Source organism: Hippocampus bargibanti, linkage group LG09 (assembly GCF_051943395.1).
Source record: "Hippocampus bargibanti isolate YZ-2025 linkage group LG09, ASM5194339v1, whole genome shotgun sequence".
Lineage (NCBI taxonomy): Eukaryota > Metazoa > Chordata > Actinopteri > Syngnathiformes > Syngnathidae > Hippocampus > Hippocampus bargibanti.
In genome coordinates, this window is record NC_142742.1 from 1,351,400 (window position 1) to 1,412,347 (window position 60,948).

General features: G+C 39.6%; 4 protein-coding genes and 1 non-coding gene across 7 annotated transcripts; 2 read left to right on the forward strand and 3 right to left on the reverse strand.

The window, feature by feature from the left end:
* Positions 1 to 16,692: 16,692 nt before the first annotated feature.
* On the reverse strand, positions 16,693 to 24,333 carry LOC148893201 (uncharacterized). The gene is made up of 9 exons (XM_089003708.1): positions 24,270 to 24,333; positions 23,017 to 23,280; positions 22,902 to 22,928; positions 22,428 to 22,509; positions 22,235 to 22,330; positions 22,079 to 22,127; positions 19,640 to 19,716; positions 19,497 to 19,542; positions 16,693 to 18,339 (listed from the first exon to the last, which is right to left on the reverse strand). The coding sequence occupies exons 1-9, from the start codon at positions 24,271 to 24,273 to the stop codon at positions 18,223 to 18,225; spliced, it is 762 nt and encodes a 253-aa protein (XP_088859834.1). The 5' UTR covers positions 24,274 to 24,333; the 3' UTR covers positions 16,693 to 18,222.
* Positions 20,670 to 37,083, forward strand: LOC148893202 (claudin-11-like). The gene is made up of 5 exons (XM_089003707.1): positions 20,670 to 20,920; positions 26,129 to 26,416; positions 34,827 to 35,159; positions 36,377 to 36,541; positions 36,666 to 37,083. Exons 2-5 carry the CDS (start codon positions 26,356 to 26,358, stop codon positions 36,941 to 36,943), a joined length of 837 nt encoding a protein of 278 aa, XP_088859833.1. The 5' UTR covers positions 20,670 to 20,920; positions 26,129 to 26,355; the 3' UTR covers positions 36,944 to 37,083.
* On the reverse strand, positions 27,157 to 32,934 carry LOC148893203 (sialoadhesin-like). The gene is made up of 6 exons (XM_089003928.1): positions 32,603 to 32,934; positions 31,398 to 31,473; positions 30,364 to 30,783; positions 29,268 to 29,531; positions 27,595 to 27,882; positions 27,157 to 27,500 (listed from the first exon to the last, which is right to left on the reverse strand). Exons 2-6 carry the CDS (start codon positions 31,444 to 31,446, stop codon positions 27,157 to 27,159), a joined length of 1,365 nt encoding a protein of 454 aa, XP_088860054.1. The 5' UTR covers positions 31,447 to 31,473; positions 32,603 to 32,934.
* Positions 37,084 to 39,521: 2,438 nt separating the features above from the next.
* Positions 39,522 to 39,591, forward strand: trnaa-ugc (transfer RNA alanine (anticodon UGC)). The gene has a single exon. It is a non-coding gene; the product is annotated as a tRNA-Ala (tRNA).
* Positions 39,592 to 46,511: 6,920 nt separating this feature from the next.
* slc7a14a (solute carrier family 7 member 14a) lies at positions 46,512 to 60,036 on the reverse strand. Of its 3 annotated transcripts, none has more exons than XM_089003705.1 (11): positions 59,715 to 60,036; positions 59,409 to 59,566; positions 56,217 to 56,647; positions 55,034 to 55,270; positions 53,069 to 53,303; positions 51,974 to 52,120; positions 50,742 to 50,950; positions 49,823 to 49,970; positions 48,491 to 48,977; positions 47,623 to 47,859; positions 46,512 to 47,193 (listed from the first exon to the last, which is right to left on the reverse strand). In XM_089003705.1, the coding sequence occupies exons 3-11, from the start codon at positions 56,480 to 56,482 to the stop codon at positions 46,937 to 46,939; spliced, it is 2,223 nt and encodes a 740-aa protein (XP_088859831.1). In that variant the 5' UTR covers positions 56,483 to 56,647; positions 59,409 to 59,566; positions 59,715 to 60,036; the 3' UTR covers positions 46,512 to 46,936. The 3 variants fall into 3 exon arrangements, with proteins under 3 accessions (XP_088859831.1, XP_088859828.1, XP_088859829.1); XM_089003702.1 differs by having other exon boundaries at positions 46,514 to 47,193; positions 53,069 to 53,286; positions 59,715 to 60,035; XM_089003703.1 differs by lacking the exon at positions 59,715 to 60,036 and having other exon boundaries at positions 46,514 to 47,193; positions 53,069 to 53,286; positions 59,409 to 59,592.
* Positions 60,037 to 60,948: the final 912 nt, after the last annotated feature.

Here is a 60,948-nt window from a genome sequence, read left to right on the forward strand (position 1 = left end):
TGGGTCTGATCATGATCAACATAACAACCAAATTTCCAGTCTCCAAATCAATTTAGACAGTCTGCTTCTTGCTCAAGTTGTTACAAACTGTCTTTTTTTTTTTTAAACAATTGGCCATGGCTCCTCAGAATTTTTTTGTGGGTCTGATCATGATCAACACAACGACCAAATTTCCAGTCTCCAAATCAATTTAGACAGTCTGCTTTTAGCTCGAGTTGTTACAAATTGTCATGTTTTGAAACAATTGGCCACGACTGCTCAGAAATTTTTTGTGGGTCTGATCATGATCAACACAACAACCAAATTTCCAACTTGGACAGTCCGCATTTGTTCAAGTGGTTACAAACTGTCATTTGCGTGGTTCACACGAAAACCAATCTTCAATCGGAATGTCGTTTGCATATTAAACATCTTCGGAAGGGGGTCATGTTCCCATTTTCATGATTGAGTTCACAAAACCATTAAGGCTGACAAGGTGAGCTTGAAAGGAAGCGTCGAGCCAAATGACAAATGGCAAAATAGCGGCCGCTGATTAGCCGCAACCGACTTGCGAGGTTCTTCGGTGTCTGGTCACGTTCACAACGGCGGGTAAACAATTTTTAGACCCCACCCCCACGCCCACATTTGAACACGGGCGTGTAAAATATTTCAACACATACGTCCTTTCGCTCACCTCCCCATGAGACGTTCAAGGTGGAGCTCGGTGACGTGCTGATCAGAACCATCCGGCCATCGACCAATCAACGTAGCCCGCAGCTAATAATAATAATAATCATAATACATTTCATTTATAAGCGCCTTTCCAAACTCTCAAGGTCACTTTACAGTCACGGGATGAGTTTTTCTGTGGGTGAGCAGCGGCCGCCACAAGCGCCAGCGTTCACTCAACCTGAAATAACACAAAAATATAGAAAGCTAGATAGCTAGCTAATAGATAGGTAGCTAGCTAATAATAAATAATAATAATAATAATAATAATAATTATTATTATTATTATTATATTATTATTAATGTCAATTATAAGCGCCTTTCCAAACTCTCAAGGTCACTTTACAGTCACAGGATGAGTTTTTCTGTGGGTGAGCAGCGGCAGCCACATGCGCCAGTGTTCACTCAACCCGAAATAAAAGAAAAAGATAGAAAGTTGGCTAGCTAATAGATAGGTAGCTAGTTAATAGCTAAGGAGATAGCGATATAGCTAATAATAATAATAATAATAATAATAATAATAATAATAATAATAATAATAATAATAATAATAATAATACATTCAATTTCTAAGCGGCTTTCAAAACTGTCAGGGTCACTTTACAGTCACAGGATAAATTTTTCTTTGGGTGAGCAGCGGCAGCCACATGCACCAGCGTCACTCAAATAGATAGAAAGCTAGCTCGCTAGCTAGCTCATATCAGTTGGAAAACACTGAATCCAAATCCCGCTTGACTTTTAAATGTGGCTCAAGAAACCGGACGGAACGAGCCCCCCCCCCCCAACGACCTGATCCAAATTGTTTGAAATATATTCAGTCTATAAAAAATGATTAGCTATGAAAAAAAAACCTGAATTCTTTCATTCTTTTTTTTTTCTTGACTTGGCAAGATTAAAAAAAAAAAACAGTTGAAAAAGCAAAAACGCTCACAAGCAGCGGATCAAAGGGAGCTTTGTGTCAAAACGAAGCCTCCTTGTCGACTCGCCGATTTGTTTGTGTGCAAAAAAAAAAACTGACATTGGCGCTGTTGACATTTCCCTAAATTCAGCCTCACTCTGCTGCAAACTCTATTTTATTGGCTGGCGGAATTACCGCAACCATCCCACGATGTTTCCCATATTAGTGACACTGAAAAAATGCTTTATTATTCATGACAAGACAGCAGATCCACGGGATGATTTATTCACTTAGCAGACCTTATAAAAAACATACAAAATGTAAATACAGTGATACCTCAGCTTACAAATGTAATTGGTTCCCAGAAAGTGTGTTTAAGGCGAAAAGTGTGTCTTCCAAACAGTAATTTCCCATAAGAAACCATTAAAAATGAGAATAATCCGTTTCCAGGTCGTCATAAAACATAATTTTCCTACTAAATAAGTCTTCAAACTACACTGAATATACCTTATTTTATGTATAATAAATGTGCTGTTAACACAGCTAAATGTGCTGTTGTATTGTAAGTAAAGAAATAAACTGGACTGTATAATAAAGTCATTTTATTTCCCTTTGTGATGGTCGTTGATGTAGTTGCCTCTTGACGATATCCGAGTGAAGTTGCCGTGCTCTCTTGGCGATAATACCCTCACTCACACTGTCCCCTGCTAGCTGCTTTTCATTAATCCAAATCAACAGAAGTTTTTCAACCTCTTCCATTGCCTGAGACCGTTGCTTAGACCAGAGGTCCCCAACCCCCGGGCCGAGGACCGGTTCCGGTCCGTGGGTCATGTGGTACCGGGCCGCGGGGAAGGAATAAATAATTTATATAAAATGAAAAATGAAAAATTACCAGATTACATCCGTCTATGACTTACTCTTGACGCATGTCAAAACGCTTGTGTAGGTCACGTGATACATACCGCTAAAATTAGCCCACTGTAAGCTAGCAAAATGAGTAAAAAAACAAACGTCTTATTTTGTTGTATTCATCCGCCGGTCCGTGAAAATATTGTCTGACATTAAACTGATCCGTGGCGCAAAAAAGGTTGGGGAGCACTGGCTTAGACAACACAGAAACACCATTAGCCACACGTAGCAATGGTCGACTTAGCATACTGGTACTGGGACGCTAAGTCAGACAAACGCGTGTTTCTCGGTGATCTCCTTCTGCTGCTCGACCATAATTTTCTTTTGTGACCTCTTCGGCTTCACACTAGCCTGTGGTGTGCTCTTTTTGGACCCCAAAAAAGCAAACGTATCCACTCCATAACAAACCATGTCTGCACTGAGTGCACTCAAAGAAAGTTGGTGTGGAAAAGTAGTCCGGTAGCCACGGCGGCGCTGTTCGGCTGTGCGGTTTGGTGTTCTTCCGCCGAAAACTAGTCCGCCAGCCATTTGTGGCGCTCCGTGTGTTTGCCGAAAACTAGTTTGTATGCCAAGATTATATTCTCGTGAATTTAATGTTCGTAAGGCGAAAAGTTCGTTAGCTAAAGCGTTCGTAAACCGTGGTATTATTGTACAGCGTGATGAGAGCACGATTGACTAAATAGTTCATTTTCCACCTGTGCCGGGTGAGGTGGTGGCGCTACGCTAGGTTGTACCAGCTTATTTTCCCCAGAAAATGGCTCAGAAGAGTTGTGACTGGCGAGTGAACCCGGCGGCACATTCAGCCATTAAAGGCGAGCGTAAATTTCTTTCCCCAAAAATGAGCAGGCGGAGCTCACAAGTAAATGGTGCCATAAAGTAAAATGAAAAATAAAAAAAAGAGCAATATAATTTCTTGGATTTCCCTTCCTCTTTAGATCAGTCGCTCAGCGAATAATCAAGTGGAGTGAGCAAAGACAAGGAAAGTGCTGACAGACAAAAAAAGCAGGAGGAAAAAAAAAAACAGCAAAAGTGGATAAAAGAATTATATTTGATTTATATATATTGGATTGCATTTGCCTTTATTAGCATTGGCTTTATTGGCATTTTATATATATATATATATATATATATATATATATATATATATATATATATAGTACAGTATTTTTTTATTTGTTTTTTTTTTAGTTTTTTACTTTTTGTTTTTTATTATTATTAAATATAGACATTGTTTTTTATTTCTATATTTTTTAATATATTTTAGATAATATATCTATATTTTATTTATATAATATATTGATATTATATATCTATAATATATCTATATTAAATCAAATTATTGATAGATTTTCCATATAATCTTTATATTTTAATTTATATATGTAATCTAAATATATATGAAATATATAAATTATATGAAAAAAATATATAAATTATATGAATAAAATATAAAAATATATACATAAATAAAGATATATTATATTACAAATATAGATATAGTGTTTTATTTATATATTTTTCCATATAATCTTTATATTTTAATTTACATATTTAATTATATATATATATATATATATATAATATATATATATATATATATATATATATTATATATATATACACATTATATGAAAAAAATATATACATTATATGAAATAGTGGCTAAATAAAGATTTATATCTATATATTATATATATATATATATATATATATATATATATATATATATATATCGTTTTTTTATAGATTTTTTCCTATAATTTTCATATTTTAATTATATATTTAAATAAATATATATATATATATATATATATCAATAATGTAAAAAATATATATACATTACATGAGAAACATAGCTAAATAAAATAAAATATATATCTAAAAAAATATACATGATATGAAAAAAACAGATACATAAAAAAACTATATACAGTATTTAGATTTTTTTTCTCATATATTTATACTGTATATGCGAGCGTGTGTCTTGGGGTTAAAAAAAATCATTTCAAATAAAGAGAGAGAGAGAGAGAGAGAGAGAGAGAGAGAGAGAGAGAGAGAGAGAGAGAGAGAGAGAGAGAGAAAGTTTTCAATTTTTCACTTGGTAACCCCCCTCAAGTGAGAAATTTGCCCAAGTTCAAGTTGGGCTGACTCTCTTCTTTTTTTATTTTTTTTTTTTTTTGGTGGGGAGCAGTTTCATTTCATTTCGTCGTCGTCGCATTTCATCATCCCGCGCCTTTTGATCAGCGATATCTGCCCTTTCCGTATCTTGTTTCTACTCTTTTTGAGGACGCTAAAAGTCACGGATCAGCGGGCGGAGATTGAAGTCAATGTCAAATATCAGGATGGACCCTCCTCCCACACCATTAAAAAAAAATAAACAAAATAAATAAGTAACGCGCTTGAATGTGTTTCAATTTCACGACATGCGGATGTTTTGAGCTAATAACATTTCTCGCTAATTTACAAGACAAAAAAAAAACTAATGCGCCGCACAGGCGTCCATTTTGCCGATTTTCCAAAATAGCCCCTGAGCGGCGGTCGTGCTGATGGACAGCATTAGCGCCGTTGTAACGAGCAAAGTTGCTGAGGTAGCAGCGCTGCATGTCGAGGATTAACATCCATAACGTGTATTTGATCTAAGCCGCCGCCGCGGCCTCCCGGCGGCGTCTCTGGAAGAGCAACGGCAGCAAGAAGAAGGTCCCAACCTCCAACGCGGGCCAGCTGGCTAGTAATTAGCCTTCTTCAAATGCTAACGGAGACTCATCTTTGTCTTCTTTGATATTTTCAGATTGAATTTGCCCCTAATAATAATAATAACAACACGCACTAGCGTTCACTCGACCCGGAAGTAACTCAAATAGATAGAAAGCTAGCTAGCTAGCTAATAGATAGCCAGCTAGATAGGTAGCTAATAGATAGCCAGCTAGATAGCTAGCTCATAGATAGCCAGTTAGATAACTAGCTCATAGATAGCCAGCTAGATAGCCAGCTAATAAAATAGCCAGCCATATAGCTAACTAGTAGATAGCCAGCCATGTGGCTAGCTAATAGATAGCCAGCCATATTTCATTCCTTTCATCATTTTGCTGCTATGAAATGTAAATTTCTCCACTGCGAGACTAATAAAGGCAAATACAATACAATCCATATATCTAACTAGATAGCTATATAGCTAATAGATAGCCAGCTAGACAGCAAATAGATAGCAAATGGCTCACACGGCAGCAAAAGTTGGGTGGGAAAAAAAAAGTCCTGTTCTGTTGACCTGCGCCTGGGTATGTTCTAGAACCCTTAAAGGACAACCGACGTCACTTTTGGTTTCCTAACTGACATCAGAAAAACGTTTTATAGCATCTAAAATACCCAAAACACGCAGTATGATATTTTTATTCAAATGCAAAACACCAATAAAAATGACTAAATGTGTCCAAAATCAGCAAAAAATTGAGCTGCGAATTGGGCATTTTCAGAAAGTCCCGCCCCCAGTGCGCGACGTCACGCCAAGACGTAAAGGAATTAATCAGTCCGTTTCCACAGGCTGATAAATTCCTTACATGGAGCTTGGTCGCCCTGTTCTGGCGGCTTTTTGGTGCAACATGAGGTTTTCAGACCAAACAAGTACAGCAAAATACATTGACGTGATGGAAGGACTGCTACAATGTGTCTTTTTTCGGTCAGGGGAATTCCTTCAGTGACGTCACGTACAGACTCGTCACCAACTCAAAAACAAGACTTCCTGAATATTCAGCGCGAGTCTTAAAACGTAAAATATAGCTATATGCCGTGGAATCTTTGTAAAATACGCTCAGTAGAAGTCATCTGAAGCCATTTTACAAATTATAGACACAACTTGTCCGGAGACTGCGGTTGTCCTTTAAGACTGGTTACAACATTCTTGTACTGTTATTCAAGCTATATTGACAGAAAAAAAATGTGGAAAAATCTAGTAGTAGGCCATTTGTGTTCATATTCACACGGGAGCAAAATCAGGCGACAGACAAGGCGTGGAGTCATGACCAACTGCGACGCCATTTTGAAACATTTTTTACATTTTGTTAATGCTCGTGGTAGCCAATAGCAAAGTATGTTGCATTCAGGATACTGGGAAATACGAGTAGCAGACCATCTTTACTGGTGAAATGGTGGTATACGCCGGAAATGTTTTTCCAATTACTTTTAAATTTCCAGTTTTAGAGCACTGGTACTGACAACCAAAATAATTATAAAATAATTCAATATTTTACACACATCAGCTTCATTCATTTTAAAATGTCATCCTACTGTAATAATTATACATTTTATTTTAAGCGCCTTTCAAAGCACTACACTGGACTACAAGTGTAGCATTGTGGCGGGCACTAGGAAAATAATAGAACACAGTGATTGATGACGAAAAGGATCAATGAGGTAATAAAATACGTCTTATCATGTAAACACAATATTTTTTTCGTTATGATCTTGCACACGGATACTTAGAAATATGACTGATCAAAAGATGATACGATTTATTTGCTGCTTTCATCCGATACCTGCAGGCTAAATTATTAGCGATTGAACTGCAAATGTTTACGTGGGCGGGCTGTGCAAACGCTCCTCGCATTTTTCATACCTTCCACTTAATCACTTGGGTGCTACTTGTTCAAAGAAGCCAACGGGTTTATTTTTATTACCTTTTTTTTGACGATATGTCACGTACAACAGCTTCTGGGCTCCGGCGATACCACCAGGGGAGGGACTTCTCTTGTCCAAATAGCTTCATCTTCGTTAGTAATGGCTGCCGATCAAGTTGCCGTGTTTGTTTGGTCACATTGACAACAGTTACTTTCCGTCAACTGGTTGAAGCAGCCGTTTGAAACCAGACTCGGCACTATTGCTAAATCTAGGCAATTTAAATATTTGTATCCATCCATTCATTATGAACGGAACAATTAGGATAGGACTCATGACCACATCCAGCAGCTTCTTCGCCCCCGGAAATACAGGTGAGGCACTTCTCTTGTCCAATTGCTTCAGCTTCGGAAATCGTAGCTGCCCTTCAAGTTGCCTGTTTTGCTTTACGTTTGGCCGCTTTGTTTGTTGACTGCTTCTTCTTCCATTTCGTGGAGGATTTCGGTGATTTTAACATGTTAATCAATATTTAGAAGAGGGATACGATTGGTAGAGTCACACAAAATTAATTAATTGATTGATTGATTGATTGATTGATTGATTGATTGATTAAACACATCAATAAATACGTAAATACATACGTAAATAAATAAATAAATACATACATAAATAAACACAAAGAAATCCATCAATCAATAATCGAATAAATTAATAAATACATTTATACATACATACGTAAATAAATGAATGAACACATGAAGAAATCCATCAATCAATAATTACATAAATACATAAACACAAATATCGATCAATAATCAAATAAATAAAGGTCGGATGGACGGATGGACGGACGGACGGTAAGGTGGGTGGATGGATGGATGGATAGATAGATAGATAGATAGATAGATAGATAGATAGATAGATAGATAGATAGATAGATAGATAGATAGATAGATAGATAGATAGATAGATAGATAGATAGATAGATTTTTCTATCAATTTGAGGTACACTTTTCATCCACCGGTGTCAGCATCGTATTCGATTCCGGTGAATCCATTTTGAGTTGTAAACAAACTAATACTAACTACTACTAACTACTACTACTACTACTACTACTACTACTACTACTACTACTACTACTACTACTACTACTAATAATAATAATAATAATAATAATAATAATAATACATTTGATTTATAAGCTCCTTTCAAAACACAAATATCCGATCTAGTGACACAAAATGATTGTTTTTCAGTAGACAGAGGCAGTATTGATCTTGGGTGCTGGCGCATTGGTTCTGCTTTGTTAGCGATGTATCCAATACGTGGTCGTATTGATATCGTCAATACTTTCTTCTCTTGATGAGCTCCATGCCGGTTTTAATTTCACAGAGACAATATTGATTTTGTACGGGAAGAGCGAAACACTTCAGGAGCGACCTCAATGGACGTCTGAAATGGAAGTCTTTACGTCCGTTGAATCCTCAAAGCTTTTTGGTTCACTTTGTCCCATCTTCAAATGGACAACAGAGAAAAAAAAAAGAATTGCGACGTCATCAAAGGTATTTGCACTTTGCACACACACACTTGACTTCCTCCTTTCACATGTAAAATGGCTCCCGTCTTAAAGGATAACCGACACCTCTGGACAAGCTGCGTCCATAATTTGTAAAATGACTTCAAATGAGTTGTACTGAGCGCATTTTACAAAGATTCCTCCGCGTATAGCTAGATTTTACCTTTTAAGACTCGGGCTGAATATTCAAGAAGTCTTGTTTTTGAGTTGATGACGATCCCTAAGTGACGTCACGGAAGGAACGCCCCTGACCGAGAAAGCGACACGCAATGCATTTTGGGTATTTTGTTTGGTCTGAAAACATCATGTTGATCCGTGTTGATGGCGAGATTAGAAGGAAAACATAAATAACGGCATGGTGAATCGTTGTGTGTTGTACCAAGACTACCATTTGATACTAGTTGACACAAATTCCCAGCGTAAAAATCAGCCCATTTCCAACGGAGCTTGTGCGCCATCTTGTGCATTTTCCGGGCGCTACATTGGAGTCCAGACAGCTGCAATTGATACGGGAGGACTTCTTGAATCAATTGCAAACATGTATGCTTTCCTCTTCAGAACTATTTGAATCATATTCATAAACTGGATGAGTAACAAGAAAGCATCTTCTCCCAGTCTGAAGCCATTGTTTTGATTTTCGAGCAAGGCAGTTAGTGAAGGAGTATCCTGGCGTGACATCACCAACGAGAGGGCGGGACTTTCTGAATCTCGCCATTTCCGAGCTCCCATTTGAACCTTTTCCCTCCATTTGGATTGGATTAATCCAGCCCCTAACCATGCATCTCGCCTTCCTGACGGAATCACATTCATTTACCGCACTGGCACTGGCTTCTTTGCCTTGCTCATCCCTTTTGTCCACCCCCCGCCCCCCCCAATCCCCATCGTCTCCCCCCTCCCTCATCCTCCCCAATCCCCTCGCTCCCCTCATCCATCCTTGTCACTTTGCTTCCTTTTCAACTTCTTTACTTCAAACGCTCTCGTCGGCATTTCTCGCCGCTCTCCCCCCTTGCGTTTGCGCTAATGGTCCGCCCCTCTGCTTGTTTCCTTCGTTCGGGTTCCCATCCATTATTCCGCCCGCGATCCCTCCCCCCCCCTCCCATCTTTTTTGTTTTGTTTTCGTAGCTCCAATCCCCTCTTCTCATCCTGTACATTTCTCACTGTCTCTCCTTCCATTCTGAGTGATGGCTCTATTGATCCAGTCTGTGGTGATATTGCCCAAGGACGACCGCGGGGCGGAGAGCCTCTTTCAAAAATTTAATAAATAAATAAAGAAATAAAAGTAACCCACCTTCCTCATATGTGCTGCGCCTTTATTTGTTTTGTGTTTGTTTGTTTGTTTGTTTCTTCTCTGCCTTTTATTTTTTCCCCCGTGGGTCCCGTCTCAATTGTAGTGAGACTTGGGCCTGTGGCGCGTGAGCCCTTCGTCCGGTGAAATAATGACCGTTAAAAACATAAATCCGGTGCTGGAGCCCATGTCCTCATTTCCATATGAAGTGGAACCTTTAAAAAAAAAAGTACTGTTTGCCCTTCCGCCAGTTTTTTTTTTTTTTTCGGTCACTGGCCCGCATACTAAATCTTCTACTGTCCACATGGCCAGACATCTGAAGCTATCAATCTGCGCTAGTGATAATTCTTCGCTTTTCCTCCTGTGTTCTCTCCAAGCTCTTGGATTGACTTCCATGCTGCTGGCGGGACAAATGGCGGCAGAGATGCAGATGTTTCGCCGCCAAGCCGGATTCTGCAAACTCAGCTTTCTTGCATTTGGCCTCTTATATATTCATACCTCAGCTCACGAACGTAATTGGTTCCCAGAAAGTGTGTGTAAGGCGAAAAGTTCGTCTGCCAAATATTTATTTCCCATAAGAAACCATTAAAATGAGAATAATCCGTTCCAAGGTCCCCATAAAACATAATTTTCTACTAAATACGTTTTAAAACTACTAGAAAGCTAGCTATCTAGCTAAGAGTTAGCTAATAATCACTCAACCCGGAAGTAACTCAAATAGATAGAAAGCTAGGTAAGAGTTAGCTAATAATCATTCAACACGGAAGTAACTCAAATAGATAGAACGATAGCTAGCTAACTAATAGAATGGTAGATAGCCTGTTAATAGATAGCTAGCTAACTAGATAGCTAATATGTTTCCTGACTCAAATAGCTAGCTAGCTATCTATCTATTTGAGTCTTTCTATCTATAATGCTAATAGCTAGCTCTGTAGCAAGCTATTTATAGTTTGTGAGCTAAAGCGTTCGTAAACCGAGGTATTACTGTATCTCAAACCGCTGCTCTCATTTTGGAATATGAACGCCTCCACCGAGAGGTTGAAAGGACTCAAAAATAAGCCCGTAATGATGACAGGTAAATGCAAAGTCCATTTTGGACACCGGATAGCCATGAAGGAGACGAGCGGCGTGGTGACGACGTTGACCTCTAACGGCGGTAGCGCTAGCAGCATTGAAATGGGGGGGGGGTCACATGGCCTCGGTTCAATGCCACTCGTACCATGAAAAGAAAAAAAAAAGACAAATCTTTCCATCTTCACCTTCAAGCCCAGAGGTGAATACAAATGGCGGGGGGCGCAAATACGCTTGGATAAACCAATAACGTAAAGTGAGAGGGCGCATAAATTCTCGTTGCCGGTCCTCACTTGTTCTGCGAAGGTCAACAGGCTGCCGTTTCTGCTTATCTGCATGCGGCTGCCGCTATTCCGGTCCATTTGTGTGTGGCGCCTTTTCAAAATACAGTAAAGTCTCGTTATATCGATATCGGATATATCGATAGTCCCGGTTATATCGATACTATTTCTATGCACGCACGGAGAAAATTACATGCAAACAGGGTCGGATATATCGATAGTCCCGGTTATATCGATATTTTTTCGGACTCCCTTGAATATCGATATAACGAGACTTTACTGTACAACGCGAGCGAGGCTTTGAGTATCCTTTACACCAGTGGTCCCCAACCTTTTTTTTTGCGCCACGGACCGGTTGAATGTCAGAAAATATTTTCCCAGACCGTCGGATAAAGAAAGACCTTTTTGCTAGCGTACGATGGGCTAATTTTAGCGGTATGTATCACGTGACCTAGACAAGCGTTTTGACAGGCGTTAAGAGTAAGTCATAGATGGATGTCATCTGGTAATTTTTCATGTTTCATTTTTATGTAATTTTTGTATTCTTTCTGCGCGGCCCGGTACCGAATGACCCACGGAACGGTACCGGTCCTCGGACCGGAGGTTGGGGACCTCTGCTTTACACGACTCGGCTGGATTGTGTCCTTTGGTTTACAACTCGTTTCATGTACAGTACTATGGGATGAAATCTGGGGGGTCGGGGGTGGGGCGGGAAAGGTAGCTTTGAGTTCCATTAGATTACATTAAATAATAATAATAATAATATTCATAATAATAATAATAATAATAATAATACAGTAAAGTCTCGTTATATCGATATTGAAGGGAGTCCGAAAAAATATCGATATAACCGGGACTATCGATATATCCGACCCTGTTTGCATGTAATTTTCTCCGTGCGTGCATAGAAATAGTATCGATATAACCGGGACTATCGATATATCCCATATCGATATAACGAGACTTTACTGTAATACGTCTGTGTAAAGTCTCAGTCGGACCGGAGTGGTCCATCGATGAAAAGGTTTCTTCAGCTGTCATCTGTACTTCTCTGAAGGTGTCGGACGTTTCGCTTCTTATCCAAGAGGCAAGAGGTAGGAAAGATAGAGCAAGCTTCCTGCAAGCCATTCCAAACCCAAATAAATCAATGAGATGTGAGAAGATACCGACGTTTTTGTCAGATATGGATGGTAGGGGGGGGGAGGGCAAATTTGTTTTGCCGTTTGCCCGCAGCTCTCGTGTCTAATCCAAATCCCACCCGGGGTTGTCGGCTCAGCACTCACATTCTTAAACACTTTGCTTTTCATAACAATCAAACTGTCACCTGGTTAATGACTACACGGGGAGTACGACCCCCCCCCTCGCCCCCCAACTCCCCGTCTGCCGCTGGGCATCTTTAAATGAAGGTTTTTGTTGTCGTTGTTTTGCATTCTTATTGTCCCGAGAAGATTACTGAAGTCCTTTTTTAAAATAAATAAATAAATTAATTAAAATGGCGCAATCTTCCGCGTTTAATCAAAACCCAATCAAATGTTTGAATGTGACATCATGCAGTCGCCCGTCGTCAAGGGGAGGGGCTTTGTTAGTGGAGTGGTGTTGAGGGTGCGTGCATTCATGATGGGATATCCGGCTCTTTTCAGAGAGCCGGTTCTTTTGGTTCGGCTCACTAATAAGATCCGGCTCTTAGGCTCCCAAATTTGCTTAAATTTATTAACTACCAAAAATCATGTAAAATTATGTGAAAAAACGAATTACTCATGTGAAAAATACACGATAGTATATGCACAGAGAGCATCCACTAACTTTGACTTTTTCCCTGTGGTTACTCTGGTCTGATGATCAGCTGTCACTAATTTGCTTTTCATATTAATAATGCTATCATACCAACTTGGAAAAAAAATATCATAATTGAATCATAATAATAACAGCATAATATGAGAACATTTTGTCCACCTGTCAACCCGAACGACCCCCCTTTTTCTAGCTAGCTATCTGTTAGCTATCCATTAGCTCGCTAGCTTTCTATCCGACTTATTTAGCTATTTATTAGCTGTCTATTTGCTAGCTAGCTTTCTATCTGAGTTACTTCCGGGTTGAGTGAAGGCCTAGCTAGCTATCTGTTAGCTATCCATTAGCTAGCTAGCTTTCTATCTGAGTTACTTAGCTATCTATTAGCTATCTATTAGCTAGCTAGCTTTCTATCTGACTTACTTAGCTATTTATTAGCTGTCTATTAGCTAGCTAGCTTTCTATCTGAGTTACTTCCGGGTTTTGTGAAGGCCAAGCTAGCTATCTGTTAGCTATCTATTAACTAGCTAGCTTTCTATTTGAGTTACTTAGCTATTTATTAGCTATCTATTAGCTAGCTAGCTTTCTATCTGAGTTACTTAACTATCTATTAGCTGTCTATTAGCTAGCTAGCTTTCTATCTGAGTTACTTCTGGGTTGAGTGAAGGCCTAGCTAGGTATCTGTTATTTCCACTTGTCTGCACACATATTTCGACTGAACAGAGCATTCATATGCCGCCATATCCATGCATGCATATCAGCATCCGTGTATGCTAACGGGCTCACGGCAAACATGCACATAGCGTGTCACGTTGCAATCGCGTGCATGCATGACGCTCGTCATGCAACGCGACGCTCGTCATAATTGTAAGGCTGCGTGGGTAAACAATCCAAATGTTGGCAATCCATTAATAAAGCTTTAATGAGATGACTTCATTAAGTGCATAATGCGTGAAAAGCAATTAAAAAGGACACACATATATACATAAGGGTAGTTTTTTTTCTTACATTTTTTTTTTCTAGCAAACATGAGGCCCATCCGATCGCATTAATCGAGCGCATTAAATGCACATGGCGTCGCATCCCGTCCCGGGAGCTGCGTTGCAATTTGGGAGCGTGAAAGAAACATCTGTGAGTATTTGGTTAAATGGAGCGTTCACATTTTGCTTCTCAAGACTTTTTGTTTCGCAACATGGATTCTTTATTTATTTATTTATTTATTGGGCGTATTCCGATTTTTCAGGCTAACCGTGCGACATTTCCGCCATTTTGGAGGCAAGATTTTACTAACGTTTGACACATTTTTCCAGATGTTGGATCTATTTTTTTCTATTTTTAGTTTGATAACACACACACACACACACACACACACATACACACACAGAGGGAAATGACCCATTAGCGCTAATAACTTAATACTTGAAACGCAGGAGGCTTTGAAGTCACGTTTAGCGACATTAGCTTTTAAGCCCTCCCATAGCGGCGCGCTGACATCGCAGCGGCGAAATGATTTTATCGTCTTGTGGCCTTTTAAGTAAATACATAATTGTTGCGCGTGTGTCGACCGGAAAGAGGCTAAAACGATTATTGCGGTCAACCATCCGAGGCAGTCGGACGTGGAACCACACGCATTGCCGTACTTCACCTCTACCGACGTACACACACACACACACTTTCGCACACACACTCGCGCAACGAATGGGGAATAAGTTGGGTGGAAGTAAGCGGGTAATATCCCACTAGGATTCCTGCCGCAGTTTGTCGTATGCAGGAGGAATGAAGCGGCAAGGGAAGGGGAATATTATGCAAATCAGCCTGGGATTGTAACTGGTGATGACATAGAGGGAAATGGTGGGATTTAAGACCCCCCGCGTGGCTAAAAGAAGGTGTCCGAGCACAAGGGGGGGGGGGGGGGGTACCAAGTTAGTGGAAGGTTCCCTGCTTGACTTTGCATTCCTGTTCATTTTTGCTCTCATGTCCCCCAAGGTCTAGTCGGTTGGTCAGTCAGTTAGTTAGTAGGTCGGTCGGTCGATAGGTTGGATGGTCCATGGTCCATCGGTCGGTCAGTCAGTCAGTTATTTGGTCTGACGGACAGACGGTCGGTCATTCTGTCTGTCAGCCAGTCAGTTCAAAGTCAAAGTCAGCTTTATTGTCAAATATGCATGACATACAGCACAGATGAAATTACTGTCCTCTCGAACCCAGCATGCAAGGTACAGTTAGGTAGTTAGTTAGGTCGGTCGGTCAGTTGGGCGGACAGTCGGTCGGTTGATCAGTCAGTTAGTTAGTCGGTAGGACGGTCGGTCGGTCGGTAGGTAGGTTGGACGGTCCGTCGGTCGTTCGGTCGGTCAGCCAGTTATTTGGTCTGACGGACAGACAGTCGGTCATTCACTTGGTCAGTTAGTTAGTTAGTTAGTTTGTAGGTCGGTCAGTCGCACGGTCGGCAGGTCAGTCGGTAGGTCAGTCAGTCAGTAGGTCGGTCGGTAGGTTGGACGGTCCGTCGGTCGGTCGTTCGATTAGTCAGTCAGTCAGTTATTTGGTCTGACGGACAGGCGGTCGGTCATTCAGTCAGTCAGTTATGTAGTTAGTTAGTAGGTCGGTCAGTCAGGCAGTCAGTACGTCTGTCGAGTCGCCGGTTGGTCGGACAGTCAGTCAGTCACAGTTTGAAGGTCGATCAGTGAGTCGGTCGCTTGGTTACTCGGTCAACCCATTGGTCAGTTAGTTAGTTACTTAGTTGTTTGTTTGCTCATTTATTTGTTTAATTGCTTTTATTTGTTTTCTTGTTTAAGTGCTGATTTGTTTATTCATTTACTGATTTCTGTTTATTTATTTAATTAATAGTTTTGGCTTTTTTGAATGTTGCTGTGCCGATGACCATTTTGTGTTTGGGAGCCTTTTAACTGAGCGAGTTGCTTGTTCTGTAGCCACAAAGGCTTTTTGTGCCGGTCCCAAGCCCGGATAAATACAGAGGGTTGTGTCAGGAAGGGCATCCGCTTGGCCAAAACAAACATGCGCATCAAACCTCTCAAGATAGAGGACACTGATTTGCCGTGGCGACCCCTTGAAGGGAAAAGCCCAAAGGAAAAGAAGAAGATTTATTTAATTTGGTTGGTCAATCTGAAAAATGTCATGCGGCGCCCCCTCTGGGCACATCATTCCAACGTCAGGACAGTGTTGGTGAGGGATGATGGCAGAGGGTTGGCGGCGGGTTTGGGGGGTGGTAGATTGATTAGCAGCCACATGAAATTAATCACTAGCCGCCGGTGTGAGTGACACGTGCGGGGTTTGACCGCTACTTTTTCAAAACGGTCACTCGCTGATGAACACGGAGGACGAAGAAGAGGAACGCACCTCCGGCGGCAAACAAAAACAACCCGTTTGTCAAAGAGGAAATCAATTCAGTCTTTGTGCCGTGGTAAAATTTAACCGCTAATCACAACTTGATGTACCTGGTGTTTTTATCATCCAACAATTTGGTCTTTTATGAACCTGTCTTGCAGTTTTGGATCAATCCATTTACGTTTTCATGAACTTAACGGATGTCATTTTTGTAAACCCTCAATTGACTTGATTGGATTGGATTTTATTAGTGTCACAGTCATGATATTTACATTTTACAGCAGCAAATGAAAGCAGAAAGAAAGATGAAAGTAGAGAAACAAAATACAGGAGCTGCTGGGAAGGCAGCCACTCTCACGGCGCCATCTTGAAGTCTAAATAACTAAATACAACATAATACAATACAATATACATTCATTTATACAGTGATACCTCGGTTTACGAACTTTTCAGTTGGCGAACGTTAAATTCAAGAACATTTTACCTTGGCATACAAACTATTTTTCGGGATATACACGGAGCTGCCACAATGAGTGATGTGTCGTTTGCGAACGAGCCCGTTCTCCGAACAAGAAAATGGCAACCGGCTTGTTTTGGGTCTCTATTCCCCGCCCCCAGTCGTCGGTTAAAGCCACGTGATTGGTCAAGAACGCAGCAGTGAGGGGACGACCAGAGAGCGTGACAAAATGGATAGAAAACAGTGACATTTGGACTCGTTTCAACTTTGATAGTTCAAAGGCAGAGTGTAGACTGCAAGGTTAAAATTCCTATCAATCAGGCTCCACAAATAACCCGCACTAGCCATCAGTTCAACTTGAAATGAAAAGACAAGCAAGGGAGCCACTATTAATGGTGTTTCTAGTGTCTGCTTGCGTCTGTTGCAATATCATTCCAAGATGTACAACCCAAAGCTCCTTGAGACACTTTGTGCAAAAAAAAGCTATCCATTGCATCAAGCCATCAACGACTATCACAAAGGTAAATAAAACGACTTTATCATACGGTACAGTTTATTTCTTTAATTATAATACCATGGCACATTTATGATACATAATAGACAGTATATTTTGTGTAGTTCTAAGTCTTAGAAAATGAGAAAGTAGAAAATTATTATTTTATGGGGACCTGGGAACGGATTATTCTCATTTTAGTGGTTTCCTATGAGAAATTATTTTTTGGGATACACACTTTTCGCCTTACATGCTCTTTCTGGGAAACAATTTAGTTCGTAAGCCAAGGTATCACTGTATAGTGAAGTTGTTGTTTCATAAAAAAATGCCCAAAATCATTGCATAATCATGAAATCATTAATTAAGAGAACATTTAAGTCTCGACTAGAATTTGACGGCCCAAATCAGGAGTGGGAAGGCCTCTTCTTGACTAATGGCGGCGTACTGATTAAAAGTGAAAACGTAACTGTCGTGCCCCCTACTGGTGGCTCTTACGCAGTACACGTCACATTCAAACATGGCTGCATGCTGTTAAAAAAAAAGTACTGGACTGTTGTGCCCCCTGCTGGTGAATCCAACGTAGTACATGCCATCTCACCAAAGTCATTTGGCATTTCCATTGATTTCAACAAGGAAATAATTTGGGTGTGTTCAACAGTGAATATGGATAAATACTTATTGCGTTCGTTATTTTCAACAGCGGAGAAAAATACAAATCATTTGATTTTATCCTAAAAGTGGCAGTCGTAGACTTTACACTATCTCATTGGATCAAAAATATGGAAACAAAAATCCTCAAGTTGAACATTCAGACTTCGTCGCTTTTGTCTCCAGTCCACTCGCATGCAGGCTTGGAATTGAAGTGGACCTGAGCGTGGCTCAGGTACACTACGGGCTCTTCTTTGTTGATCTCCATGCTTCTTATCTGGAAGAATACACACTGTGTCAAGTATCTGAAATACTTCAAGTAGAAGATCTACACTTGTTAAAGGACAACCGACGTCTGCGGACAAGTTGTGTCCATAATTTGTAAAATGGCTTCAAATGACTTCTACTGAGCGTATTTTACAAAAATTCCACCGCATATAGCTATATTTTACGTTTTAAGACTCGCGCTGAATATTCCGGAAGTCTTGTTTTTGAGTTGGTGACGAGTCCATACGTGACGTCACTGAAGGAACGCCCCCTGACCGAAAAAAGGACACATTGTAGCAGTCCTTCCATCACGTCAATGCATTTTGCTGTACTTGGCTGGTCTGAAAACTTCGTGTAGCACCAAAAAGAGGCAGAAGAGGGCGACAAAGCTCCATGTAAGGAATTTATCAGCCTGTTTCCACAGGCTGAATTCCTCACACGGAGCTCGCTCGCCACTTTCTGCCTCTTTTTTGGTGATACATCCCCCCCCCCCCCTATTGCCTCAAAATTCTTTAATCGATTGAAAACGTGTACTTTCCTCTTCAGAACTATTTTGAATCATATTCATAACTGGATGAGTAACAAGAAAGCATCTTCTCCATGATTCTCCAGCAATGCAAGACGTCTTGGCGTGACATCACCAACTGGGGGCGGGACCTTCTGAAACTGGTCACTTCCGGGTTCATTTCTTTGCAGATTTTGGACACTTTAAGTCATTTTTATTGGTGTTTTGCATTTGACTAAAAATATCATACTGCGTGTTTTGGGTATTTTAGATGCAACGTTTTTCTGATGTCAGTTAGGAAACAAAAAAAGTGATGTCGGTTGTCCTTTAAATATGGAACCCAAAAAAAATTGAGTGCACTTTTGCAAATATGAGATGATAAAACTAGAATGTTAATTTCCACCTTCTTTTCATATGTTATTTTTTTAAACCATACCTTCACTTTTGCTTTGAATGGACAGAATGAAAAAAAATGGATATAAAGTTGCTATAAATATAACCCCATGAAATCTGCGTCGCGACAAGAAACAGGGCAGGTCACATTATGACCCCGGGAAATCTGCCTAGCGACAAGCAACAGGCCAGTTCAATTTGTCAAATGTTACATGGGGCCTCCTTCAGGTTTCCAAAAGAGAATTCTAACAAGCTGAAGATGTTCATACCTCTTCGGGCTGCTTCTCCTCTGGAGACACGTCCTTGCCAAATGTTCTTTGTCGACACAGAAAACAAAACATGTCGTGAGCATGCTTTCATACAGTGTACTGTATTTTGATTCATTTGGTGAATGAAACAAATATGCTCTCACCCGTGGTCGGATTTTGGAGAGGGATCTTGGAAAAACTTGTCCTTGGGTGTTTCTTCTTCAGTCATGTCGCCCATAGACTGATTTCACACACGCACACAGACACACTGATCAGGCAATATACTAGTCGTGAAACACAAAATACAAAATGGGACTCAAACATTGGGTATTAAAAAGTCATAACATTGATTTCTATATTATCAATTTTTAATAGATTTACAATTATTCTGTATTCATATCAACGTATATTGTCACATTTTATATTTCAAGATACGTATTCAATACTTTTGCTCTCTTATTTTGAAAGTCTTTTCAAGTGTACCACGCTATTCCTTTGTTTTTTTTTTTGTCAAACGTACTTAGGTCGTTTCACGCGTTCTTTGCCTCTTTTTTGGCTTTTTTTTTGTTTTGATGGCACCACACCAAGCCCTTGGCATTATATTATATAAAATATGAATGCCGAAACTTGCTGACACGTCCCGTTTTATTATTTACTAAACGGTGCCTTTAGATCCCCTTCACGATCCCGTTTTATGCACGTCCGCAGTCATCACAAATCATATATTTAACGCTCCTTAAGGCATTAAGATGCGTCATTTAAAAAAAATAATAACAAAGACGTACAGCGAGCAGTTTTCAAGCAAATGTGCGAGCGCGCTTTAAACGATAAGCAACAAAGTGTCAGAAATCCTTCCTTGTCACCAGTGCTTCAACGCATCGGTCCAGTGTATCAACACTGAGCAATTTTAGCCTTGAGTATCCTCTTTTTGTTGTATTTCTCCTTTGTAATAGGAAGACTTTATTCAATAATTTGAGAGTCGAAAAAAATAGAATAGTTTTTATTTGGTTAGTTTTCAAACAGACGAATGACGTTACACGACGCATTGACTTCAAAATAATGTTTCCTCCCTTTACCTTTCATAGCATTGACGCCAATGCGACAAACAAGGCTTTTGTTTTGAAGTTTTACCGCGAGGTGGAATTCCGGCATACTTGAGTCGTATCAACATGCTATTTCCCCCCCCCCCCCCCCCTCGTCAATTTGACCTCCCTTATCCCAGATTTAATTTTCGTCGTTTGCTAGTTTAAAATACTTTTAGACGTTTGTGTGGCTCCAAAAAAAAGGCCTAAACAGAACCCGGACTGGTGATGAAGCTTGTGTGGGTGACACGAGTTCATCTTTCCGGCGAAGAGCAACAAGCTAACGGAAACGAAATGTCAGCACTAATTAAGGCACTACAAGAACGGAAAGAAGCCAGATTGCTGGTCAAACGGCCAAATCAGGTATCAATTAACTCTCCATTTATCTATCTAGTAACTATATATTTTAGTTTTATGTATTATACCCACTGCTCAACGTACCCACCAAATAAAGGTAGTAACTGTCCAGATACTGAAGGTAAAACTATCAGGTTGCATTCATTTGCTATGTTTAAAGGACAACCGACGTCTCTGGACAAGTTGTGTCCATAATTTGTAAAATGGCTTCAAATGACTTCTACTGAGTTTTTTTTACAAAGATTCCACCGCATATAGCTATATTTTACGTTTTAAGATTTGCACTGAATATTCCGGAAGTCTTGTTTTTGAGTTGGTGACGAGTCCTCACCCTACGTCACTGAAGGAACGCCCCTGACTGAAAAAAGGACACAGTAGCAGTCCTTCCATCACGTCAATGCATATAGCTGTATTTGGCTGGGCTGAAAACCTCGTGTAGCACCAAAAAAGAGGCAGAAGAGGGTGACAAAGCTCCATATAAAGAATTAATCAGCCTGTTGAAACGGGCTGATTAATTCCTTACAGGAGCTTTGTCGCCATTTTCTGCCTCTTTTTGTGCTACATTTCCCGCCCCCAGATCCCTCAAAATGGCATGGAATAAATTCTTTCATCGATTGCAAACATGTATGCTTTCCTCTTCAGAACTATTTGAATCATATTCATAATTGGACGAGTAACAAGAAAGCATATTCTCTGAATCTGAAGCCATTATTTGGATTCTCCAGCAAGGCAAGAGTCTTGGGGTGACATCACGAACAAGGGGGCGGGGCCTTCTGAAACTGGCCACTTCCGGGTTCATATTTTTTGCAGATTTTGGACACTTTAAGTCATTTTTATTGGTGTTTTGCATTTGACTAAAAATATCATACTGCGTGTTTTGGGTATTTTAGATGCTATACAACGTTTTTCTGATGTCAGTTAAGAAACAAAAAAGTGATGTCGGTTGTCGTTAAATTTTGCGCATTATTACTTCAGTCTTGTGAATTGTCTTTTTTTCAGTGCATTCCCAGTTTGGATGAGTGATAACATTTGAAACAGTTGCAAAAAAAATTCCACTGTCCCGCTTTTGTTTCTGTCACAATTTTGTATCCTAAAAAATGGTTCACGTGTTTTGTGTGATGCGGGAAGTTGATTTGACTTCAATCATGCAAACCTCTGACTCACCTTTGCTTGAAAAACAATATTGCTCATTGTGTCATTGAACTTGTTAGATCTGTGGAAGGATGAAACCAAAAAAGGGGCACATACCAAATGTCACGCAATGTTGTTTTATCACCAGCAATCACAATCATATCTCGCGTAGGGAGGACCACATCTCACTTGTTATCTGTGCTCAACTCGTCACTCTGTTCCTCAACGAAACAGTTCCCTAGGATCAGCATGTCCTGACGTCTGAGCTCATCAGAACGTCTCTTCCTGCGCGCGTGTGTGTGAGAAGCCATTTTTAACAAGCGGTGAACATATGAAGTAACGAAAAAAAAGTGGACATGAAAAGTCTACGTTTAAGACTCACACTCTCAATCTGTAGATGGAGAACGCAATCGTGGCGACAAAAAGCAGACAAAGCACAGGGACGATGTACTTCAAGATACAACCTATGGGGACAACAAACAAAACATGCCGCGTTTTCAGATGAAAGAAAGTACCCAAAATGCATTGTGTGTCGCTTTCTCTGTCAGGGGCGTTCCCTAAGTGACGTCACTTAGGGCATCGTCATCAACTCGAAAACAAGACTTCATGAATATTCAGCGCGAGTCTTAAACGTAATAGCTATATGTCGTGGAATGTTTATAAAATGCGCTCAGTCGAAGTCATTTGAAGTGATTTTACAAATTATGGATGCAACTTGTCTGAAGGTGTCGGTTGTCCTTTAAAGAAAGGGGCCCTTCTCATATGGATTTCTATTTTTGGCCTGTTGATTCCGATATTAGGAAAAAAAAGTAGCTAACAAATACTTATCTCCTTTGTAAAGTAACAGTCGACTTACTCAACGATTGGCTGTCCTTGGGTGCATCTAAAGACATGAAAGAAAAAAAAGATTTTTTTCTGTAACTTCACTCCAAAAAAAAAAAAAAAGGAGCCAAGCACTTTTGTAAACTCACCGGGAATGTCAACCTGCACCAAGGGCGACTTTGCCGAGCCCACTTGGTTGGTGGCCATGCAGCCGTAAAGGCCCGCGTCGGCGGGTGCGATCGAGGCGATGGTCAAATTGCGTCGTCCGCGGGATGAATCAATAAAGCTCGTGTCGTTCACTTTCCACCACGTCACCGACTGGACGGGTGGATTGGCGTCGGCATTGCACTGCAGCGTCAGCGTTGTGTTTTCATTCAGTATCGCAGCTCTCGCCGTCACGTTTTTGGGAGCATCTGACGCAGAAAGTACCAAAAAAAATGGTTCCAAATAATAATAATAATAATAATTTCATTTATGAGCGCCTTTCAAAACTCTCAAAGTCACTTTACAGTCACTCAACCCGGAAGTAACTCAAATAGATAGAAAGGTAGCTAGCTTGCCAGTAGATAGCTAATACCTAGCTAGATAGATAGCTAACCAGCCAGCTAGACAGCTATATAGCCAATAGATAGCTAGCTAGATAGCCAGCTAGGGAGCGAGATTGCAAATAGCTAGCCAGCTAGCCAGATAGCTAGGTAGGTAGGTTAAGATGGATGGATCTATCTATCTGATATAGATTTTTACAGCCGGACCAGCCCTATCAAGACAACCTTAACAATACATATTTCACGTATTAACTATTTTAATTAAATAAATAACTACTTAATTAGTTACATCTAACTTGCCATCTTGTACCTTATTATAAAAAAAAATCATAAATAGTGTTAAGGGCAAGACGATATTTTCCCCAACAGGGGCCTTAAAAATCTCATGAACTCATTCACTGCCAGACAATGTGCATGCGTCCGCTCCAGTGCCAGGGTTTTTGTCATTTTCACTCAAATTGGAGGACCCACAGAATATTGAGTTTTAGGACAACATAAAAGCCGCTTATAAATGAAAATTATGATCAACATTCAGTTCAGAGCTAGAATCCTTAGACTCTCTTGTTTCATCAGAAAAAAAGAGTTAATTCCTAAGTTATACGGGTCTGGAGTTATCTGAGCTTGAAATGGGGGCAGCTGTCCAAAATACAAAACAGCACATACATATTGGTTGATAAGGCGCTTTAACAACAGCTGAAGCTGGAACAAAGAAGTAATATGAACAAAAGGCAAATAATGCCCCCTCGCGGATGAGGAAAAACATTGCCAGGTGTGACCAGCGCTTTATCGGCACTCAAAAACAAACCCAGTAATGGCGCTCCACGTCACACTTTTTAATTCCCAATGCAATGACTTACACATGACTTCCAAAGTCCTTTGCGTGAATCGGCTCCCAATGTTATTGTTGGCCTCGCACGTGTAAACGCCGCCATCCGACCAGGCGGCTTTGAAGGTGTGGGACAGCGTCGTGTTCTTATGGGAACCGGCGTACACATACGCCAGGCGGGTCGACCGACTGGTTAGGAAGAGGTGGGAGGGCGGGTCGCCTTCCACCGAGCACAGTATGACCATTTGCTCGCCTTCACTCACCTTTGCCGGCATAACTAGCACCGGTGCGAATGGGCGGCCTGTGAAGGGGGGAGGGGCGTATTAATGACATCCACATGTGCTGGACAGTGATACCTTGGCTTACGAACTTAATTGGTTCCCTGATAGAGTGTAAGGCAAAAAGTGTGTATCTCAAAAATTAATTTCCCACAGGAAACCATTACATTGAGAATAATGCGTTCCCAGGTTCCCAAAAAACATCATTTTCTAATTTTCGAAGCCTTAAAGGACAACCGACGTCTCCGAACAAGTTGTGTCCATAATTTGTAAAATGGCTTCAAATGACTTCTACTGAGCGTATTTTAGTAAGATTCCACCTCATATAGCTATATTTTACGTTTTAAGACTCGCGCTGAATATTCAGGAAGTCTTGTTTTTGAGTTGGTGACGAGTCCGTACGTGACATCACCAAAGGAACACCCCTAACTGATAAAAAGACACATTGTAGCAGTCCTTCCATCACGTCAATGTATTTTGCTGTATTGTTTGGTCTGAAAGCCCTGAGTTGCACCCAAAAGCTGCCAGAAGAGGGCGTCCAAGCTCCCTGGAAGGAATTTATCAGCCTGTGGAAACGGACTGATTCATTCCTCACAACAGCGGTGGCCATTTTTGGGTGCTACATTCTTTAATCGATTGCAAACATGTATGCTTTCCTCTTCAGAACTCCTTGAATCATATTCATAACTGGATTTGTAACAAGAAAGCATATTCTCAGAATCTGAAGCCATTGTTTTGATTCTCCAGTAATGCAAGACGTCTTGGCGTAACGTCACGAACTGGGGGCGGGACTTTCTGAAAATGCCCAATTCGCTGCTCAATTTTTTGCAGATTTTGGACACTTTAAGTCATTTTTATTGGTGTTTTGCATTTGACTAAAAATATCATACTGCGTGTTTTGGGTATTTTAGATGCTATAAAACGTTTTTCTGATGTCAGTTAAGAAACAAAAAAGTGACGTCAGTTGTCCTTTAAAGAAATAAACAGTACTGTATAATAAAGTTGTTTTATTTACCTTTGTGATGGTCGTTGATGGCTTGATGGAATGGATAGCTTTCAAGGAGCTCTGGGTTGTACATCTTAGTAATATTGCAACAGATGCAGGAAGACACTAGAAACTTCGTTAATAGCTGGTTCCATTGCTTTTATTTTCCCTTCAAATTGTACGGATGGCTTGTTCGGATTATTTGTGGAGCCTGATTGATGGGATATTTTAACCTTGCAGTCTCCGCTCTGCCTTTGAACTATCAAAGTTGAAACGAGTCCAGTGTCGCTGTTTTCTATCCATTTTGTCACTCTCTCTCTGTCATCTGCCTGTCTCTAATGTTTAAACCACCTCCCCTCACTGCTGCGTTCTTGACCAATCACGTGGCTTTAACAGGCGACTGGGGGCGGGGAATAGAGGACAAAAAAAATGTCGTCTGCCATTTTCTTTTAGGAGAACGGGCTCGTTCGGAAACGACCCGGAAAATAGTTGTTTGCCAAGGTAAAATTTTCATCAATTTAACGTTCGTAAACCGAAAAGTTCGTAAGCCAAGAGGTTCGTAAACCGAGGTATCACTGTATATACATTCCATTGCACCGAATGACTTTTTGCGTTTTTCCTTCTCAGCGACGTTAACGTTCAACTTACCGAGGATCTTGATCTCCTCCTGTGTTGACCACATGGAGCCAATATCGTTGGATGCAAAGCAACTGTACATGCCGGAGTCGGCCGGCATGGCGTGATGCAAGATCAACCTTTGTCCCTTGGCGACTTTCTGGCCCGTCTTCCACCATGACAGCTTGGCGGTCGGGTTCGCATCGACCCAGCATGTCAGCGTCACCGTCGTGTTCTCCATGGCGGGCATTATGCGATTCACACCTAGCGTCACCATTCTGGGACCATCTGACCAAAGAGGTAAAGAGGATCCATTGTTTGATAGTTGACTGAAAAATCAAATGATAATATGTGCCGGGTGTCGTACTCGGGGCCCGAGGGCCAGATTTGGGGCCAGCTGCGTCATTTTACATGGCCCGCAAAAGCAAATGATCACAGACAACTTGTATGTTTTTTTCATACCCGAATGTGAAATGGTCACGTGTGATAAATAACGTTGAGATTTTGCAATTATTTTGTGATCCTGTTTACGTTCAATTAATAATTGAACACATTTCACAACTCGTCGTCTCTCCATCTCTTGTGTACGAGTAATTATTTGATGAGACGATTAATTGATTAGTTTGGCATTCTTTGCTCTAAGATGGCTTTTCTCAAATCGACACTAACACACTGCACGCGTTATTTGATCAAAAAAAAATGACACCCCAAAATGTCTTCCAACTGGCCTCAATATATCAGTTTTACTGGCTGCCATTTTTATTTGATCGGGTGTTGACAAAGTACTTCTAAAATTTCAATCACCAGTACGTCAAATAAAGACCACGCTTGACTCGGGTTTTTAGTCCTTAGTCAAGTTTTCTCAAAGTCTCGCATGTCCTCGAATCGAGGCCTCTCTTCAAATTTGTCTGCCCTTCGATTCGTGGTGGCTTTCCAAAAGCCAGATTTTATACTTACTCGCAAAGAACGAGCCATTGATCGATCGGACATGGAAAAAAAAACAACAACAACGATCACCACTCTTTCCGGCAGCATCGGCTCTAATTGACGCCATAACTGTTTTCCATTCGCTCGATCGATTCATGAGTAATCAATAACGTACATGTGACTACAAAAGTCTTTTCTGTGCTTTCGCTTCCTTCGCTGTTGGTGGCCGTGCAGGTGTAAATCCCATCGTCCGTCCGATTGGCAATAAAATTGTAGGTCAGTTCGTTGTTTTTCACCGTCACGTGGCCTGTGACAGACCGCTTGTAAAACTGGTTGCCGGACCTCCTGTTCAAGGTCATTTTGGCGAACGGCCAGCTTTCTGTCGAGCAGCGCACGGAAACCGACCCTCCTTCCTTGACCTTGTCGGGCATGGACAGCGTCAAGTTTGTCGGACGGACTTGGATTTCAAAATAAAAGACAAAACAAGACAGTCTGACCATTTTAGAGGGACTGACAAAGACAAACGTATGGCACTGAACGAGGTCACTCACGCAAGACTCGGAGGCAAAACGTCGGACTGTCTTCGCCTGCGCCAATTTGGTTGACGCCGTGGCACGCGTAGCACCGCTGCTCGCCGGGCCTTAACCCGTACAACATCAAGTTTTCCTCGGTGGCACTGGACAACTTCTTCGAGACGCCATTTGAGGTGATCCGCGACCATGCGTAGTGGTCGGGCCCGGGGTTGGCTTTGGAGTTGCACCGCAACACGGCCAGTGTGGCCGCTTTGAACATGGGACCGTTCTCACCCACGTTGGAAATTCTGTTTTCCCGCGGCCGGTCTGAAAAGCCGAAGGGAGAGCTTGTAGTGTTACGCGACAAAACGGAAATGTACATTATCCCGTGACTGTAAAGTGTACTACTTAAGAGTTTTGAAAGGCGCTTAGAAATTGAACGTACATTAAAAGCATTGTGGAAAGAGGAGTTCACCTGGGTTGTAGCAGACAACGCAACGCAAACATTGCGTTGGGCAAAATGACAAACAGTGTATGGACAAACGACCAACATCATCAGCAAGGGGATATTTACCATGAATTATAAGCAAGGGAGCATATGTGCTAGGTCCATCCTTAATAAAAACAATCCTTAATACTTTGCAACATTTTTGCGATTAGTCGTCTTAGTGTGTTTCAAGTTGTGGAAAAATAGGGCAGGCAACTTCATGGCCGGGAAGGCAACTTTTCAGAGTTGTCTGCCCTGGTGTCCGCTAACGTTTTGTTATGAGTTTCAGACACTGTACTATGTATCGATTTTCATTTTGCAAAATTAAAAAAAACAGAATCTCTGCCCACCATTTTCAAATTGACGAGGTCTTGCGAATTCCTAAAGTCCAAAAGTAAACATGAGTTTTGTCGATGACTTATGATGACAATGAGGTTAAAATCTTAGCGAAAGAACATAGATGGTTTGAAAGGGGAGTAAAAGAAGCGATTTTCATAAAACAACTAAACCGATATGGTGGGGTGAGGTTCAATTTGGATCGTTCATACAATAGCCTGCTTAGGCAACATAGGATTAGCAATACTGATGAGGTGATACCAGATCAAATAGGGCAATCAGGCCAGTCGTTAGTCAGAACAATAGGAACAATCAGTGGAGCCGCAGGGAGTGGTCCTCTGCTCCCCCCCAACCTGAGAGCAGGGACCTATCATGGCAAAGTCCGGCATATATATATATATATATATATATATATATATATATATATATATATATATATATATATATATATATATATATATACAGTAAAGTCTCGTTATATCGATATTCAAGGGAGTCTGAAAAAATATCGATATAACCGGGACTATCGATATATCCGATATCGATATAACGAGACTTTACTGTGTGTATATATATATATATATATATATATATATATATATATATATATATATATATATAGGGCCGATACGACCAGTCAGACTTTAGTTTGCTGACGAAGTTTCTTGGATAAGAAGCGAAACGTCCGACACCTTGAAAGAAGTACAGATGACGGCTGAAGAAACCTTTTCATCGATGGACCACTCCTGTACAACCAAGAGCTTACACAGACGTTTTCACTATGAGGCTATACTTTTCAGTCCCTTAGCCAAATAACTATCCAACTACTTATTTTGTTACTTTTTTTTAATCACGCGGTCACAATCTCAGCAACTCTAAAAGTTCTTACATGTGACATTTAAAGTGATGGACGCTCTCAGACTCTTGTCAGTATTGCCCTCCTCCTGGCACATGATCTTCTGCCCGTCGTTTTCCCAATTGGCCGTCATGTTGAGCCGAGCCACATTAAATTCAGTGGTGGCGTTCAGATTTCGTAGCTTGGCATCCACTATTTGCAAGCTGGCGTCACAGTTCTCCGTTGTGCACATAATTTCGAATGTTTCGTTCTCTCGCCGCGTTGGCTGCGGCTTCATTTTGAGGGGACAGCCTTTGTCTGCAAAGAAAAAAATAACTCAGGGATTTGAGCGGATGGTTGTTTTTGATTGACTGCCATTCCTGAGCTTTAGCAAAGTCAGTCGAGGAACCTGTTCTGCTTTCGCTTTGCTTTGCAATTTTTGGGAATGAAGGGATTTGGCTTCAAAGATAAGCGTCCATTTTGATTTGACAGTCATGAATGTTTGCCATGCATCATGGTTAAAGGACAACCGACACCATTTTTTTGTTTGACATCAGAAAGTTCTTCATCAATTGTGATGTGTTGGGCTGGTTTGATAGCTTTTTGCCTCAAGTGTACAGATGACTCGTGTGGGCTATTTGTGGAGCCCGATTGATGGGAATTTTTAACTGTTTTCTATCCATTTTCTCACTATCCTCACTCTCTCATACTTTTGTTTTTTTTGTTTCAAGCTCTGTCATCTCCCTTTCGTGTGTTTTCTCACTCTATCTCTCTGTCTCTTTAATGTTTAAACCCCCCCCCCCCCCACTGCTGCGTTCTTGACCAATCACGTAGCTTTAACTGAAGACGCCATTTTGTTTTTTGGAGAACAGCCTCACTCTCTCTGTCTGTAACCCCATCCCCCTACTGCTGCGTTCTTGACCAACCACGTGGCTTTAACCGAGGACTGGGGGTGAGGAATAGAGGACAAAAAGTGGCTTGTTCGGAGAACGGGCTCGTTCGCGAACGACACATCACGCATTGTGGCAGCTCCGTGTGTATCCCGAAAAATAGTTTGTATACCAAGGTAACATTTTCATAAATGTACCGTTCATAAACCGAAAAGTTCGTAAGCCAAGGGGTTCGTAAACCGAGCTTTCACTGTACTTACGTATCGCGCGGACATGATTATCAGCCTCCATCCAACCATCTTCTTCGGCCAATTTGAATACAAAACTGTATGTGCCTGCGTCACTTTGCTTGGCGTTGCATATCAGCCATTGTGCTTCCGTTCCGGCATGCCATCGGGAAGGTAGTGAGTCCGGACCTTCTACCCGGCCTACAAAGTTTGCATGGATGGGGTGCACATTAGTGTCAGAGCTGAGCAACACAGTGCCTTCCACGGCGTCCCCTATGATGCTCGGTTTGTTGCGGTTCCCGGAGTGTCCCCATCTTGGATCTTTTATCCAAAACCACTTGGTCAGCGAGCCACGGAGTTCCACGGTGGACGTTAGGTTCAGTTCGATGCAGGAGCCCTCTTGGGTGGGCCATTGGATTCTGACCCTAAAGCCGGCATCCCAACAATGACATGCTTGGGCACAAAACACACGTTTCAGTCAAAAAGAGACTTTCAAACATTTATTTTAAAGGACAACCGACGTCACTTTTTTGTTTCTTAACTGACATCAGAAAAATGTTTTATAGCATCTAAAATACTTACATAATTTCAAAAAAAATAAATACAGTAAAGTCTCGTTATATCGATATCGGATATATCGATAGTCCCGGTTATATCGATACTATTTCTATGCACGCACGGAGAAAATTACATGCAAACAGGGTCGGATATATCGATAGTCCCGGTTATATCGATATTTTTTCGGACTCCCTTGAATATCGATATAACGAGACTTTACTGTAATAAGAATTAAAGCTGATGTCCAAGGAATAACAACTGCATTTCATATGCTTCATTGTGTTGATACAGTATGTACAGTGACCAAAAACATCAATATATTTTATTGACATTTTGTGTGAAATCGGTTCACAATTGTGAAGTAGCCAATGTTATTTCTTTGATTGCCACACGATTGGCCCTCCTCCCTGCTTCTCTCTCTCTCTGAGTGTCATGCACACGAACTACTGCCATAGAGAAAACCAATCAAAAAATACATTTTAAAAAATGTGAGCGGAAGGCAAGTGTACCTGCCATGAGAGACACCAACGGAAGGAAAATCCACGTGCAACGCTCCATTCAGCCAAAGCACCAAAATACTCTGATCTGAAACACGTTAAAATACAATCAACGTTTCATTCGAATCACATCTAACCAAAACAATTTAAAAAATACAATAAAATCCATGGAAATGACTCTCTTATTTCAAAAGATATTGGAACATTGTAAATAAATGACCAAAAAATGAGTTAGTCATTCTCTATTTAACTGAATGTTCAAAATGATTTAAATAAATAAAGACATGTTTGTTTGGCAGCTGCGATTTACACATTTTGCATTTTGAGTGACAAGGAGCACCGTTGCCATGGTGATTCATCACCCCTCCTTTGAAGACAGTAAATATTGAATTGTCTGTTTAAGAATAATAATAGTAATAATATTCATAATAATAATAATCATCATCATCATCATCATCATAATGATAAACATGTAAATTCAAAGCAAGTGTGCATCTAAAAAAATTTAAAAAAATATTTAATTTTATTTTGTTTCATTTTTTTCATTTCATTTCATTTTTGTATTTATTTATTCTGGCAGCTATGATTTACACATTTTGCATTTTGAGTGACAATGAGCACCGTTGCCATGGTGATTCATCACCTGTTCTTTGAACGCAGTAAATATTGAATTGTCAGTTTAATAATAATAATAATCATCATCATCATCATAATCATAATAATAATAAACATGTAAATTCAAAGCAAGTGTGCATATAAACAATAACAAAATTCATTTAATTTAATTTTATTTCATTTTTTCATTTCATTTTTGGATTTATTTAGTCCAGTTTTGTGTGTTTATAATACTATAATAATACATTGAATTTACAAGCCAATCACCCAAAGACACTTTACAATTAAAAGAACAATAAAAACCAGAATAATAATAACATAAATAAAATGATAAATAATTAAATGGGAGATTAAAATAATGGTAACTTTTATTTTGTTAACGTGTTTTTTTTTTTGGGGGGGGGCGAATTTTTTTTTCTTAGCTTGCCAATCTGTTCATCAAAGATAATCATGGAACCATTGCACTGAATAACGAGACACTCTAAACATAAATATTAATCTAGTCACCTAATAGTAAATACAAAATAGTAAATCAAGCACCCCTCTATTTGTATTCTTTTAAAATAAAGATAACACTGAAATAATTAACAGTTCTCACCTACCAGCAAGTTTTGAAATCAATACTTGACCTCTGATTGCTTATGCAAAATTGGTAGTCAAGTAGTCGCAAGACACTCTTTCACCCTTTGTATAACAGGACATCCCATAATCAAAGCAAATGCACAGAATGTCTTTTCCCCGCCCCTAATTGGTCATAAAGTTTATTTGAAACGCTAATGTCATCATGGATTTTTTTTTTTTTTTGTGTATGTGTCTGTTTGTATTTTTATGTTACTTATTTATTTTAATTCATTTCATTTTTGTATTTATTTTACTCCATTTTCATGTGTTTATAAAAATATAATAATACATTTAATTTACAAGCGCCTTTCAAATCACCCAAGGACACTTTACAATTAAAAGAACAATAAAAACCAGAATAATAATAATAATAACATAAATAAAATGATAAATAATAAAAGAGCAGATGAAAATAAAAAGATTGTCTCAGCGCCCCAAAGGGCCAGCGAATAGAACACGAGGAATTGCCATCACGGCAGAAATCGCAAACGATTGGATGAGGTCAAAATTCCCTCTTGGTCAACACAGAAAAGATGAAATATGCTCAAAACGTTTTTTTTTTTCAATTCATCAGCGTATTGATAAGAGGAATGAAAAAAACAAGAGAACAAAATGTGACGCAGGCGGAACATTTACTTTGTATCTCTTGTTTCATTTCAACCCAAACCAAGTCAGGTGTTTGATTCTGGTCACCTGCCTAAAAAACAACTGCTGCCTGAGTTTTTCTCTATTAATAATATAATATAATATAATATAATATAATATAATATAATATAATATAATATAATATATATAATATAATATAATATAATAATAAATACATTTAATTTCTAAGCGCCTTACAAAACTCTCAAGTCAAACATGCTCTTTTTTTTCAGACTAAAAACACCTCACTATACGTGGTTGTTTTTTTTTTTTGGTCAAAAACACCTTACTATCCATTGTCATTTTTTTTGGGCTAAAAATGCATTACTATATATAGATGGTTGTTTTTTATTTTGCGGGTCAAAAACGGCTTACTATATACATGGTCATGGGGCTAAAAAGGCCTTACTATACATAGTCTTTTTTTCAGATAAAAACGTCTTACTATACATGGTAGTGTTTTTCGGCTATATATATATATATATATATATGGTCATTTTTTTCGGGCAAAAAAAAAAAACATTAAAAATGAATTACTATACATGGTCATTGTATTCGGTTCAAAAACGGCTTACTATACATGGTGGTCTTTTTTCAGGTCAAAAACGCCTTACTATACATGGTCATTTTTTTCGGCTAAAAACACCTTACTATACATAGTCGCTTTTTTTGGCGCTAGAAACGCTTTACCTATACATGGTCATTTTTTTTCAGGCTTAAAACGCCTTATAATAATAATAATAATAATAATAATAATAATTAATAATAATAATACATTTAATTTTGAAGCACCTTTCAAAACTCTCGAGTCACTCATGCTCATTTTTTCAGACTAAAAACGACTCACTATACGTGGTGGGTTTTTTTTGGGGTCAAAAACACCTTATTATACATGGTCATTTTTTGGGGGCTAAAAGGCCTTACTATACATGGTAGTTTTTTGGGTCAAAAATGTCTTACGATACATGGTAGTTTTTTTTCGGCTAAAAACGCCTTACTATATATGTACGTTTTTTTTTTTTCGGGCAAAAAAAAAAAATGTTAAAAATGAATTACTATACATGGTCATTGTATTCGGTTCAAAAACGGCTTACTCTACATTGTCGGTTTTTTTTTTCGGACCAAAAATGCCTTACTATACGTGGTCTTTTTTTCAGCTTTAATGCCTTACTACGCATGGTGTTTTTTTTTTTCTTCTCTAAAACACCTCACTATGGTAATTTTTTTGGGGCAAAAAAAAAACCCTTTTAAAATGCCTTTCTATACATGGTTGTTTTACTCGGTTCAAAAACGCCTTACTATCCATGGCCGACAAGGTTTCAAACACAAAGGTCAAAGTCCAATTTTTAGGGGGGGGGGGGGGCGAGTGAGTCCAAATGACTTGTGTGTCTGTTTACCAGCAGGGGGCAGTGTCGTTTCAAAGTGAACCACTGCAAGCCATCTTGGGTTCAGACTCGGCAAAATGAGGCGGTGCAAATGATGACGGATGCAAAGTTTGAAGTGTCTCCCCCTTTCCTCCCCCACCTGACCGATTTTTTTTTCATTTTTTGCTCTACAAAGCCAACTCCGTTTTGGGAGAGGCTTCACTCATCCCGATCACAAGACAGGCGCGCGTTTTGGGATTCGGACCCGCCGCCTGGTGGATTTTCCTTGTGGACGTCATGGCCAAGTTTTGCGGTGTGCTTTGCGGTTTTGTGCTGGGCCTCCTGGGCTGGTTGGGCCTCTTGCTGGCCACCGCCAGCAACGATTGGCTTGTCCTGTGCAAGCACAGCCAACTGGCCACTTGCAGGATGTTTGACATGGTCAGGACCAAAGGCCCCTGGGCCGAATGTTCCTCCAGCGCCTCCAACGGAATGCAGACTTGCTTACCCTTCCAGATTTTCGACCTGCCTGGTAGGAATTCACATTTTGACGTGTGATTTGTTTGATTTTAAAAGTTCTTCTTTTTTTTTGCATGATTGATTTCTATTATCGTAGGGAAAAGTGTTTCTTTCAGATTTTTTTTCTTTAGTCATGTTTTTGAAATAATTGTCATTTTATCTTTTCCCGTTTTATTAGCTTCACACAATTTTATCGCCTTCATTCAATGTATGTTGGTTAGATTCAGATTTTAAATGGTGTCATTTTTTTCCGATAATTTGCACATCCCATCATCATGTTGTGCACACGGTTCACACACGAAATAGAAATGTATCAAACTATCAAAGAGCTAAAAAAATTTCGGCAAAAAATGGCTTACGATACATTGTGTGTTTTTTCCGTATAAAATAATTTTTTTTTTTTTTTGTAAAAAAAAAGCCTTACTATACATTGTTGGGTTTTTTTTCAGCTAAAAACTATACATGGTCGTTTTGTTTTTGTTTTTTTGGCTAAAAACGGCTTACGATAAATGGTCTTTTTTTCAGGTCAAAAACACCTTACTATACATGGTCTTTTTTTTCAAGTAAAAACCGCTTACTATACATGGTCTTTTTTTTCGCCTAAAAACGCCTTACTATACATGGTCGTTTTTTTGGCTAAAAACGGCTCACTAATACATGTTTTTTTTTTTTCGCCAAAAAATGCCTTACTATACATGGTCGTTTGTTCGACAAAAAATGCCTTACTATACATGGTCTTTTTTTTCGCCTAAAAACGCCTTACTATACATGGTGGTTTTTTTGGCTAAAAACCGCTTACTATACATGGTCTTTTTTTTCGCCTAAAAACGCCTTACTATACATGGTCATTTTTTTGGCTAAAAACGGCTCACTAATACATGGTTGTTTTTTTTCGCCAAAAAATGCCTTACTATACATGGTCGTTTGTTCGACAAAAAATGCCTTACTATACATGGTCTTTTTTTTCGCCTAAAAACGGCTCACTAATACATGGTTGTTTTTTTTTCGCCAAAAAATGCCTCACGAAACATGGTCTTTTTTTCGCCGAAAAACGCCTTACTACACATGGTGGTTTTTTTGCCTAAAAACGCCTTACTATACATGGTCTTTTCGTAAAAATACGAAAAATTCAGTTCAAAAACACTATACCGTACAATGTACATGGTCGTTTTTTGACCTTGTTAATTAATTTGCTATTTGTATTTCAATACTTTCCTTTCCGTTGCGCAGTTTACGCCCACGTGACCCGTGCCCTGATGGTGACGGCTTCCATCGTGGGCTTGGTTGCCACGGTGATGGTTGCCGTGTCACTGCCTTGCATCCGCCTGGGTAGCGGCGCCCAGGCTTCCAAGAGCAAAAGCGCCACCGCTGGCGGCGTCCTCCAGCTCGCCGCCGGTAAGCACTTTTGCCGACTTTCGAATCAAACTCAAACTTCGGATCAAACTTTTGGTTATTTATTTACTATTTGTATTAGCATTTGGCTAAAGCTAAGCTATGTGGTTATTTATTATTTGTCCAGGTTTCTGCGGCCTGCTTTCGACGGTGTGGTTCTTCATCAGCGAGAACCTGAACGAGCAGGTGATGTCCTTCGGCTTTGCGCTGTACGCCGGTTGGGTGGGTGCCGTCTTCTCCCTTTTGGCCGGCGTCATCTTGACCTGCTGCTCCTCGCCAACGGCGCCGTCCCGCCCGTACCAGGACAACGGCAGGGTTTACTTTTCCAAGACGGTGGCGGAGAGCGCGCCGAACGCCTCCGCCTCGTCGGCCTCCTCGAAGCACACCAAAAGTGTCCACGTCTGAGAACGTCAAGGCGCTTTTCACATTTTGGTCTCACACACACACACAAACAGAAACACATTTGGTCTCCCGCCAAGTTTTTCTTTGTAGATATTTATTGTTTGGATGCTCTCCTGTTTGGATTTTCGATAATAAACTATTTGTCAAAGGCACTCCTTTTGACTTTGGTCTCTTTTGTGATGATTTCCATGTCCGGAAAACTGAGTCAGAGACCTTGACTTGGAAAAGGGAAGCACCATGCGAAGTAAGGCGTTTTCATCCGGAAAAAAAAGACCATGTATAGTAAGGCGTTTTTAGCCGAAAAAAACAAACATGTATAAAAAAGCGTTTTTGACCTGAAAAGAACGACCATGTATAGTAAGGCGTTTTTAGTCGAAGAAAACGACCAGGTATAGTAAGGCATTTTTGATCGAAAAAAACAACCATGTATAGTAAGGCATTTTTTTGTAGAAAAAAACGACCATGTACAGTAAGGCGTTTTTAGCGCGAAAAAAACGACCCTGTATAGTAAGGCATTTTTTATAGAAAAAAACCCACCATTATCGTAAGCCGTTTTTAGTGCGAAAAAAACAACCATGTATAGTAAGGCGTTTTTGACCGAAAAAAACGAACATGGATAGTAAGGCGTTTTTAGCGCTAAAAAAAACGACCATGTATAGTAAGGCATTTTTTGTCGAAAAAAACGACTATGTATAGTAAGGCATTTTTTGTAAAAAAAAACGAACATGGATAGTAAGGCGTTTTTAGCGCGAAAAAAACGACCATGTATAGTAAGGCGTTTTTGACCGAAAAAAACGAACATGGATAGTAAGGCGTTGTTAGCGCTAAAAAAAACGACCATGTATAGTAAGGCATTTTTTGTCGAAAAAAACGACCATGTATAGTAAGGCATTTTTTGTAAAAAAAAACGAACATGGATAGTAAGGCATTTTTTGGCGAAAAAAACGACCATGTATAGTAAGGCATTTTTGTAGAAAAAAACGACCATGTATAGTAAGGCATTTTTTGTCGAAAAAAACAACCATGTATAGTAAGGCATTTTTTGTCGAAAAAAACGACCATGTATAGTAAGGTGTTTTTCGTTTAAAAAAAAAACGACCATGTATAGTAAGGCATTTTTTGTCGAAAAAAACGACCATGTATAGTAAGGCATTTTTTGTCGAAAAAAACGACCATGTATAGTAAGGTGTTTTTCGTTTAAAAAAAAAAAACGACCATGTATAGTAAGGTGTTTTTCGTTTAAAAAAAAAAAACGACCATGTATAGTAAGGCATTTTTGTCGAAAAAAACGACCATGTATAGTAAGGCATTTTTGTCGAAAACAACGACCATGTATAGTAAGGCATTTTTTGTCGAAAAAAACGACCATGTATAGTAAGGCATTTTTTGTCGAAAAAAACGACCATGTATAGTAAGGTGTTTTTCGTTTAAAAAAAAACCGACCATGTATAGTAAAGCGTTTTTAGGCAAAAAAAAACAACCATGTATAGTAAGCCGTTTTTAGCCGAAAAAACAACCATGTACAGTAAGGCGTTTTTGACCTAAGAAATGGCCATGTATACCAAGGCGTTTTTTTGTTGAAAAAAGGACCATGTATAGTAAGGCATTTTTTGTCAAAAAAACGACCATGTATAGTAAGGCATTTTTTGTCGAAAAACAGACCATGTATAGTAAGGCATTTTTAGCGCGACAAAAACGACCATGTATAGTATGGCATTTTTTGTCGAAAAAAAATGACCATGTATAGTAAAGCGTTTTTACCCGAAAAAAAACACCATGTATAGTAAGGTGTTTTTTTGTAAAAGAAAACAACCATGTATAGTAAGGCATTTTTTGTCGAAAAAAACGACCATGTATAGTAAAGCGTTTTTAGCCGGAAAAAAAAACACCATGTATAGTAAGGCGTTTTTTGTCGAACAAACGACCATGTACAGTAAGGCATTTTTTGTCGAAAAAAACGACCATGTATCGTAAGGCATTTTTTGTCGAAAAAAACGACCATGTATAGTAAGGCATTTTTTGTTGAAAAACAGACCATGTATAATAAAGCGTTTTTAGCTGAAAAAAACACCATGTATAGTAAGGCATTTTTTGTCGATAAAAACAGCCATGTAGTAGTATGTATGTATGTATGTATGTATGTATGTATGTATGTATGTATGTATGTATGTATGTATGTATGTATGTATGTATGTATGTATGTATGTATGTATGTATGTATGTATGTATGTATGTATGTATGTATGTATGTATGTATGTATGTATGTATGTATGTATGTATGTATGTATGTATGTATGTATGTATGTATGTATGTATGTATGTATGTATGTATGTATGTATGTATGTATGTATGTATGTATGTATGTATGTATGTATGTATGTATGTATGTATGTATGTATGTATGTATGTATGTATGTATGTATGTATGTATGTATGTATGTATGTATGTATGTATGTATGTATGTATGTATGTATGTATGTATGTATGTATGTATGTATGTATGTATGTATGTATGTATGTATGTATGTATGTATGTATGTATGTATGTATGTATGTATGTATGTATGTATGTATGTATGTATGTAGCTCAGTGGTAGAGCACATGCTTTGCATGTATGATGTCCTGGGTTCAATCCCCAGCATCTCCAGTTATGATTTTTGCAAATTTCCCCATTGTGAGTCTTTCTTGTTCTTATTTTTATTGAAAAACGACCATGTATAGTAAGGCGTTTTTTGTCGAAGAAAACGACCAGGTATAGTAAGGCATTTTTGATCGAAAAAAACGACCATGTAAAGTAAGGCATTTTTTTGTAGACAAAAACGACCATGTACAGTAAGGCGTTTTTAGCGCGAAAAAAAACGACCCTGTATAGTAAGGCATTTTTTGACGAAAAAACGACCATGTCTAGTAAGGCATTTTTTATAGAAAAAAAACCCACCATTATCGTAAGGCGTTTTTAGCGCTAAAAAAAACAACCATGTATAGTAAGGCGTTTTTAGCGCGAAAAAAACGACCATGTAAGGCGTTTTTGACCGAAAAAAACGAACATGGATAGTAAGGCGTTTTTAGCGCGAAAAAAACGACCATGTATAGTAAGGCATTTGTTGTCAAAAAAAACGACCATGTATAGTAGGGCATTTTTTTGTCGAAAAAAACGACCATGTATAGTAAGGCATTTTTTGTCGAAAAAAACGACCATGTATAGTAAGGCATTTTTTGTCAAAAAAAAAACACCATGTATAGTAAGGCATTTTTTGTCGAAAAAAACGACCATGTATAGTAAGGCGTTTTTAGCGCGAAAAAAACGACCATGTATAGTGAGGCATTTTTGGCGAAAAAAACGACCATGTATAGTAAGGCTTTTTTGTCGAAAAAAACGACCATGTATAGTAAGGCATTTTTTGTCGAAAAAAAGGACCATGTATAGTAAGGCATTTTTTGTCAAAAAAAAACCACCATGTATAGTAAGGCATTTTTTGTTGAAAAAAACGACCATGTATAGTAAGGCATTTTTTGTCGAAAAAAACGACCATGTATAGTAAGGCATTTTTTGTAAAAAAAAAACCCACCATGTATAGTAAGGCTTTTTTCGTTGAAAAAAACGACCATGTATAGTAAGGCATTTTTTGTCGAAAAAAACGACCATGTATAGTAAGGCATTTTTTGTAAAAAAAAAACCCACCATGTATAGTAAGGCTTTTTTCGTTGAAAAAAACGACCATGTATAGTAAGGCATTTTTTGTCGAAAAAAAGGACCATGTATAGTAAGGCATTTTTTGTCGAAAAAAACGACCATGTATAGTAAGGCATTTTTTGTCAAAAAAAACCACCATGTATAGTAAGGCATTTTTTGTCGAAGAAAACGACCAGGTATAGTAAGGCATTTTTGATCGAAAAAAACGACCATGTAAAGTAAGGCATTTTTTTGTAGACAAAAACGACCATGTACAGTAAGGCGTTTTTAGCGCGAAAAAAAAACGACCCTGTATAGTAAGGCATTTTTTGACGAAAAAAACGACCATGTCTAGTAAGGCATTTTTTATAGACAAAAACCCACCATTATCGTAAGGCGTTTTTAGCGCTAAAAAAACAACCATGTATAGTAAGGCGTTTTTAGCGCGAAAAAAACGACCATGTAAGGCGTTTTTGACCGAAAAAAACGAACATGGATAGTAAGGCGTTTTTAGCGCGAAAAAAACGACCATGTATAGTAAGGCATTTGTCGTCAAAAAAAACGACCATGTATAGTAAGGCATTTTTTTGTCGAAAAAAACGACCATGTATAGTAAGGCTTTTTTTGTCGAAAAAAACGACCATGTATAGTAAGGCATTTTTTGTCGAAAAAAACGACCATGTATAGTAAGGCATTTTTTGTCAAAAAAAAACACCATGTATAGTAAGGCATTTTTTGTCGAAAAAAACGACCATGTATAGTAAGGCGTTTTTAGCGCGAAAAAAACGACCATGTATAGTGAGGCATTTTTTGGCGAAAAAAACGACCATGTATAGTAAGGCTTTTTTGTCGAAAAAAACGACCATGTATAGTAAGGCATTTTTTGTCGAAAAAAAGGACCATGTATAGTAAGGCATTTTTTGTAAAAAAAAAACCCACCATGTATAGTAAGGCATTTTTTTGTCGAAAAAAACGACCATGTATAGTAAGGCTTTTTTTGTCGAAAAAAACGACCATGTATAGTAAGGCATTTTTTGTCAAAAAAAAACCCACCATGTATAGTAAGGCTTTTTTTGTTGAAAAAAACGACCATGTATAGTAAGGCATTTTTTGTCGAAAAAAAGGACCATGTATAGTAAGGCATTTTTTGTCAAAAAAAACCACCATGTATAGTAAGGCATTTTTTGTCGAAAAAAACGACCATGTATAGTAAGGCATTTTTTGTCGAAAAAAACGACCATGTATAGTAAGGCATTTTTTGTCCAAAAAAAAACCACCATGTATAGTAAGGCGTTTTTCGCGCGAAAAAAACGACCATATATATACTAAGGCGTTTTAGCTGAAAAAAACCACCATGTATAGTAAGCCGTTTTTGACCGAAAAAAACGACCATGGATAGTAAGGCATTTTTTGTCGAAAAAAAACGACCATGTATAGTAAGGCTTTTTTGTCGAAAAAAACGACCATGTCTAGTAAGGCATTTTTTTTATTAAAAAAAAGCCACCATGTATCGTAAGGCATTTGTTGTCAAAAAAAACGACCATGTATAGTAAGGCGTTTTTGACCGAAAAAAACGACCATGGATAGTAAGGCATTTTTTGTCGAAAAAAAAACGACCATGTATAGTAAGGCGTTTTTAGCGCTAAAAAACGACCATGGATAGTCAGGCATTTTTAGCGTGAAAAAAACGACCATGTATAGTGAGGCATTTTTTTGTAGAAAAAAACGACCATGTATAGTAAGGCATTTTTTGTAGAAAAAAACGACCATGTATAGTAAGGCATTTTTTGTCGAAAAAAAAACACCATGTATAGTAAGGCATTTTTTGTCGAAAAAAACCACCATGTATAGTAAGGCATTTTTTGTCGAAAAAAAACGACCATGTATAGTAAGGCATTTTTTGTAGAAAAAAACGACCATGTATAGTAAGGCATTTTTTGTCGAAAAAAAACACCTTGTATAATAAGGCATTTTTTGTCGAAAAAAACGACCATGTATAATAAGGCATTTTTTGTCGAAAAAAAACCACCATGTATAGTAAGGCATTTTTTGTCGAAAAAAACCACCATGTATAGTAAGGCATTTTTTGTAGAAAAAAACGACCATGTATAGTAAGGCATTTTTTGTCGAAAAAAACGAACATGTATAGTAAGGCGTTTTTGGCGAAAAAAACGACCATGTATAGTAAGGCATTTTTTGTCGAAAAAAACGACCATGTATAGTAAGGCATTTTTTGTCCAAAAAAACGACCATGTATAGTAAGGCATTTTTTGTCAAAAAAAAAACGAACATGGATAGTAAGGCGTTTTTAGCGCGAAAAAAACGACAATGTATAGTGAGGCATTTTTTGTCGAAAAAAAACCACCATGTATAGTAAGGCATTTTTTGTAGAAAAAAACAACCATGTATAGTAAGGCATTTTTTGTCGAAAAAAACGACCATGTATAGTAAGGCATTTTTTGTCGAAAAAAACGACCATGTATAGTAAGGCATTTTTTGTAGAAAAAAACGACCATGTATAGTAAGGCATTTTTTGTCGATAAAAAACCACCATGTATAGTAAGGCATTTTTTGTCGAAAAAAACGACCATGTATAGTCAGGCATTTGTTGTCAAAAAAAACCACCATATATAGTAAGGCGTTTTTAGCGCGAAAAAAACCACCATGTATAGTAAGGCGTTTTTGACCGAAAAAAACGACCATGGATAGTAAGGCATTTTTTGTCGAAAAAAAACCACCATGTATAGTAAGGCATTTTTTGTAGAAAAAAACGACCATGTATAGTAAGGCATTTTTTGTCGAAAAAAAACCCACCATGTATAGTAAGGCATTTTTTGTCGAAAAAAACGAACATGTATAGTAAGGCGTTTTTGGCGAAAAAAACGACCATGTATAGTAAGGCATTTTTTGTCGATAAAAACCACAATGTATAGTAAGGCGTTTTAGCTAAAAAAAAAAACCCACCATGTTTCGTGAGTCCATGTTTTTAAACCCTACCCTAAAACCCTCTCCCTATTTAAAAACCTTTCGTATAAATGCAACCAGACACTCAACAAGTCAATCAAAGACCATGTCAGTTTTTTTTCTTTTCTATTTGCAATCAATAACGTTCTTTGTTGCATGAAAACAACAACAGCACAATTTGGCATAAAGGGGGAAAAAAATAATAATAACAAGAGCACCCCAGAGCAAGTCATCAACTCACACAGAATAAATTCATCATCATAATAATTATACTGAAAATTCAAACATAAACACACATCTGACATCGTACCAAAACAACAAAAGTCAAAAGTCAATTCCGTATTTGAGAAACGCAAACAAAATACGCTTAAAGAACGCGGAGCAGAAGTCGGGGGTGGGGGAGGGGGAAACAAATCAATATGGTGTTGTGGAATCGTATTAATAATAATAATAATAATAATCCATTTCATTTCTAAGCGCCTTTCAAAACTCTCAAGGTCACTTTACAGTCACAGGATACGTTTTTCTGTGGGTAAGCAGCGGCGGCCACACGCACCAGAGTTCGCTCAACCTGGAAGTAACTCGGCTAGAAAGCTAGCTAGCTAATAGATAGCTAACAGATAGCTAGCTAGGCCTTCACTCAACCCGGAAGGAACTCAGATAGAAAGCTAGCTAGCTAATAGACAGCTAATAGATATCTAAGTAACTCAGGTAGAAAGCTAGCTAGCTAATCGACAGCTAATTTCATAGCTAAGTCACTCGGATAGAAAGCTAGCTAGCAAGCTAATAAATAGCTAACAGATGGATAGCTCGGCCTTCACTCAACCCGGAAGTAACTAAGATAGAAAGCTAGCTAGCAAATTGTGCTGAGCGGTTGCGCCTTTTTTGGGAGGGGGGGAGTTGACTGTATAATAAATAACCACATCGCTTAGCTTTAGCCAAATGTGAATACAAATAATAAATAACCACATAGCTCAGCTTTAGCCAAATGCTAATACAAATAATAAATAACCGCATAGCTTAGATTTTGTCAAATGCTAATACAAATAATAAATAACCACATAGCTTAACTTTAGCCAAATGCTAATGCTAATACAAAATGAAAGCCAAACAAATGGAAACAAACTGCTGAGCGGTTGCGCCTTTTTCGGCCTCCCTCCCCACCCCTAAAAAAAATCTATTTTGGAACAAAACATCACGCACGCGATGCGCAACGCAAAAAATAAAAAATAAAAAACAAAAAAAGACACCGAGTACCAAAAGCAAAGATAAAACAAAAACAAAACTCCCGTCGCAGAAACAGGAAGGCACTGTTCATATCGCAAGCAAAGTGAGTCCGAGTACAAAGTGTGACAACGTGGAAATCTTCAGTCCTCTTGCGTGTGGGATTAAAAATAATAATAATAAATAGATAATAATAATAATAATAATAATAATCATCGTCATTTCATTCAATGATATCAGGGCTGGGAAACTGAAATAAGTACAACCTGTCTGGCCGTTAACTGAAATGCAGTCATATTTTGTGGAGTGACTTGTTCTTCCTAAAACTTTCATCATCATCATCATCATCATATAATTGTCAGGATTTCATTTTAAAAAGTACACTAATACATTTAAATTATATTTGTCGCGGCTTGGAATTGATGCGTATTGACGTGGGACAGGAGATGTGAGACAATCTCTTTTCGTCAATGGATGCTACAGCTTGGTGTTTGCGTTCAAAACGCGCATATTCCACCGTGACGTCTCTGATCCACTGGTGAAAAGGAGGCTTTCGTCCTCTTTCATCTTGCTTCATGTCATAAAGAGTTTGTCTCGTACTCAAACGTCAGAGTACACGGGGGAAAGTTGTTAAGATTACACAACTGTGCGTGTTTTGAGGTTCCTGTTTGTGTTTATTATTTTGCTTTGTGTTGACTATTAGGTGAAGCACTATATACATTGTATTGTAAAATTAATATAGCAGGAAGTTTTGTGTTTACGTTTTTTTTTAAACGTATTCATTCATCCGATATTTTTTTTGCCCACGGAACAATAATTGGCATGTCGTCAAATTCTCACCAAAAAAATAATTGAGGAAAAATGAATTCCTGAGGATTTATTTTATTTTATTCCTTCATCACATTTAATAACCATAGTCGTTAATTATGGTTGCTCAATTAATTTCAATATATGTACATAAATAATTTATTACTTATTTATTTAGTATGTGTTTATTATGTATTTATTATTTAGTTATTATTTATTATGTATTTATTATTTAGTTATTATACCTACATACATTATGTGATGAATATTAGAATCAATAAGTCGCCCGAATAAAACATAACCATATTTTATTTTTTATTATTTCTGAATGTATTTATTATTTATTTATTATTTATGTATTTATTTATTTATTTATGTATTTATTTATGCATTTATGTATAATAATAATAATAATAATAATAATAATACTTTTAATTTCAAGCGCCTTTCAAAACACCCAAGGACACTTTACAATAAAAACAAAGCACACAACAATAAAACCATAAGTAAAATGACAAATAATAAAATAGCAGATTGAACTAGACATTGAAAGCAATTTATTTATTTATTTATTTATTAGTATTTATTATTTAGTTAGTATTTGTTATTTATTCCTTTATAATAATAATAAATAAATACATGTATCTACATCAATAAATAATATATTATTTATTTATTTGGTATGTGTTTCTGATTTATGATGTATTTATTATTTAGTTATTATTTATTATGTATGTATTTACATTTATGTATTATTCATGTATGATTTATTTTTATTCATTAATTATTTATTATTTCTTCCTTTATAATCATAAATAAATGTATATACATAAATAATTAATGTGTTATGTATTCATCATTTACTTATTAATTATGTATTTATTATTTACATATTTATTATGAATCCTCAGTGAATTCCATCCCCCCCCCCCCCCATTTCAAAATCAATAAAACCTTCGATTAGAAAACAAATGTAATCCTCTCCATTGTTACTGTTTTTTAACATCCATTTTTTTGTCCTCTGCGCGAATGAACAAAGCGAGCGTTCCAAAATCTGCAGCATCTGCACTTTGCGATCAGTGTTTTTTTTTTGTTCTTCTTTTTTTTTGGTGGTAATAACCAGCGAACGACGTAGCAAAGTGGGTGAGGGGTAAGAATTGTCGCCCACATCGTCCACACAAGAACAACACCCGACCCACATGCTGCCATGCCATGCACGTTTGCCCGGCCGGAGACCACCAAACTCCCGTTTGTCCAACCACTCAAGGCGGTAGAAAAACAAACAAAAGAAAGAAATAATAATAATAATAATCCGGGTGTCCTTTCAGAATTCCACGGGGTTTTCCTCCACCCGGGCTTTGTGAACGGGCGTCCCGTCGCTCTCCGCCTGGGCCTGCGGGGCTACGCCGGCCGCTTCCGACGCCACTTGGGACGGCGGGTAGAAGTCGTCGTCGAAGCCGCAGAAGCCTTCGTCCACGCCTTGGTCGTAGCGCTGGTAGGTGGAAGCGTGCGCCTCGTTCTCCCGGGCCCTAATCTCCAACGTGCTGTTCCACATGCCGTAGCCAAAGTAGATGAGCACGCCTGCAGTTCAAAAAAAATAAAAAATAACATAAAATAATCAACTATTTTTCATAAATAAACCAGGTAAACATCAGTAAAGCTAGCTAGCTAGCTATCTATTAGCAATCTATCCGGCTGGCTAGCAAGCTAATGGCTGGCTATCTCTTGGCTGTCTAGCGGGCTGGCTGGCTGGTTAGCTGGCTATCTATTAGCTTGCTAGCTAGTTGTCTTAACCACCAATGGTGGAGCAACACATGTAGAAAGGTAATACAATAAAGGGCGATCTGATCCAATCCATTCGGGAAAGTAGCAATCGCGAGTAACAAGCCGTATAGTATTTTTGGACTTTGATATCTTGAAATTGATCACTTAACTCGAGGCTTTTCGTATCTTTAACATTCCGTACGTGAAAAAGACATTGGTAAATAGAGGTACATGAGGTATCCTTACCGACGAGACACCAAATGGAGAATCGTATCCAGGTGATGGCGGAGAGTTTGAGCATGAGGTAGATGTTAACCAACATGGCGGAAGCGGGCACGAAAGGTACGCAGGGAGCCATGTAGGGCAAGCGTTTAGGGTTCTCCGGTTGCTGCAGGATGATGACCACCAGCAGCGCCAACGCCGCCGCCAATAAGATCAGGAGGAGCAGAGCCCACCAGCGAGCCTCCGCGATGCTGTTTGCGCCTAGATGGCGGGGGAAAAAATATATTTTTAGGATTTGGTCATTCGTTTTTTGTTGTTGTTGTTTTATTTAGTAGAAAATTACGTTTTATGTGGACCTGGGAACGGATTATTCTCATTTTAATGGTTTCTTATGGGGAATAAATATTTGGCAGACAAACTTTTCGAACCAATTAAGTTCGTAAGATGAGGTATCGCTGTATATGGAAAATAAATAATATGACAACACATATGTCAAACTATTTATTATTTAGTGTTTTAGCTAGCTAGCTTTCTGTCTATTTGAGTTACTTCTGGGTTGTCAAAAAGACAGAAAGCTAGCTAGCTAACTAACAAATAATATGACAACACGTATGTCATATTATTTGTTATTTAGTTTAACAGACAACTAATAGACAACTAATAGATAGCTACCTAGCTAACTTGATCTATTTGAGTTACTTTGGGGTTGAGTGAACGCTGGCGCGTGTGGCTGCCGCTGCTCACCCACAGAAAAACCGATCCTGTGACTGTAAAGTGACCTTGAGAGTTTTGAAAGGTGTTTATAAATCAAATGTATTATTATTATTATTATTATTATTATTATTATGATTATGATTATGATTATGATTATGATGATGATAAAAACACTCACCAAATATGATAAAGGAGCAGAAAGCCAGCATGAAAATAAAAAGCAGCACGACACAAACGGTGACGGTCTTCCCCGTGGCGGCGGTGGGCCGGTCCATCTTCCCCGGGAGTCCCAATCGGATCCTCAGGGTGTAGTAGCGAGGCCCCAGTAGTTTTTTCAGTCGCCGCGTAGCTCCGCCCTCCGATTGGTCGGCCTCGATGCCGCTGCCCATGTCCACCGTGCCGTAGTTGGGGTGACCGGCGGCGTAGGCGTTCTTATCGGCTTTGCCGATTAGCATCTCGTTGTCGCCCAGCGAGGGCAGGTTTTTAGCGCCGCACGTGTTAGTGGTGTCGTCGGCGTCGTCGCGATTGGGCGAGCCGACGTCTTTCTCGCACTCGGCCAGGACGCCTTCCTTCTTTTTGGCCTTCTGTTCCTCGGACAGGAAGTTGACCAGGCCGTGGATGTCGCCCTCGGGCTGGTAACGTAGCAGTAGCACGCAGAGGCTAACCTGCGCGAGTAGAAACAGTTTCTATGGTGGTGAATTTTTTTTCAGCCAAGAGGCGAGTGTAAATGCTAAACGGCGGGAAGGAGCAATCAACGTTAAACGTGGCTAATGAGGCTATGCTAACCTTAGCTCACACTATCTTTGTTAGCATTTCTGACCTAGACGTCGCAAGACTATTTGTACCTTAACCCATTTACTGCAATTCACCAATTTATTCGGGAATTGAAAACATGACGTAGAGCGCCATTCCCGAATTTGTTTGGACGTGGCTAATGAGGCTATGCTAACCTTAGCTCACACTATCTTTGTTAGCATTTCTGACCTAGACGTCGCAAGACTATTTGTACCTTAACCCATTTACTGCAATTCACCAATTTATTCGGGAATTGAAAACATGACGTAGAGCGCCATTCCCGAATTTGTTTGGGTGCCGATAAAGCGCAGGGCAGACCTCTGGCAATGTTTTTTTCCCCTTCCAGGAGGGGGCAGAATTTCCCTTTCTTAAAGTCAATTTAAAAGGTCAGCTAAAATCAAAAGTGGAGAATGCGGTGTGTAATCCGGTCACGTCAAGCACACATGCTAAGCTAACGCTAGCACGATTCGAATATATATTTTTTCACCGACAGCCGATTCGAATAGTGCAAAATTAAACGCGACATTTAACACGTCGAGTCTCAACGCCATTTTCCTTTGGGCGACTGAGGACAGATTCGATCGACCTCTTAGCCAATGAGATGCCAGGATGACGATCGATAGTAGCCAATGGCAAAGCGGCTATAAGTTGCGTTCAGGAAAAAAAAAAGGAATCGGGAGTGACAATCCGGAGAGTATTTTGGACTCGTCCTCACCAGAGTGTACGCCAGCAGTGTCCCGATGGACATCATCTCGATGAGATCTCGAAGGCTGACCAGGAGGGACAAAAGCGCAGCCAGGAAGCCCGACACCACGCACGCCACGGCGGGGGTCTCTGTGTACGAAGAAACGTGGGCCAAGAACCTGCGACCAATCACACGCAAGCGGACACTCGCCAAATATTCCGCAGGAAAGGTATCATTTTCCATGATTTCCATCTTGGTGCTCAGGAAGGTTGCTAAGGTCAATGGAGGCGCCCACCTGGTGGCAATGAACTATGTTGAAGTGGATGGAGGAGCTTCCTCTAGTCGTTTCTGTAGTGACTTGAGATGACGGGGAATTATGCTAGGGTGTCATTTTGGGAACAAAAGTAGCGCTGCGACAACCTTTTGTAGCGTCTTGCTGCTAAGGAAGTGAACTGTGTTGACGTGAGTTGAGGAGCTTCGTTTTGACCTTGGTGGGGTTTCAATGCTAACAGTTCGCCTATTTTTAAATTTGCTATATCGATTGGAATGTTAGCATTTCGTCATGTAGGGTCGGGAAGGAGTTTTGACCGATTGGGAAACTCCCAAAATTCCCAGTGGTCCCTAAACGCACCGCCTATATGGAGTTTTTTTTTAATTACCGTTTTTTTAATATAAGGCGCACCTTCATTGAATTATATATTTATAAGAATAATATAATAATACATTTCATTTCTAAGCACCTTTCAAAACTCTCAAGGTCACACGCTGGCGCGTGTGGCTGCCGACAGCGTTCTTTTAGGTGCGCCTTATCATGCAGAAAATAGCGTCATTTATTTTTTGAATCTTATTTTGTAATAAAATGTCATGATGATTCCGTGAGTGCAGTACGAGAACTGCCCTCCCCCCCCAAAAAAAAAAAAAAAAATTCAAACCCAGACGGGGAACTGACTTGAAGAGCAGGCCGTCGCCCGCCATGGCGTAGATGACGCGGGGCATCGGGAAAAGCGAACCCAGCAGCGAAACGGTTAACCCGGCGATGGATCCCACCGCCACGATGTACTTGGCGAACATGCAACCGTGCGCGGCGAACATCTCCATCAGAGGGGCGTCGGCGTCGATCTGCTCGGAGGGGACCATCAGGGTCAGGATGACGGACACCTGCCGGCGAAACCACAGCGTGAACTCGGATTTTAACTCATTCGCTGCCAGATGATGTGCAAAAATGTCACCGCTCCAGTGCCAGGGTTTTTGTCATTGTCACTTGAATTCCAGGACACATAGAATATTGGGGTTTAGGACGATTTAAACATTCAACGCAGCGCTAAAAACCTTAGACTTTCTTCTTTCATCAGGAAAAAAAAAAGAGTTAATTCCTAAATGATATGGGTCTGGAGTTATCTGAGCTTGAAATGGGGGCAGATATACAAAATACATCGCATACATATTGGTATATAATAATAATAATAATAATAATAATAATAATAATAATAATAATAATAATAATAATAATACATTTCAAGTTTTTCTGTGGGTGAGCAGCGGCAGTGACACGCGCCAGCGTTCGCTCAACCCGGAAGTAACTCAAATAGACAGATAGAAAGCTAGCTACTTGATGTTATCTATTATTACTGTGTGTGTGGATTTTCACATACAGGTAAAACTGACCCACAACATAATCAGCTATCAATAATAGATAGCTAATAGCTAGCTAGCTAGCCAGATAGCTAAAAGCTAGCTAGCTAAATAGCTGCAGATGTAGCGCTTTAACAACAGCTGGAAGCTGTAACAAAGCGCTAACAGGGAAAAAAAAGAAAATGCTGCCACCTTATGGAAGGGAAAAACATTGCCAGAGGTCTGACCAGCGCTTCGGCGCCCAAGCATGACAAAACAAAACCTGAAAAAATTCGGGAATTTTGCTCTTTGTCAGATTTCCAATTCCCAAATAGAATGGGTCGAGGGGGCCGGCCGCGTGTAGCTCCACCCCTTGAAATCACGCTAACACGCTACGACAACGGAGAACAACCGCATTCCGCCACCGCGGGAATCTCCGTCCGTCGTCTTCAGAGGCGGCCGTCGCCCCTGGCAACCGTCATCCAACATGTCCGACTCACAAATAAGATGCGGCTAGTTAGCGCGCGGCTCCCGGGAGGCTGTAGGTGTGCGGTTTCCCCGGCAACCTACCGACACGTAGGCCGTGAGACACGTGACCAGCGAGGCGGTGATGGCGTACGGGATGGACGTGTTGGGACTTTTGGCTTCCTCGCCCGTCGTGGCGATGATGTCGAAGCCGATGAAGGCGTAGAAGCACGTGGCGGCGCCTTGCATCACCTGCGACGCAACACAAAACAACATTCAATATACACATAATATGTTTTTTTATGTGATGTATTTTGTATCATGTACTTTTTTCCCATTATCAGTCACTTTTAATCTGCCCTTCAAAATAAAATAATGGCAACAAAACAAGTACAGTGAGACCTCAACTTACAAACTTTTTGTCTTACAAACTTCAAATTTCAGAAAATGAAACCTTATAATAAGCACTATTTTCATAATACACACCCACCACGGCTGGCGGAGTGATCTTCGGCGGAAGCACACGACCGAACAGCACCAGAGGTTAAGTTACCAACAGTCCTTATAGAAGGTGACTCTCCTTCCACAAGCCATCAACGACCATCAAAAAGGGAAATAAAACTTTATTTTACAGCACAGTTTATTTCTTTAATTACAGTCGTCATGTTATGCGCCTCTCTTTCCAAACAGCAATTCCCTTTGACCTTCGACCTCCAACGCTATTCCATCAAGCCATAAATGACCATCACAAATGTAAATAAAGTGACTTTATGATACAATACGGTGTATTTCTTTCATTGCAATACAATAGCACATTTATTATACATAGAATAAGGTATGTTGTGTGTAGTTTTAAGGCTTATTTAGTTGAAACATATATTTTATGGAAACCCGGGAACGGATTATTCCCATTTTAATGGTTTCCTATGGGAAATTTCTTTTTAAGATACACACTTTTCGCCTTACACACTCTGTCTGGGAACCAATTAAGTTCGTAAGTTGAGGTCTCACTGTATGTTATATTGGAAAACTGACAAATTAAAATGACAGTAAAAATAGCATATACAGTGATACCTCGGAAAAATAGTTCGTATGCCAAGGTAAAATGTTCATAAACGTAACGTTCGTAAACCGAAAAGTTCGTAAGCCACCGAGGTTTCACTGTATGTCCGTGCTAGCCCCAGCTGTGTTTTGACGTACCCCCGACCAGCCGAAAGGCAGGAATCTTCCGTGTTCCCAGTTGTCGCCACTGACGAAGAAGAGGCCGGCCACCATTAAGAAGAGCCACACTAGCAGGTTGATGACGTTTAGCACGTTGTTCAAGCCCACAGAGTTTTTCACTCCGAGCGCTACGACCACCGTCACCAGTAGCGCGATTAGCAGGGCCAGCAGGTCCGGATACGACTGCTCTCCTTTACCTGCACCCAAAAACAAACTAACTAATGAGTCAAATAAACAGCCACGGACGGCCCTGTTGCTGTCCTAAAAAAAAATGCGCTACTGATGCTTCTGCATCGTTCGTTTCACCCAAAACATCAGTTATTGACCAAAAAGTGGAAAAAAATATCTTTTGGGTGCAGGTGAGATTAAACAACTAATGAAGAAAATTTGTTTAAATAGTCACTTTTGTGACACCCCAAAATAGGAAGCAACGAGAACGACCCTTAAAGAAAAGGGCTTTGGTCAAAAGACACATTTCAAGCATGGTTTCAAACTCGAGGCTAGCGGGCCAAATGTGGCCCATCACATCCTTTTGAATGGCCCACAAAAGCAAATCAAAGATAAAATATGTGGCAAAATTTCAAAGGTTTGTATCTAATAAAACATATTGGAGCCATTTAGTTGTTAGCATCTTTTGAAATCAATTAATTCATTTAAAAAATAAATATAAATAAATAAATAAATACATATAAAATAAATAAAGAATTAGATACACAAATAAATGAATGAATAAATAAATAAATTCGTAAATAAATCAACAAACACATAAATAAATAAATAAATAAATAAGTAAACAAATATATGAATAAATAAATAAAGAAATTGGTAAATAAATGAACAAACACATCAATAAATACATAAATGTAAACATATAAATAACATTAAATTAAAGAAAGAAAGAAATACATAAATAAATAAACGAATAAATAAATAAATATAAATAAATACATAAATAAATGAACGAATGAATAAATAAATAAATCCATAAATAAATAAGCAAATAAATAAATGCTAAATAAATAAATGGATCAATAAATAAATCAACAAACACAAATAAATAAATTATAACTACATAAATTGATAAATAAATAAATCAATAAACACAAATAAATAAATACATTGATAAATAAATAAATCAACAAACACAAATTAAAAAAATAAATAAATCAACCAACACAAATAAATTAATAAATTGAGAAATAAAGAAATCAACCAACACAAATAAATAAATACATTGATAAATAAATAAATCAACAAACACAAATTGAAAAATAACTAAATCACCCAACACAAATAAATTAATAAATTGAGAAATAAATAAATCAACAAACACAAATAAATAAATGATAAATAAATTGATAAATAAATAAATCAACAAACACAAATAAATAAATTATAAATACATAAATTGATAAATAAATAAACACAAATAAATAAATACATTGATAAATAAATAAATCAACAAACACAAATTAAAAAAATAAATAAATCAACCAACACAAATAAATTAATAAATTGATAAATAAATAAATCAATAAACACAAATAAATAAATACATTGATAAATAAATAAATCAACAAACACAAATTGAAAAATAACTAAATCACCCAACACAAATAAATTAATAAATTGAGAAATAAAGAAATCAACAAACACAACTAAATAAATAGCCTTGCTGGATTAGAAAATACGAATTCCTTTCGGCCAAACTTTGCTACTTTATGTGTACCAGCGTTTTACCATCGACGCTTGCGGCGGGCGAGCAATGGCGTGAACGAAGGGAGCGACGGCGGCGCGGCTCGGGTGATGCGATCGTCGTGTTGCCAGGCGACCGGAGCGCCACATGGCAGCTATCCTTCACTATTGTAATTAAAAAGCACCAACCGCTCCCCACCATCGGAGGAATGATGGCGACTCTTTTCTAACCATCAAAGTATGACTCACCAAAGCCATTGAGCGTTCCGACGTGCCTGGTCATGAAGTCGCTGATGCTGTGATTGGCCAGCGAGTCGGCCATGCTGCTGAGCGCCGAGGCGCCCGCCGCCGTGCCGATCAGGTACTCCAGGATCAGGTTCCAGCCGATGAAAAAGGCCACGCACTCGCCCACCGTCACGTAGCTGTACGTGTAGGCCGAGCCGGTGGTCTTTGGTACGCGCACGCCAAACTCGGCGTAACACACTCCTGCCGCACGCAGTAGTCAGAGAAAAGCCAAAACAAACAAAACAAGGACGCAATATTTTAACATTAATATGTCAATACATCAATAAATATATGGGTGGTTGGATTGATGGTTGGATGGATGAATGACTTGGTTGGTTGGATGGATGAAAGGTGGATGGTTGATGGATGGTTGAATGATGGATGGATTGTTGTAAGGACGGTTGGATGGTTGGAAGATTGGATGGTTGGATGGATGAGGTAGGATGGATGGTTGGAGGGATACAGTTGGGTGGATGGATGGTTGGAAGGATGGATGGAACGATGGTTAGATGGATGGAATATTGGATGGTTGGATGGATGGGTGGTTGGAAGGATGGTTGGATGGAGTTGGATGGGTGGTTGGAAGGATGGTTGGATGGTTGATGGACGGAAGAATGGTTGGATGGATGAAAGATTGGATAGTTGGATGGATGCATGGATGGAGTTTGATGGGTGGTTGGAAGGATGGATGGATTGTTGATGGATAAAAGATTGGATGGGTGGTTGGATGGATGGATTGAAGGCTAGTTGGATGGAAGAATGGCTGGTTGGATGGATGGATGGTTAGAAGGGTGGTTGGATGGATGGAGTTTGATGGATGGTTGGAAGGATGGATGGATGATCGATGAAAGATTGGATGGTTGGTTGGATGGATTGAAGGCTGGTTGGATGGATGGAAGATTGGATGGATGGATGGAAGATTGGAGGGTTGGATGGATAGTTGGGTGGATGAATGGATGGAAGGATGATTGGATGGATGGAAGATTGGAGGGTTGGATGGATGGATGGATGGATGAATGTTTGAATGGATGGGTTGGTTAAAGTGGATGAATGGTTGGATTGATGGGTTGGGGTAGGAGGGATGAATGGATGGGTGGCTGGACATATAAATGAATGAATGAATGAATGAATGAAAAGATTCCCTGACCTGACAAAATGGAGGCCACGGCGGCGATGATGAAGGACACGATGACGCCGGGCCCGGCCATCTCTTTGGCCACCAGACCCGACACCACGTACATTCCCGTGCCCACGCAGCTGCCCACCCCGAGCGACACCAAGTCCACGGTGGACAGCACGCGGGCCAGCCGGGTGCCGTGGGGACCCGTTCCCGACATGGCCGAGTCCAACATGGACTCCACGGGCTTGGTTCTCAGGACGCGGGACGTAAAGGTGTGCCACATGGCACCCCATTGGACCCGCCGGGGATCCAACTTGGCTGCCAGGCCACTCATCGGGACGCTTCAGAGTCCAGGGAAGAATTTTTGGGTGGTTTTCTTTGATGGTTGGGGGTCAGTCTGGGGTTAATCTGAAGATGTGGTCACTGGAGTTTTTGGTCCCCACATGGTGAGAAATAATCTAAAAAAAAAAAAAAATGGTACAAAAGTCATTCATGCTGTGCAGAGAAAAAAAAGGCATTTTCAGGGTTGTTTTGTGGTCTTATAGACCGACCCAAATTTTGGTACTTGGGTAATTAGATAACACACAAAGTAACACACATTTTGGTGTTTAGGTGGCGGTTTTTTTAAGGAAAAAGGTCTGTCAGTTTGATACTTTTTTTACTTAGTTACTTAGTTAGTTAGTTAGTTAAACATAGCTATTTATTTACCTATTTATTTATTTTCTTTATCTATTTATTTATGTATTTGTGTATGTATTCTTTTATTTATTTATTTTTATGTATATATTTATTGAGTCATTTATTTTATTTATGTATGTATGAATTTATTTATTTATTTATGTATTTATGCAACTATTGAGTTATTTACTTAATCATCTATTTATGTATTTATTTTCTTTAATTATACATTTATTTATTCACCTATTTATTCGCCTCTTTATTTATGTATTTATTTATTTATTTGCCTTTTTATTTATTTATTTTTTTACTTATTGTGTTATTTATTTAGACATGGCCTGGGTCATTTTATTTATTTAGTTTTATTTTAGTTTAGCTATTTATTTATGTATTTAATTATTTATGTATTGACTGTATGTGTGTATTCGTTCATGTATTTATTATGTATCTATTTATTTATTTATTTACTCATCAATTTTTTTATGTGTGTATTTATTCATTTATTAATGTGACTATTGAGCTATTTATTTCATCATCTATTTAGTCATCCATGTAGTCGTCTATTTATTTTGTTATTTATTTACTTTCTAGATTTATTTTGGACACGGGGGCAACCATTCCCTGGCAACCTAAGCAATCACAGGTCACCATCAGGGCAGGCAGTCACGTCTCATGATCGCGTGTTCACGTCCACGCGGACGCTGTGTGTGTGTGTGTGTGTGTGTGTGTGTGTGTGTGTGTGTGTGTGTGTGTGTGTGGTACGAGGCTTTTGTGCCTTCCTTGGAAGTGGCCTGTTTGTTTGCGTTTTGGACATAATACCCCCCAACCTCATCCAGCCCCCCATTCGGCCCTTTTGGCTGGAAGCGAGGCCAACCTTTTTATCTCCACCGTTGGCAAAGCGGCAAGCAGATGGAACACCTGCCGAGCCTTTTGTGTTTCGCCTCGTTTGGCCCACGTGGGACTGTTCAAATACGCACGCATGTACACGCAGAGCCATAGAAACAGACGCACACACACACACACACACACACGCACACACACAGCGTCCGCGTGGACGTGAACACGCGATCATGAGACTACTGCTAATACTACGACTACTACTATTACTACCGCTACCGCTACTGCTACTACTGCTACTTCTGTTACTACTACTACCAACGCTACCGCGACTGATACCGCTACTGCTACCCCTACGACTACTATTACTACTACTACTACTACTACTACAGCTCCTACTACTACTGCCACCACCACTACTACTACCACTACTACTACTGTTACTACTACTACGACAGCTCCTACTACTACTGTCACCGCTACTGCTACTACTCCTACCATCACCGCTATCGCTACTACTACTACTACTACGACTACTACCACCACTACTGCGACTGCTACTGCTCATACTACTACTGCTACTACTACTGCTGCTACTACTGCTACTTCTACTACTACTACTACCACCCCTACTGCGACTGCTACCGCTACTGCTACCACTACTACTACTACTACAGAGCTCCTACTACTACTGCCACCGCTACCGCTACTGATACTACTCCTACCACCACCACTATCGCTACTACTACTACTACAACTACTACCACCACTACCGCGACTGATACTGCTCATACTACTAGTGCTGCTACTACTGCTACTACTGCTACTTCTATTACTATACTACCACCGCTACCGCAATTGCTACTGGTACCACTACTACTACTATTACTACTACTACTACTACTACACTACTACTACTACTACTACTACTACTACAGAGCTCATACTACTACTACTGCCATCGCTACCACCACCACTACTACCACTACTACTACTATTACTAATACTACTACAGCTCCTACTACTACTGCCACCACTACTGCTACTACTACTACTACTGCTACTACTACTACCACCACCACTATCACTACTACGACTACTACCACCGCTACTACTACTACTACTATTACTACTACAGCTCCTACTACTACTGCCACCGCTACTGCTACTGCTACTACTGCTACTACTATTACCACCACCGCTATCACTACTACTACTACGACTACTACCACCGCTACTACTACTACTACTACTACCTGCTCATAATAATAATAATAATAATAATCACAAACTTCTTTTGAAACCCCAACCATGGCATTATGGCTTGAATGAATGCATATTTGAGGGCGTGGAAAGTTGAAATTCTAATTCAAAACCTTGCCTTTATCATTTATTTACTCCTAATTTAGTTTGATGAAGCACCTGTGGCGTTTCGGGGGGGGGGACGGTGGGGGGGATGTTGGGTAAGGAGGGGGGGCACCCTGCACACGTCTACACACAGCGAGCGAGATAGAGAGAGAGAGAGAGAGAGAGAGAGAGAGAGAGAGAGAGAGAGAGAGAGAGAGAGAGAGAGAGAGAGAGAGAGAGATACGAGGCCATGCCATAAGGGATTAGCCCACTTCTGCACTGTGACATACGATGTCACGTGGGTGCCGGAACGACGCCATCGATAGATTGACGGATCGCGACGTCGATTCAACTCACCCGCTTGTTTAAAAAAAAAAAAAAAAAGATTCCTCCCCTCCGTCAACGGCGCCTCTCTGAGCCTCCTGCCCGGTCAAGGTGATACTTCGCTGGTACTGCCACTGGTGAGAAGGAGGAAGGCAACACGCACGCTGCAGCATCACCTTCCGCCGTTTCCCCTGACGTGTTGTCAACCGGGTGGAGTGCACAACAAAAGAGGGGAAAATGGGGGGGGGGAGTGAGGTAGGGGAGTTGAGGGGGGGGGGGTTGTTGAAGGTAAATAAAAAAAGTAAAGAGAAGATGGTGGAGGAAGAGAGGAGGACTCACTGCGGAATGGCTGGATGCGACGATGCCCGCATCAGTAGCAGCATCTACGGGATAGAGGAGAGGGGAGGGAGGCAGGGGGAGGGAACGGCAGGGAGGGAGGGAGGGAGGGAGGGAGGGAGGATGATGCAAAAAAAAAGCTTTCAATCATTCACGAAGCTGCGCACGTGGAGTTTTCTTCGTTTTTTTCATCCGCCACAAACAATTAGCGTGATCATGTGATTCCTCAAAAAGACATTAACGTGCGACCGCGCCGTTTGTTTTGGTCGCGCGGAACGACATCCACAACGATTTGAAGAGAAACTTTGCGGAAAGGGAGGGGCCAGGGTCAAAGGAAGAAAAATGACCAATGGCGGAGCAGATCTGGAACGAGGTGTACGAGCTAAGAATAAAAAAATAAATACATAAAAAAAAAAACATCTATAAAGTTGTTGTTTTTTTAATTTATCTTTATTCATTCAACAAACTCCTGGCAACAACACCAAATACAGGTAACATCTGACTTACAACCGGCTCAACTTACAACCACCCGTACTTACGACCATGACCTCCAGACCCTTTTTTTTATATTCTACGTGTAACTGGCGGGTATATTGTCATCGGTTGCCATGACAACAAAAATATAATTTGATTTGGTCTTGTTGTTCTGTGAAAGTGTTTAACGTTTCTATGCGAACCTCGAAACGTGTTTTTCTAAAAATCATCTTCAATACTTCATTTATAATGTTTTGTCATGATCACTTCCACTTCCTGTGTCATGTGTTTCGATGTACCAGAGTGACTCCTAGAGAAAGAGAACGACAGTCTAAAGCATGGGTGTCAAACATACAGCCCGCGGGCCGGAACTGGCCCCCAAGGAGGTTTAATCAGGCCCGCAGGATAATTTAAAAGTGAAAAAAAAGGCACGAATCACACGGAATTCATATTTTTAATGAGGTGCAATTCAAGGACTGTCCACTAGGGGCAGAGTGGTGCTCTTTCAACCACGGAGAAAAGTACATAAGGAGTGCAGAATTTTCAATGAAAAATGGACTGCGGTAGATACACTACGCCTGGCGCCGCAACGCGCTAGCAGGCCGGCAAGGCGGACAACAATTTTGGCCAGCCAGCATCTCACGCTGGCACAGCAATTGACCGCGTGATGGCACCAGTGTTTGCGTGTCATTTAGCCTCCGAGTCTCAATTCAACATTTTGAATGGATTTCGACTTACGACCATTTCAACTTACGACCGTTTG

Bases quoted from the DNA above. Each gene is read 5' to 3' on its own strand.
- LOC148893201 (XM_089003708.1), bottom strand. The intron at 22,929-23,016 runs GTGAGTTTACAA...TCATGTCTTTAG, and splicing joins GGTGCAGGTTGACATTCCCG to ATGCACCCAAGGACAGCCAA. The intron at 19,543-19,639 runs GTGAGAGCATAT...GTGTCGACAAAG, and splicing joins TCTCCAAAATCCGACCACGG to AACATTTGGCAAGGACGTGT.
- LOC148893202 (XM_089003707.1), top strand. From the start codon at position 26,356: ATGGCGGGCATTATGCGATTCACACCTAGCGTCACCATTCTGGGACCA. The intron at 35,160-36,376 runs GTAGGAATTCAC...TCCGTTGCGCAG, and splicing joins CCAGATTTTCGACCTGCCTG to TTTACGCCCACGTGACCCGT. The intron at 36,542-36,665 runs GTAAGCACTTTT...TTATTTGTCCAG, and splicing joins CGTCCTCCAGCTCGCCGCCG to GTTTCTGCGGCCTGCTTTCG.
- slc7a14a (XM_089003702.1), bottom strand. From the start codon at position 56,523: ATGAGTGGCCTGGCAGCCAAGTTGGATCCCCGGCGGGTCCAATGGGGT. The intron at 55,271-56,216 runs GTCAGGGAATCT...TGCGTGCGGCAG, and splicing joins CGTGGCCTCCATTTTGTCAG to GAGTGTGTTACGCCGAGTTT. The intron at 47,860-48,490 runs GTGAGTGTTTTT...CCCGCCATCTAG, and splicing joins CTGCTCCTTTATCATATTTG to GCGCAAACAGCATCGCGGAG.
- LOC148893203 (XM_089003928.1), bottom strand. From the start codon at position 31,446: ATGGAGCGTTGCACGTGGATTTTCCTTCCGTTGGTGTCTCTCATGGCA. The intron at 29,532-30,363 runs GTAAGTACAGTG...TTTTCTTTGCAG, and splicing joins TAATCATGTCCGCGCGATAC to ACAAAGGCTGTCCCCTCAAA. The intron at 27,501-27,594 runs GTGAGTGACCTC...TTGAAATCCAAG, and splicing joins GTTTTGCCTCCGAGTCTTGC to TCCGTCCGACAAACTTGACG.